The sequence below is a fragment of the Nicotiana tabacum genome, chromosome 20 (genome assembly GCF_000715075.1).
Source record: "Nicotiana tabacum cultivar K326 chromosome 20, ASM71507v2, whole genome shotgun sequence".
Lineage (NCBI taxonomy): Eukaryota > Viridiplantae > Streptophyta > Magnoliopsida > Solanales > Solanaceae > Nicotiana > Nicotiana tabacum.
Window position 1 is genome coordinate 162,341,736 of NC_134099.1, and position 72,089 is coordinate 162,413,824.

At 36.0% G+C, this 72,089-nt stretch overlaps 4 protein-coding genes across 6 annotated transcripts; 2 read left to right on the forward strand and 2 right to left on the reverse strand.

Moving 5' to 3' along the window:
• The first annotated feature begins 16,396 nt into the window (after positions 1–16,396).
• Positions 16,397–21,845, forward strand: LOC107763514 (putative receptor-like protein kinase At5g18500). Of its 2 annotated transcripts, none has more exons than XM_016582008.2 (8): positions 16,397–16,495; positions 18,377–19,028; positions 19,125–19,229; positions 19,733–19,855; positions 19,937–20,107; positions 20,190–20,319; positions 21,252–21,464; positions 21,535–21,845. In XM_016582008.2, the coding sequence occupies exons 2-8, from the start codon at positions 18,388–18,390 to the stop codon at positions 21,652–21,654; spliced, it is 1,503 nt and encodes a 500-aa protein (XP_016437494.1). In that variant the 5' UTR covers positions 16,397–16,495; positions 18,377–18,387; the 3' UTR covers positions 21,655–21,845. The 2 variants fall into 2 exon arrangements, with proteins under 2 accessions (XP_016437494.1, XP_016437490.1); XM_016582004.2 differs by having other exon boundaries at positions 16,457–17,000.
• An 869-nt stretch (positions 21,846–22,714) lies between these two features.
• LOC107763528 (pto-interacting protein 1) lies at positions 22,715–27,894 on the reverse strand. Of its 2 annotated transcripts, XM_016582017.2 has the most exons (8): positions 27,757–27,894; positions 27,447–27,547; positions 25,833–26,083; positions 25,617–25,743; positions 23,811–24,084; positions 23,513–23,645; positions 23,326–23,412; positions 22,715–23,137 (listed from the first exon to the last, which is right to left on the reverse strand). In XM_016582017.2, the coding sequence occupies exons 2-8, from the start codon at positions 27,526–27,528 to the stop codon at positions 23,027–23,029; spliced, it is 1,065 nt and encodes a 354-aa protein (XP_016437503.1). In that variant the 5' UTR covers positions 27,529–27,547; positions 27,757–27,894; the 3' UTR covers positions 22,715–23,026. The 2 variants fall into 2 exon arrangements, with proteins under 2 accessions (XP_016437503.1, XP_075097198.1); XM_075241097.1 differs by lacking the exon at positions 27,757–27,894 and having other exon boundaries at positions 25,833–26,109.
• Positions 27,895–32,518: 4,624 nt separating this feature from the next.
• Positions 32,519–35,832, forward strand: LOC107763533 (pentatricopeptide repeat-containing protein At3g06430, chloroplastic-like). Its single transcript, XM_016582021.2, has 2 exons — positions 32,519–32,904; positions 34,298–35,832. The coding sequence occupies exons 1-2, from the start codon at positions 32,536–32,538 to the stop codon at positions 35,441–35,443; spliced, it is 1,515 nt and encodes a 504-aa protein (XP_016437507.1). The 5' UTR covers positions 32,519–32,535; the 3' UTR covers positions 35,444–35,832.
• A 1,509-nt stretch (positions 35,833–37,341) lies between these two features.
• Positions 37,342–40,061, reverse strand: LOC107763541 (S-adenosylmethionine synthase 2). The gene is made up of 2 exons (XM_016582029.2): positions 39,921–40,061; positions 37,342–38,723 (listed from the first exon to the last, which is right to left on the reverse strand). Exon 2 carries the CDS (start codon positions 38,711–38,713, stop codon positions 37,532–37,534), a length of 1,182 nt encoding a protein of 393 aa, XP_016437515.2. The 5' UTR covers positions 38,714–38,723; positions 39,921–40,061; the 3' UTR covers positions 37,342–37,531.
• Between the last annotated feature and the right edge of the window lie 32,028 nt (positions 40,062–72,089).

Below are 72,089 nucleotides of genomic sequence, written 5' to 3' on the forward strand. Positions count from 1 at the left end.
TAACTTCTCTTCCTACACATGATAGAGGTAGCTAAGTACACCATACTCCCAGACCCTACGTGTGGGAATAATTTGCTCAACCAGTACCCCTAAAGGCTTTTAATGTTGAGGATGTCAAGTGCTTATTAAATTAACCATTTTCAAAGTATATACATATGCATATATAAAATTTATGCTGAAACTTACGAAATTCGGTAACCCCTCGCTATAACACATAGGTCCACCTTTGTGTGGGCATATATTAGATATGTTGTTGTTTATATGATGGAGTTTTATGTGACATTTATTAGACTCCTATGTGCAGGGGCGGAGCTAGATAGGCGAAAGGGGTTCAGTCGAATCTCATTCGCCGAAAATTTATTGTATATATAATATTAATTTTTTTCATGTGTATATATTAGATGTTAAATTTTTTTAACTTTTTTGTGTGTTTACTTTTTAAATTTTTTGAATTTCCTTAATAAAAATCCTGCTTCCTCTACTGTCTATGTGCAATTGCTGGTCGAAAGATTTCAAATTAATTTGTTGGGAGGTTGAGAATATGAAGATTCTTCCTGTTTTAGCTTAAACAGCAGCATATGATTTGTTTATTTAATTATGTTAATGTGATTAAATTGGTCTGCTCCAGATGAAGCATGACAAAATTCAATTAATAATGCTAATTGTGTGTGTCAAATGTTGTTATTGATAACTCAGTTATTGGGTCCCTTGTCTTTAATCAGTCAACAAAATGCACCTCCTTTTTTGGTTCCCTTATCGGTATTGAAGCCTGATTAAATTCGAATCGTGTCGAGAAGTCCCAAATTGGGGGTAAATTATTCCATAATAAAGACGATTCCATAGGGATTCGAATCAGAGATCTTTAATTAAGGATAAAAGAGTACTTACCATTTCACCACAACCCTTGTTGGTAGCAAAATCCACCTCCTTTTTTGGTTTCCCACCCAATATTCGGTACTCGCATTGAGGCCTGAATAAATTCAAATTCGTGTCGGGAAGTCCCAAATTGAGGGTAAACTGCTCCATGATAAAGACGACTTCATATCCAAAATTCGAATCTGAAATCTTTGATTAAGGATAAAAGAATACTTACCGCTCCACCACAACCTTCGTTGGTAATAAAATCCACCTTCCTTCTCCTTATTAGAGACTTTAGAGTAAAGAATAGACAATGGCAGAGGAATTCAATAGACAATGGCAGAGGAATTCAACATATAACACAGTAGGTGTAGGTGTACGTACATTCACAATCAAGAACTATATATATTTATATGAAATAAATGGACTATTTATATTATATTAAGAATAATGTATATCCATTGAGGTCATACACGATTAAATTAAATTAAAAATTATCAAAATGCACATAAAAAATAAAATTATAAAAGACCTCTTGTGATGGTTTTATCATGTCCTCAATAGTTGGTTGCTCCGGTCTCAAAAGCGAAGCTAGGATCTGAAATTTATGTATTCAGTTTTTCAATTAGTATAAGCAATTGAATTCTAAATTAATAATTTGTATATATTCAATAAATTTCTTAAGACAAATATAGAGATTGAACTAAAGCTACTAGGTTCGGCCGAACCCGCGACCACAATCACAAAACTAGCTCCACCCTTAATCGGTCTGTAAGTGTGACGTGGTGACTATGATAAAAGAGAACGAGTTAGACCTAAAATCATATGTAAAAAACAAAAATATTTTCAAAGATTACAATCTCTTGATATTCATGTGAATCCTAGTGATAAGAACGAAAGAGTTTAAAATCTATATAGGTCATACTAATTAGAATATTTAGTTTTACTCATGTTAGTGCATTCATTAATTTTAAACACAATATTAACCAAGAATTTTTTAATTTTGTAAAAATACTTATATTGTATATATAATATTAAATTTCTTATGTTTGTATATATATCTATATTAGATGATAAATTTCACTGACTTCTTTACGTTTATTTTTTATTTTTATTTTTTGAATTCTCTGGATAAAAATTAAGCCAGGTACTTAGCTAGTTGGTACTATTACTAAGTTATTAAATGAAAATGTTTCATATTTCAAATGATTGTACCATTGCAACCCCCAACAGGAATGTACAAGGGCAAAGCTACAGCCTATCACGGGTGGTCAATTGTGTTAGGACCGAAAAAAGTCACGTGTCATGTGGAAGCTAGCAAATGCGAACCTTGAACGACGATAAATTATACAACAAAAAAGAAATACCAAAAGAGACACAAACATATAATGTGGTTCGGTCAACTGACATACGTCCACAACGGAGATGAGCAATCCACTATAATAAAAAGAGAGTACAAAATACCGAGAGAACAACCTCACGAAGAAGCAAACACAAGTGATACACTAACACTTGTCCCGTAAAGTTCTCCCCCTAAACAAGACTCTCAAGCCCCCTATGGTTACATTGTGGATGCTACTGAATCAGAAAGAAAGATCCTCAATTTATAGAACTCCAAACATTTTCCTACAAGAAAAAGGACTAGCCAAATCTAGAAGAATTATAATTTCCTTCTACAAAAAGGAAAACCAAATTAAGGTAATTATATTTCCCTTTTCCTTCAACAAATAGAAAAACCAAATATAGTAAGAAAATTATGGCAAACACCTAACAAATTGACCACCCTTCGTCGAAAAATTACACTATGTCTATAAGTAAAATATTAGGTTTTAGAGGTATATAACATATATTGAACACCCTTTATCGGAGAACTTTTTTTCACTTCTTTCAAGTTTGAACACCTTTAGAGAAATTTCTGGCTGCCACTAACAACCGTTATCTACCAAAGGCATATATTCAGGTCCTAATTAAGTTATTGTGATCAAGGTATATGTATTGGGGAAAAACTGAGTTTATATTAAAAGATGATGTGGCATGACACGTGGATTAGTTAAATGGTCAAAGCGCAACAATTGACTAAGAGGCACGGATGGAAACAGCCACGGGAAGAAGAATTTAAATAGGCACGAGACGACGTATAGATACGAGTCTCGTACCAATTTAAATTATTTACAGCCAACGGATAGAAGGCATTGAAAGCAAAGATCTGATGACAGAAAGGAGTCCAAATTCATTATTAAATACTTGATACGTTACGAAATTGGTATTTAATAGGAATGATTGTATAACGGCTTATTTAATGTCATTTATTACTCATGATTATATCATTAAAGCTGAGGCTTCATTCCTTTACCTAGAATTATCTATAAAAGGAAGAAGTATCATCATTTGTAAGGACACGGAATACTATTGAGAATTTATTGAAATACACATTTATTTGCTTTTTTAACATCGTTCTCAAAAGTATTTTATTTTTGTCTCCTGATTATCAGTAACCCGAATTTCTTTTTAGCTTTGACCAAAGACTCAGATTTTTGGTTAAACAAATTGGTTCCGTTACCGGGAATCTGATAATCTTTCCTTTTAAGCTATATCTTATCAATTGTCGTCACCATGTCAAACAACAACGCCGACAACAATAGTAATAACACATTGGGAAACCATGAGAATCAAATACATCAAAATCAAGATAACGTGGTTCCCTCTCCTCTAAATTCACCACGTCAATCTCGTGAAGGCACTCCTGTTACTGAATCCCGTGCTGATCAACAAGAGCAATCTGAACATTTTGAAGGAGTTACAACTGAAGCTTTGCAAAAGCTAATTGATGCACAGGTCGGCAAAGCTCTTCAGGCACTTGTTAGTCGATTGCCTGCTGCGCCACCTACACCAACTCCTAATAATAATACATTGGAGAACCCCCGTTCTGGTCTTGATAATTCTGGAAACGGAGCAACCCCCAGTGAACCACAAGAAGGGGGACCAGGTAATTTAAATAATTCGTATTTGCAAAATTTAGTACTAACCTTGCAGAAACAGCTTAAGGAACAAAATGAGCGTATTGAACAAATCCCTGGAGTTCCACCTGTAATAAAAGGAGTAGACATGGACAAATACTCACAACAACCATGGAAGCCTAGTGCTGCTCCCCTTCCAATTCCGAAAAAGTTCAAAATGCCTGACATCCCGAAATATGATGGTACTACAGACCCATGTGACCACGTGACTGCATTTACAACCGGCGTAAAAGGCAACGACTTGACCAAACAAGAAATTGAATCAGTATTGGTCAAGAAATTTGGAGAAACACTCACCAAGGGTTCATTAACCTGGTATTCTCTTTTATCTGAAAATTCTATTAATTCTTTTGCTGAGCTTGCAGATTCTTTTATTAAATAACATTCGGGAGCACAAAAGGTTGAGAAAAGGATGGAAGACATTTTCAAAATCAAACAAGGGGATTCGGAGTTGCTTAGAAACTTCGTTGATAGATTCTAGCGTGAAAGAATGACTCTACCTCGTGTGCCTGACAATTGGGCTGCTATAGCTTTTGCAAGTAATTTAAATGACAAAAGTTCTGAAGCCACGAGACGACTCAAAGAAAGTCTTCGAGAATTTCCTGCAACCACATGGAATGATGTTTACAACAGGTATAGCACGAAGCTGCGAATCGAAGAAGATACCGTACCTAAGCTCAATCATGAAGAAAGGGGTGGTACCCGAAGGTCAGAAACCGAAAAAAGATCAGGTAAAAACAGGTACGATCCATATATGGGACCCGCAGGAAAGGACCCACGTTTGAAACAAGATAGCCAGCAATATGATCAAAAATCGAGGAACCGGGATTCTGGCTCTTCTTCAAAGTTCAGGAATGATCGGAACAGACAAGAATCACGAGATGATGACAGGAGTTTAAAGGCACGATTCGGTGGATATAATTTTAATGTCTCTACCTCCGAGCTCGTAGCTGTTTTAAAAAGCATGGGAGATAAGGTACGGTGGCCAAAAGAGATGCGGTCAAATCCAAGTAGACGCAATCCGGATCATTGGTGCGAATTTCACAACGATCACGGGCACAAAACTTCAGAATGCAGATTCCTGCAGAGTGAAGTGGATCATTTATTGAAGCAAGGGCACCTCACTGAGTTATTTAGTGAGAAAGGGAAACAAGCTTATATGAAAAACAGACAAGAGCCACCACAACCTCCTTCACCCAAGAGGACAGTGAATGTCATAAGCGGGGGAGAGGACATTCACGATGTAACCTACACAGCCTCCAATAAGGTTTCTAAGGTAACAATTACACACGGGAAACGGGTGCGGCAGGTCCTTGAAAATGAAAGTATTTCGTTCAATGACGCAGATACCGAAGGAGTGACAACTCCACATAATGACGCACTGGTAATATCTTTACTTGTACATGATACTAATGTAAAACGAGTTTTGATTTATCCAGGGAGTTCTGTAAATATTATATTACTAAGGGTACTACGAGAAATGCAAGCTGAAGACAAAATGATACCCAAGGCGCATACCTTGTCAGGCTTTGACAATTCAAGTGTAGTAACAAAAGGTGAGGTATTTCTAACAACTTTTGATATGGGTGTTGTGAAGGAAACTAAATTTCAGGTAGTTGATATGGAAATGGCCTACAATATGATCATGGGGAGACCATGGATACACGATATGGACGTTGTCCCATCAACTCTACATCAGGTTATTAAATTCCCATCACCATGGGGAATTTGCCAAATTCGTGGGGATCAGCAGATGGCTAAAAGTGTCAACGCTGTAACAAGTACGAGCGCCGAAAATAAAGAAAAGTAGCAATTACAGGAAACAGTTGAAGGTAAAAAAGATCAAACTTCAACTGAACAGGAAAAGACGGATTTGGACTCAAGACCTGACACAATTCAAGAACCTGAAGAAAATGAAAGCATCAAAACGACAATTGAAGAGCTTGAGGCAGTGATGTTATTTGATCAATGGCCTGAACGGAAGGTTTATGTCGGGGCCAATTTAAGCACGAACATGCGAGGTATGATAATCGAATTTTTAAAAGCTAACTTAGACTACTTTGCTTGGTCCCACGCTGACATGACAAGGATTCCACCAAATGTGATGACTCACAAACTCAATGAGGACCCTTCTTTCACACCAATAAAGCAAAAGAAACGGAAACAAGGTGCTTTCAAGAACCAGGTGATTCAGGATGAAGTCCAAAAATTATTAAAAATCGGATCAATCTGTGAGGTAAAATATCCTACTTGGTTAGCTAATACGGTGGTCGTACCCAAGAAAAATGGTAAGTGGCGTGTTTGTGTAGATTATACCGATTTAAATAAAGCCTGTCCAAAAGATTCCTTTCTCTTACCGCATATAGACCAACTGATTGATGCAACCGCAGGTCATGAACTTTTAAGTTTTTTAGATGCATACTCAGGATATAATCAAATTAAAATGGATCCTGGTGATGAAGAAAAAACTTCTTTCATCACAGACAGTGGGACTTACTGTTATAAAGTAATGCCCTTTGGCCTCAAAAATGTTGGGGCAACCTATCAAAGGTTGGTCACCAAAATGTTCCAAGAACATTTAGGGAAAACAATGGAGGTATATATAGACGATATGCTCGTCAAAACCCAGCATCTCACGATCATATTTCTCATCTATCTGTTACTTTTGAAATTTTGCGAAAATTTAATATGAAACTCAACCCAGAAAAATGTGCATTTGGAGTTGCATCAGGTAAGTTTTTGGGTTTTCTTATTTCTAATTGTGGTATTGAAGTGAATCCTTCTCAGATCAAAGCAATAGAAGAAATCCCGGATATACTTACTAATAAAAAGGAAGTACAAAGATTAACGGGAAGAATTGCAGCTTTGGGGAGATTTATTTCCAAATCCTCGGAAAGGTGTTTTAAGTTTTTCTCTGCACTTAAAAAGCAAGATCATTTTGAATGGAATGAAGATTGTCAACAAGCCCTTAGAAATTTGAAAGCTTATTTGTCAAACCACCGTTGTTGGCAAAACCGAAGGTGGGGGAAAACTTCTCATTTATCTGGCCGTATCTGAAGTCGCAGTAAGTGCTGTTTTAGTCCGCGAGGACCAAGGTAAACAATCTCCTATTTATTATGTAAGTAAGTCCTTATTGGAAGCTGAGACACGATACCCACAGCTAGAAAAATTAGCATTAGCTTTGATCATGGCATCTAGAAAGTTAAGACTTTATTTTCAATGTCATCCCATTGTAGTAGTTACTGCTTTTCCACTTCGAAATATTTTGCATAAACACGAACTTTCAGGAAGATTAGAAAAATGGACTATAGAACTAAGTGAGTATGAAGTTATTTATCAACCCAGGACCGCTATAAAGTCTCAAGTACTAGCTGATTTCGTGGCTGATTTTAGCCAGGGGATGCATTTAGAAGCAGAAAAAGAATTACTAGTTTTTAATGGTGCGAACCCGGGACTTGGGTTTTATACACTGACGGTTCATCTAATGTAAAAGGGGCAGGCCTAGGAATAGTCCTCGTACCACTTGCAGGTGAGACCATTAGACAGGCTATAAAATGTCATTCTATAACTAACAATGAAGCAGAGTATGAGGCTGTAATTGCAGGTTTAGAATTGGCACGAGAACTCGGCATAACACAGATTATAATCAAGAGTGATTCTCAACTCGTGGTTAATCAGATGCTGGGGACTTATACAGCCAGAGAGTCACGAATGCAAGAATACCTCGCAAAGGTACGGGAGTTAATAAAGCAATTCCAAACTTGGAAAGTAGTGCAGATCCCAAGAGATGAGAATGTAGAGGCAGATGTTTTAGCAAACCTTGCATCCGCAGCAGACGTGGCAAACAATACAGATGCTTCAGTCATACATCTATTTCATTCCGTTCTTGAACCTGATAAAAACGAGGTAAATTTTAATCATCTAACATGGGATTGGAGAAATGAAATTGTTGCCTTTTTACAGCACGGAACCGTGCCTAATGACAAAGGAAAGGCTTACGCGCTTCGCAAAAAAGCTGCACGATATTGTTTATATCAAGGAAATCTTTATCGAAAGATGTTCGGTGGACCACTAGCAAGGTGTCTCGGACCCTCTCAAACCGAATATGTCATGAGAGAAGTACATGAAGGACATTGTGGGAATCACGCAGGAGGACAGTTACTGGTAAGAACGTTAATTCTCACAGGATATTATTGGCCTAAGATGGAAGAAGAGGCAACCAGTTTCGTGTCCAAATGTGATAAATGTCAAAGGTACGACAATAATATGCACAGACCAGCTGAGTTACTACATCCTGTTTTAGCCCCATGGCCCTTTATGAAATGGGGAATGGATATCGTAGGTCCACTTCCACAAGCAAAAGGTCAGGTAAAATTTCTACTTGTACTTACAGATTATTTCACTAAATGGGTAGAAGCAGGGGCATTTAAACAGGTACGAGAAAAAGAAGTTAAAGACTTCATATGGCGAAATATAATATGTCGCTTTGGAGTACCAAAGGAGATCGTGTGTGACAATAGACCACAATTCATTGGAGCACAAGTTACAGAATTTCTTCGAAGTTGGCAGATCAAAAGAATAACGTCTACGCCATATCATCCAGTGGGGAATGGATAAGCAGAATCAACTAACAAAGTTATTATCAATAACTTGAAAAAGAGGTTACAAGATTCAAAAGGTAATTGGCCTGAGGTGTTACCTGAAGTACTATGGGCTTATCGTACAACGACCAAAACAGGCACTGGAGAAACACCATTTTCGATGGTTTATGGTACGAAAGCCTTAATTCCAGTTGAAATAGGTGAGCCAAACACATGATAAGATCAGGCAACGGAGGAATCTAATAATGAAGAGATGTGGGTTAGCCTAGATTTACTTGAAGGAAGAAGAGAAGCTGCTTTGATAAGGATGACAACACAAAAGCAAGTAATAGAACGATATTACAATAGGAAAGCACGCCTCGGATTTTTCAAAATTGGGGACTTCGTGCTTAAAAGGTGTTCCAATCTGCAAAAGCTGCTAACTCAGGAAAGCTAAGTCCAACATGGGAAGGACCATACAAAGTCCGTGGCATTGCGGGAAAAGGAGCATACCAGTTGGAAACAATGGATGGTAAAGTTTTACCCTCACATTGGAATGTTGCCCACTTAAAAAGATATTACTTTTAAGAAAGTACCTACGGTCAGGTATCATCATGTTAAAATTTCTCTCTTGGTTTATTAATATTTTACTAACGATTTTAGATGCTAGGCAAAATATCTTAACTCGTGCCAAATGATGAGTCACAACCTGCAAGGAAAAATGGAGTATTCTTAAATTCCTAGCCCAGGGTTACAATTAATCTGATGGAAATACACACGAGTTAGGCAGTCTTCATCTATAATCGCACCGTCGAGTCCCGTATATCTTTCTGTTTCAGGAAAAGGGCCAAAGTAAAAGAAATAAACAAGTGCTCGAGGCTTCATACTTCACCGCTCAAACACTTGGGGGACTACATATTATACACAGATATGTGTAGAGAAACAGATACGAGTATCGAACAAAAATCGGCCACAAAGAAGCAAGTGTTGAGAAAAAGTTACGAAGTCTTCAGCATTCATGAGAACAACAGAGTCATCTCTCAAACTCATAAACAAAGTCACCTCTCAAACCCTTCTTAATATGTAAAGATATGGTCATGACTATGTACTGAAACAGGTTATGAAGAAAAACCTTGTTTATTTTATGTTATTTACAAATCTGTTACAAGAAAAACAGTTACGAGAAAGTTGTAGATGTATTGTAATACATGTAACAGTCAAACACTTGTTAAAAGTTTATGAATAAAAACTTGCCAAAGTTGTTTCATACAAAACGTGTGTTTTCCTATTTCTTTCATCGTATTATAACACCATTATGAAGTTGAGACGTCTTCTTCATTAAGTGTCGATAAAATAAAAGGGCCCTCTTTTATAAGCCTCATGTTAATAAGTCATGGGAAGAATCAATAAGCATTTTCAAAGGATAAAAATGCTAAACTATTCTATAAGTCCTAAATAAGTAAGGAAAAGGCAAGAATAGAACACATTAAAGTACTAACAAAACTTCTTAATATAATTAAAAAGACTAAGTAGAAATTTAGTCAATAAAAGTTTATACAAGTGCGCCATTATGATAACTGGGGACTTTCACCAAAAAATCCCTTAAAAACTAAGGGATAAAACCATCATCCAATTGAAGGGGTTAGCACATCAGAAGTTGCAATATTAATTTCACTTTCAGCCACAGGCACGATGGCAACTTCTGAAGAAGCAGCAACAGGAACGGTTTCAGCTGAGCTTGAAATGTTAGGATCAATGAGGGAAGCAAGAGTCACGGAAGCTTCAACTTCCACAGACTGAGTCATAGAAGTTTCACCCTCTGAAGCTGGAATTGCAACATTTTCAGCTGAAGCAGGAATTGTAATCCCAATTGTTGCAGTATTCACTTCTTCATTTAAAAGTTCTTCTGTTCCAGGAACTTCAAGTGCAGGAGAAGGAGTATCAGTAGACTGTTGGCTTTTCTCGATGGTATCTACGACTTTGGCCAGTTCAGACTGCAAGTCAAAACCTTCTTGAGCAGCTTCCGTCAAAACATCACGACGAGATTTCAGGAAAGCCCAACTCACTTCTATGTTAAAATTTTCCTCTAGAAGTCCATATTCCTTTTCCCACATAGCAAGATCGTTTTTTAAGATTTGATATTCAGCTAAATGGGAATCAAGGGAAGCTTCAAGAGAAGCATAAGAACTCTTCAAGGCATGAATCTCGTCAGAAGAAGTCTGTAAGTCAGCCTGAGCTTGAGTCAAGCTTTGCACTAACTCTCCTGCATATTCTTCCTTCCTAGCCAAAAGTGCCTTCAGCTCCCTAACTTCTTCACTAGCCCTGGATAATTGTTCTGACAAAGAGCATTCCAAAAGCTCTTTGTCTCTTTTCAATTGGCTTGAAGAGGCTTTGACAGTTGCCAGTTCAGAAGTTAAACCACGGTTTTGCTGCTCCAGGAGATTTTTATCTTCTTGCAACTCCTCTATGGTCCCTTGAGCATTCTCGAACTGCTCCTTCCAATTGGTTGCTTCAAGCTGGGCTCCCCTAGCTATTTCTTCGGCCTCGTGGACAGTCTTTTCAGACTCACGAGCTTTTCTTTCCAGTAGGGAAATTCTTCCCATTAATTTCGTGCCAATAAGTTTAGCCTACAGAGGTAAGTCATTGAAATGAGAGATTGAAGATAATTAAAAAAAAACTTGTTGGTAAAAATACCTTAAAAGTAGAATGAACTACGTCATTCATCAGAGTTAAGCAACTATGTCTCTCCATCTTCTTCTTCTCGATATCTCCAATTAGAGGTTCGAGCCAAACATCGGCTCTGCCGGTCTTCCTCAAGAGGCTATGATTGGCAGGAACCTCCAAAGTAACACTTCTCATAGTCATACTTCCATTGCTAGAACCTGTCTCTGTATGATGAACAGAGGGACGAGGAGCAGTGGAAGGAATGGAAGGAAAAGATGTAGAAACCAACACAGGAGCGGAAGCAGGTGCGATAGAAACAACCAAGGGAACGGATATAGGAGCGGTAGAAACTGGCAAAAGAACGGAAGTCGTCAAAACTGGTAAAGAAATACTTACGGCTGGCAGAGGAATGGAGGAAATAGGAATAAATGAGGAAAGAGGAGCTTCATCAAAAACAGGGCCGAGCTCGCCACTCCCGAAGCCACTGTCAAAAAGATGCTGAATTGACTCATTATTATCTCTTGGTTCGGCGTCCTCGTCAGATTGAATCAAAACAGGCTCGGTGGCGGAGGTACGAGCAGGAGTGTTTTCAATTTCATCATCAATGATTATTCGTCTCCTGACCCTTGGCCTGGTAATTAGGGAGGTACTCTCCTCTTCTTCTTCAGAACTTTCCTTTGTAGCTTTCCTTTTAGGCAGCAAGGCTCGAGCCTTATCCAAATCAAGAGCAGCATTCGCAGACATGCGAATGGCCATAACTACTTCAGCCGTCATTCCTCTAATGCCAAATCCTGATTAAAGGATGGATATACATGATTAAAGTTGAGGAAAAAGTGCTTAACATGTAAAAAAAATTCATATAAAGGGGGATACCATGTGTTTTGACCTTCCAGCCATGTAAGGAAGAAATTGATTTCCAAGTTCTCTGCTCCCTAGAAGCAATCTTCAAAAGTGAGTCTACCCAACCACGAAAGCTGGGAATAGGTTCCACATCTCCCATGGTTGCTACAAAAAACCAAGAAGGGACGAGGTTAAAAACAACTTTCTTTTGAAATTCTCAAAAGTAGGTACGGTAAATAAAAGGAAACCTACGTTCAAAATTCCACTTCTCAGGGAAGGGAATATTTGTTTCGCCAATCAAGTCCACTGTACGGACAGCAACATAACGGATATACCATCCACGATCTTTGTCATCCTCAGGATTTACCAAAACTTTTTTGCTCCTTGCAGTTAAGGTAAAAATCCCATGGCGTATTAAGTTAGGATGGTATAGATGAATGAGGTGAGAAAAGGTGAAATTGACATTGGCCTTGGAGGATAAATATCTCAAACAAGCCACTGTTCTCCACACCAATGGACCGATTTGGGCCAAACAAATTGTAAAGAAACGACAAAAATCGAGAATAACTGGGTCAATCGGAGGATTAAAACCTAAAGTGAAGGGGTAAGTGTAAACAGAAGAATACCCACTTCTAAAAGAAGAAATTCTTTGATTTGGGGAAGGAATTGACATTCGGAGACTATCCTTCCAGTTGCAATCTCTTCTTATGGTGGGGATTGTAAGCTCGGTTACTATTGTTGGGTAAGTATCGGCTCTTTCTAAATTTTTAATTTGTTTTTGAAGAGACGTTTTGTCACTTTCAAAAGACAAATCGCCGGGAACGATATCATCAACTGAGGGTTCTTGAGAAGAATCAAGAATTTCCCTACTTTTAGAAGAAGGGACTTTTGGGATAGAACTCCTTGAAGAAGAACCAGAGGAGCCGCCTCGCGTAGATTCTAACCCTGTTCGAAGCCTACCTCCTCTGCCTCTTCTGTGTCTAACAGGGGTGTTGGGGAATTGATCTAGAATTGGACCTTTTTTACGGTTAGGGTTTGAAGAAGACATTGTTAAGAAGGAAGTATGTGTTGAAGATTTGTGAAGAAGACAAAGGAAGACAAAGTTATGTGTAAAATGGGAACCGTCAACTTTAGAAGTGTAATGATGAAAAGCCTATAATAAAGGCAGCTATCACTTCGTAAATAGTGAGAATGAAGAAGTCTCGAAAAAGGGTATGAATAGCGGAATCAATTAGAAAATGACACATGGGCAGAACATTAAATGGAAAAGACTGCTGAGATGTTAATACTGTCATGAGCATTAATTGTGGCAAAAATTCCTTTTACATGAAGATCCACTTCCCAATTATTTAATTGATAAAAAAATGGAAAGTGGGGGGACTATCTGTATTGGGAAAAAACTGAGTTTATATTAAAAGATGATGTGGCATGACACGTGGATTAGTTAAATGGTCAAAGCGCAGCAATTGACTAAGAGGCACGGATGGAAACAGCCACGGGAAGAAGAATTTAAATAGGCACGAGACGACGTATAGATACGAGTCTCGTACCAATTTAAATTATTTACAGCCAACAGATAGAAGGCATTGAAAGTAAAGATCTGATGACAGAAAGGAGTCCAAATTCATTATTAAATACTTGATACGTTACGAAATTGGTATTTAATAGGAATGATTGTATAACGGCTTATTTAATGTCATTTATTACTCATGATTATATCATTAAAGCTGAGGCTTCATTCATTTACCTAGAATTATCTATAAAAGGAAGAAGTATCATCATTTGTAAGGACACAGAATACTATTGAGAATTTATTGAAATACACATCTATTTGCTTTTTTACCATCGTTCTCAAAAGTATTTTATTTTTGTCTCCTGATTATCAGTAACCCGAATTTCTTTTTAGCTTTGACCAAAGACTCAGATTTTTGGTTAAACAAATTGGTTCCGTTACCGGGAATCTGATAATCTTTCCTTTTAAACTACATCTTATCTATTAGGCGTCACCATGTCAAACAACAATGCCGACAATCGGAAAAAAAAAAATTTCACTTCTTTCAAGTTTGAACACATTTAAGAAAATTCCTAGTTTCGCCGCTAACGATTATCTACCAAAGGCATGCATATATTCAGGTCCTAAGTTACTGTGATCAAGGTGTACTATAACAACCACCACAATACTCATAACTCATTTGTCACATTAAGATTTTCTTGTGCTAGTTATTTCTACATCATTAATTACTGATTTAAAGAAAATATTTAATTTATATCACTTAGAATTTAAATGTTTAAAATGATTTTAATAATGAACGTGCAACACTTTAAAAAAAAGAATTGAGGGAATAAAAAAGAACTTCATACAGTAGATTGCCACTGCCACCGGCAAGCTTAGTTTAGTCAACATATAATTTTGAAAACATAAAAAGACATGCAGGAATTGGTGTGGTATGAACCGTCCAAATCTTGTTTTCTTTTTGACTTGCTAACTCCAATCTTTTAAATTCAATTTTTTTTAAGAATAATTTTCTGGGAAAATCGTGGCCACTATTCTTTGGATACGCACTGGTTAACCTGTTTACTGTACAATAGCTCGCATATCACACATAAAATGTAAAACTGCACTATACAAGTTTGGTGTGACGAGCGTTAACTGAGGAGATTGCGCGTAAAAATCAGAAATAGCCATATTTAGAACTGGTAATTAAAAAAATAGCCATAATTTCAAATGCAATCAAAATTTAGTCATTTTTCATGTAAGATAAAATCTGAACAAAAATACTCTTAAAAATCCGAAAATATTCTAGAACAATATGCTGGAGTTCGGATTTTTTTACATATGAGCTTTCAGCATAATATGCTTGAATTTTATAATGTGTTGGAGTTCCATCATAATATGCTGAAAGTTTATATGCATGAGCTCTATAATCCTGCATATTATGCTGGAAAATTTCGTGTACTGGAGTTCCAGCATAATATGCTGAAAGTTTATACACATGAGCTCCATAATCACGCATATTATGCTGGAATTTTTCGTGTTTTAGTAAAATAGCGACTATTTTTTAATAAATTCACAAATACTGCCTATTTTTCATTACAAATCCGAAGAATGACTAGCCCGTGCTATTTCTAGGGAGATTGCTTCTGAGAAAAATCGATCTCAAGTTTTTCATGTAGAAAATTACTTACCCAACCAAGTCAGTCAACTTATGCAGATCTTATATTAATAAATGCAAATCTGGAAATTCCCAAACTTCACTAAAAGGTAATAAATCATTCCCATGATGCCGCCATCCATCTTCATGAATTTCAAGAAATCAGAGTGACTGAGAGTTAAGGGGGCCTAGATCTGTCCATTGTCTACACAATCTATAATGCTACTACTATTATACTAAATACTAAATTATTGAGTTTAAATTTTGTACATTAATGTTGTAAAGATATTTGTACAATTACATTACTTGATATTTGCACAATCGCATACAAGTCAAACTTTTCTCCAACAGCTTTACATGTTTCGGACTTTTTTGGTTGTCATAACGAAATGTTATTATAAAGAATATATTCCGTCCGTTCGCTTTTACTTGACATGTATATTAAAAATAGATTTTCATTTTTACTTGTTACTTTACGCATATCAAGAGAAGAGAAAAAAAATTCTGTTATACATATAATATTTATTACTTATTTCAAATCATTTTCTCAAATCTAATAAAATATGCATCAATTAATATGAGTATCATGGTAAATTATACGCTTCATTTATTATTTCTTAAGAGGCATGAAAAGTTAAAACGTAACAGTTAAAAGTGAACGAATGGAGTATATTATAACATAGCATGAAAATTAATTTCATAAAAAATAGTGAATGAGTGTATTTATAAAATAGTTATAGGTAAATTCTTTAACGAAGTACTACTTGGCAATAGAGTGTTCTGGTAACCTGTTTATTGTGTAAATAGCTCGTAAATCACACAGGAGATGTAAATCACATTAGGCAAGTTCGATGCGACGAACTCAGAAGGCTGTTAGTGAGGGAAATCGATCTCAGGTCTCCCATATGGGAAACTGGGGCAGGCTAAACTATATTGTTCAAATCATTCTTAAAGAGTTTTATTTTGCTCATCGGATCTCAATAAAGACCAAATATTTTGAACGACTGATTTATCGTTCAACTAAAATATTTTGAACAACTAAAAAAAATAAAGAAGTATAAACAATCTTTACATTGTTATAGCTTATATTTCTAATAATAATGCAAGTCGACAGTCTACAATTAAGTATTAATAATAATGTATTTTCATACAAAATTGCATCATTGCCTGTCCCCTCCCACTATTCATAACCTCTAATTATAATTACTACCCACTAACCCTCTTCTTTTTTCTTATTTATAACCAAATATTTTATGTTTGACCTCACTAACCAATTATTCATTAAAAAAGATATAAAACCCCACATAAGATATTAATTAATTAAAAAGAAATATCCCCAACAGACAGGAGGAAGCTACATTTGCAGAGAAGCACTGCAACTCTGGTACTATTTGTAGTAGTATTAATTTTCAGATTCTTGATAATCAATCTCATTCATTAGTAGACTCAATTTCAAAATCATTAAACCTCCAACTTTTTTATTTTTTTTAATTTTTTTTCATGCTTCTCTTTTACTGTATTATAGGCACTACCAAACACTGATAACAACTGAGATTTCTCTTTCCCTTTTACTTCAAAGGAAGGTTTCCTTTTTGGTATTTGCTTCAATTAAGGAAGGTCTATTTTCCATTTTCTAAAAGACCCTCTATCTTTTTTTTCTTGGTATATTTTCATATCTCAATTTTTTCATAAAAATGGGATTTTTTTTTTTTTTTTTGATTTTTTTGGGCTATGATTTGATTTGAATGGCTTTATTTCCAAATGGGGTTTGGGCATTTTAGAAGTATAAGAGATCTGGGGTTTAGATTTTGCTTCATTGTTTGGGAAGAAGTTGTGTTATAGTGTTCTTGGGTGGCTTATTTCTGCTTCTGGGATCTCATTGCAAATAGGTAAAGACTGAAACTTTGTGCATTTTTTTGTGTTTTTGTGAGTAAAATTGAATCTTTGTGTATCTTTTTGTGTTTCTGTGAGTAAAGATTGAATCTTTACACATTATTTGTGTTTCTGTGAGCTTGTGCATTTGCTTTAGCATTGAAAGTTTGAAGCTTTAATGTTTGATTTCTTGTATATTTAAAGAACTGCATAATTTGATTATATTTGATCTATTCCCTTTTCAGTTATAACAATTCTTTGTGTTTCATATATGGAATTAAATAGGTAAAGAATGAATCTTTGTGCAATTTTTTGTTGTTCTGTGAACAACCGGGAGGTCACGGGTTCGAGCCGTGGAAACAACCTCTTGTAGAAATGCAGGGTACGAGTGCATACAATAGACCCTCGTAGTCCGGCGCTTCCCCGGACCCGCGCGTAGCGGGAGCTTAGTTCATCGGGCTGCCCTGTGAACTTGTGCACTTGTTTTAACATTGAAAGTTTGAAGCTTTGGTTATTTCTTGTATATTTAACGAAGTGCATAATTTGATTGTATTTAGTCTATTCCCTTTTCAGTTATAATAACAATCCTTTCTGTTTCATTTATGGAATTAATATCATCTCTTTTTCCCTCATAACTCTGCCTATCTGAGCTTGCAAAATGTCAGTTCCAAACCTTTTGTCTAAAAAATAGTCTAACTACGATAATCCTCTAATACTGGAATGTATACGAAGGATTCGTATAGCCGATTTCAACTTATATGGAATTGAGACATAATTGAATGGTTGATCTGTTTTTTGCCTCCTCTCGTCTGCATCATATGATTTGCTAGTTCCCCACTTGTGGGAAATTATTGGGCTTGCTGTTGTTGTTCTCGTCTACATCATACGAGTTGCTAGTTATCAGATAATTAGAGGGGTTTCTTTCCATTGAAATAACCATTTTGCATCTATGAATACATTAAGATAGTAAAAGTTTCCATTTTTAAATGAACAAATTCTTTAATATATATAAGTTACATGATAGGCAGTGCCAACTAGTTGTGATCAAAGACTGATTATTGTTGTTACACTTAAATAGGTTTCGCTATTAGTCTGGTTGTTAGTGTAGGAATAAGCGTGATATTTAGAGAACCTCCAATTTCAGAAAATTGCCAATTTACCTTAGAAGACTAATTATTTATTAGTATTTGACTAAAATAGGCCGAATAGAGCAAACTTGATATAGAGGATTCATATGGCCAACCCCAACTTTTTTTTTTGGTATTAAGGCATTGTTGATTGATCGATTGATACATAAGAATAAGATAGATGATCGCTAGTTCATTTTGGAGCTGCTTGTCTGTATTTTTTTTTCCTTTTTATTTTTTTGATTTTCTTATTTTCTATTTTGCAGGTTCACCAAGAATGGCATCTGATCTTAATTTCCAACTGTCTAAGAAAACCCATATATTCCATCTAAAGGTGTGGGTTTTATTAGCCATCTTTGTAGGACTTTTTATTGTAATCATTCTTTTGCTGCTGCCGTTTTGTTTTTCTCGTAAGAAATCCAGAAAGTTTCATGATACACTACCCATAAGCCAAATTCCTGATGTGTCTAAAGAAATAAGGGTTGATCAAAATTCAGCAAGCAAATACGGCGGCCTTTATAGGAATCCCCTTGCATATCAGGACACATACAGTGAGAAAGATTCAGATAAGCTTTTGGCTCATTCAAATATTGACAAGATGAAAGATTTTGACATTACCAGTCAATCAGACTCATTTACTTATTTAGACAAAGACGGAACATTTGAGTCAGGGGAAAATGGAGCTGCTGGAACAGTATATCATCCTTCACATCCTACGAATGTCCCGTCCCCTTTATCCGGTCTACCTGAATTCTCTCACTTGGGTTGGGGCCATTGGTTTACTCTGCGCGACCTTGAAACGGCGACTAACAAGTTTTCTAAGGAAAATATAATTGGAGAGGGTGGTTATGGCATTGTTTATCGGGGACAGCTGATCAACGGAACTGAAGTTGCTGTTAAAAAGCTACTGAATAATTTGTAAGTTTGGATATGCTTATACTGTTCCTTCAAAAAGTTAGTTTCCTCACTTACACCTATACAGATTATTTGACATGTGGGATATTTTATCTCTAGAGGACAAGCAGAGAAAGAATTTCATGTGGAAGTTGAGGCTATTGGTCATGTGCGACATAAAAATTTGGTTAGACTTTTGGGCTACTGTATTGAAGGAACTCACAGGTACTCGTTTCCTGAGTCTCGTATGTCTTTCTTCATTACATCGTATAGGCAGTGCAAAAACTTACCACAATGTTTAGCAGTGTAACTGCACCTTTTCTGTTGAAAACTTGGGATTCAATCCTCATCTCCTGATTTAGGAAATAAAAACGAGAAAACAAGATTTTTAGGTGATACAATGGAAAAGTAAAAACTGATATTCCACCATCCTCTCTTGCTGCTGATGTTGGATATGATATTCATTTGTCAACCTCTTTTCGCAAATGTGCAAATTTTCGCATTTAATAGTTTAGTTTACCTTCTTTAGTACCAATTGAAAGGATAATGGCTTCTGGTAAACTTCTTTTTGTGATGCTAAGAGACATGTTTTTATCTTGTGTTAATAAGTGGAGATAAATTTCAGCATTGTTAGTCCGACCACAAATAACGAAACTGCTTTCTGCAACTTCAGAAAAGTGAACTTACTTCAGATGTCACTTTGTATCGTGATCCTTGTTGTATTTTAGGTTATTGGTTTATGAGTACGTAAACAATGGGAATTTAGAGCAATGGCTACATGGAGCTATGCGACAGCATGGGTACCTTACATGGGAAGCCCGGATGAAGATTCTCCTTGGCACCGCTAAAGCGTGAGTTTTCTCCTATTTAACTTTGCATTTACTTGTCTCACATTTTTTTGTTCCTGTTATTAATGCTTTTCATACTTGTAGTCTTGCATATTTACACGAGGCAATTGAGCCCAAGGTGGTGCATCGCGACATAAAGTCAAGCAACATATTGATAGATGATGACTTCAACGCAAAAATTTCTGATTTTGGCCTGGCCAAGTTGCTGGGTGCGGGGAAGAGTCACATTACAACCAGAGTTATGGGCACTTTTGGGTAAGTACTTTTATAGAGCTATTTTGGATACGCGTAATTCTCTTTTCTCACACCTTGTGTTTGGATCTTTTTCTCACAACAGATATGTAGCTCCTGAGTATGCAAATAGCGGTCTCCTGAATGAGAAGAGTGATGTGTATAGCTATGGCGTTGTGCTTCTAGAAGCCATCACCGGAAGAGATCCAGTGGATTATGGTCGCCCTGCCCCCGAGGTATGCTCTCCCAGTGTTATTATTAGTAAAGAAGTGTCTACAGCGAGCTTATTGCTTTGAGCCACAATTATAGAATCCTCTCCGAATTTTCTCTTTCACCAGGCACATAGTTCAAAGCCCATTATCTGACGATTATGAGGTTTATTGGAATTTAAGGTTCAATCTTGGAAATATAGTATCCCACTTAACCAACCAGCAAAACCACTTGTTACTAATAGTATCTAGTTTTTGCATCACAAAGAGAATGGTTGACTAATATGGCTAACATTGAACTTGTTAAAATGAAATGGTAGAATAACTGAAAATTGAAAAATGAGATTATTCAGAAACACGTTGACTGCCGAGATTGCGCATCGAATGAACTTATCGGTCGATCTTGCACATTTTACAGTAAGTTATGCTCTCTTAATTCTGCTTCTTATGATCTTTTCAGAACTTTATTCTCTTATTGAAAACCTACTTGAATTAAAAATCTCACCTCTATCAAAAGCTTTAATTTCATAAATGGAACTACATATTATAGGCCCTTTTGAAACCACAGTTAGTAATTTGAACTTTAACTTATCCAAAAAAGGTAATACGAACTTTGGAGCTAGTTGAGCGACTCCACGTCTTTGGCCCTTCTAGCAAGTATTTTGCTTGCATGTTTGGATGTACAATAATGACCTAACTAAGGAAATAACTATTCTTTCAGACCGCTTAAGCATTTAGCTAGGTTGACCTAGATAATTTAACAGTAAGATAAAAGTCTAATGGCGACTTAGGAATAAATTTCAGTTTAAGTAGATTCACCAAAGGGAGAAAAGCATGTCACGTGCGCAAGGGGATGAGAAACAAATTGAGAAATGGTCCAAAAAATGCTTTCATGTGAACACATCTTGATTTTCCACATTATGATTGTTGTGCTGGTATGCTGTTTGTTTGATGTACAGGTAAATCTTGTCGATTGGCTCAAGATGATGGTTGGCAGCAAACGCTCAGAAGAAGTGGTTGATCCAACAATCGAGACAAGGCCTTCCACAACTGCCCTTAAACGAGCTCTGTTAACAACTTTAAGATGTCTCGATCCAGATTCTGATAAAAGGCCTACAATGAGTCAAGTTGTTCGAATGCTTGAATCTGAGGAATATCCAATACCACGAGAGGTTACATACTAACTGAAGATTTTCTGAGTTATTTAAGTTTTTCAATGCTCTAAATTTGTTGGTATTTTAGGGTCGAAGACGGAGAAAGAGCCAGACAGGTGCTGAAGAAACAGAATCTCATAATCGGAAGTCTAACACAGATAGCAGTGAAAAACCAATTTTGACGATGAAGAGTAGAAGCGATAAATAAACACATAAACACACAGGGGCAATCGCCAGATTGATGACTTAAAGTTACTGTCTCTGAAATGAGAGGAGTGGCACATAAAGGATCCATAATTTTTTCAATTTGGTATATCTTATCATACTTGTAATTGTTTGAAAGAATCATTTTTATGTGCATGAAAATCAGTCAGTATATATAAGTTCCTCATTTTTTTACTCTGCCTTCTTTACATACATGGTTATGTATAGCTAGTTAACATGCATCATGCTTTTGTCCTATCCAAAATTTTTGTTACATTATTCTTGCCAATGGCAAAAGTTCAATGGTTTCTGCAATACAATTGAAGTGCTGTGTCAAACTTGTTTGTAAGTTGTAGCATTTTTTGTGTGGAAAAAAGACAACTGCAACTAGCCAACCCCAATATACACCAATAACCTGAGAGTGGATACACTAATTTTCTTTTTTCTTTCTTTTATCCGGCTTGGATATTTTGAAGGTTAACCTCGCAAAGGGGAGCCTTGAAACAACGGTAAAGTTGTCTCCGTGTGACTTATAGGGAGCAACCACTAATGCTTGCATTAGGGTAGGCTGTCTACATCATGCCCCTTGGGGTGCGGTCCTTATCCGGACCCTACGTGAACGCGGAATGTCTTGTGCACCGGGCTGTCCTTTTATAATGGTGGACATCTAGTCAAATTGCGCGTACCTCAACTGTCACTGAATACCTATTACCTTTCACCAACATAATTGCCGGATAATTTCGCCATCCAAAGCTTTTATATAGGCGGGAAGAAATCACCCGTCTTGTTTTTTTTGTCTCTGATGGGATTTAAACTCTCGTCTCCCATAGTTTTTATCACATCTCAATTTACCACTAGGCAACACTACCTCTTGTATGATTAATTTTGTCAAGGTAAAATATGATTCATTTCAAATGCATCAACTCAAGATGTTCCTGCAACTTTGGGGGGTATCTGTGTGTTGTGGGGGTGGGTGGGGGGGACACTATTGCAAGTTGCATGATAAGTATCCTCTAAACACAAATAGACAGTAATTATCTTCTCAAGAAATTGAAATGATAAGATGGCACCATAAGGACAAACTGTAATACATATGAAATCAGTGCTAAAATACAATCTGCAGTTTATAGCTTTCCTTTTCCAGTGATTGTCTCCTATAACTGGTGGTTTGATACACCTCAACAGAACCCATGAAAATCAATATGCAAAGCCATTTTTCATTACTGCAAATATACAATAGTTCTTTGGCATACAATCAACAGAACAAGGAGGGGGGGGGGGGGGGACACTAATGTGCAGTAGTTTCCTAGGCGACCACTAATATTGTGATCATGATGTAAAGGCTGGAGAATGGAGAAAATTCACAAGCTTGATGTTCAACTTGGTACAGGTCGAGGCAACAGAGGCTGAAGAGCCTTTACTACAATGCTCATATTTGGGCGGAAATCAGCTTCATATTGCACGCACAAGGCAGCAACTGCAGCCATCTGTTTCAGCATTGGAGATGTAAGAAAATGGAGATGATGAAAATCAAACAGAAATCATAGAATATAACGAAATGTTTCATCTAAAGCTGATTCAGATGCTCCTTTGGTTACTAATTGACATACTTTGGTCGCAAAGATAGGAATACATACTTTCATTAAGCAAGAATTTTTTGTTTCAGCGCACATACCTTTGCGACTGCCTTGGGTGGGTATTCTGTATTTAGCCTAGCATCAACACACTGCTTCACTTTATCTTCACTAAGTCTTGGCGTTGCCTGTTTGCGGTGGTGTTTAAATCAATAAAAAATCAAAATGAACTACTCCACTGAAAAATACTGTATCAGATAAATCATGTGAAAATCTAGAAGGCTATACCCAAGTTACAAGACTCTGTTGCCCACGTGGCAATGTATGATCTACAGGTTTACGGCCAGTAAGTAGTTCCAGTAGCACAACACCAAAGCTGTAAACATCACTCTTTGAACTCAACTGACCAGTCATTGCATATCTGCAACACAGGGATGAGGGTGAACGCGGGCGTTGGAAATTCCATCAGCATAAAAATGAATAATACTTTCAGTTCAATATTAGATTAGTCACGGGGAAGATCAACTTATAATAAATTAACCAAGCCTGTTGATTATTTGTATTATGCAACCAGAAATGGACTCACTCCGGTGCATGATAACCAAAGGTTCCTAGAACACGTGTGGAATGAAGACGAGCTGCCATATCAGGGGCTTGATTTGATAAATCAAAATCCGCTATCTTAGCGACATCATCATCAAAGAGCAAAATGTTGCTAGATTTAATATCACGATGAATGATATGAGGCTGCGCTTTTTCATGCAAGTACTCCAGTCCTCTTGCAGCCCCAACTGCAATTTTAACTCGTTGAGCCCATGACAATACTGGACCTGGCTGCGCACCCTTCACACCTTTTCTTCCTGCAATCACAAACTGAAAAATTATGCATTTTGCAGCAAATTAACAAAATATGTTACAAAAGGTTGTAAAAGAAGCATGATTGGCCACACACAGAAAAATAAACATCAACGGAAAGTTCCAATTCTCTCTGTCAGATTGGCCATACATACAGAAGAAATGTTCAACACAAACCTACAAGTCATAGTATTCTATACAACTATTTCTTTTCCTTTTTTGAGATGGAAAACAAATATTCTATACAACTGTTGGACTTTGATCAATCCAATTTACCAATTAAATTTTAAAGGGCTACCCATACTTCTCTTAAACCAATTTTCAACAACTTCAAAACTAATTTCTTATATTTTAGTGTTTATCCAAACCATGGTTAATGGGAATTGAGATGGAGTATATTTTTAAAAGAGAATTATATACAACAAAAAGCAAAAAGAATAAAGAAAAATTGATGGATTCTTAATAAGCAAGGTCCTTTGAAGATATCGTAGGTCCAAACACTCTTAAATATGGAACTTCACAAAAAACTTTCATTATACATGTCAGAGAATGCTTTAAAAAAGAACTTTAGAATTTGGGATGAAGCATGTATTGGCCACTAATAAGGGGGTCTTTTACTGCACGGCGCATTAATGAAGTACTTAAAGTGGAGTCTGAAATGTACTTAGACATAGTTGGATTGAATAGCAATAAATTCCAAACACAAGCTACGGAGACGAGTTCTTGGGATTTGCCAAAAAATTTGACTCATCTCGGCTTGAGGAACCAAATGCACAAAGAATTATGGATAAATCTACAGGTTTTAGTACTAATGAGAAGTAGGGGTGGGCGTTCGGGCAGTTCGGATTGCGTATGAAATTTCGGTTTGGATTTTCAGTTTTCGGATTGACGAAATGACAATCCAAATCCAATCCAAATAAGTTCGGATTGGATCGGATTTTTTAAGTTCGGTTTCGGATTAATCGGTTTGGATATTTTGGATTTTCGGTTTTGAGCTTATAAGTTGAGATGTTTCTTCTTTTTACAAAAATGAATATCCAAATGAAGTACTCATGTTAAATTGCCTGAAAAGTTCTTCATTCTCACCGCAGTCATCCAAATGAAATATTAAAGTAATAAAATTATTATATAAAAAATACAATAGAGACGTTAATACGTCAGATAAGAAGTAGAAATAGTAAAACCATGTCCAAATAGAAAGTATTCTCATAATAACTTAGTAATTAATATTGAACATATATGATGTAGGGTATTGAACTTATAACTATTGACATATGGATAATGGACTAAATATAAAGTATAAGAATTTTGGATTTTCGGATATCCAAAAATTCAAAGTACCAAATCCAATATCCAATCCGAAATCCAAAAATTTTAAAAATTAAATCCAAAATCCAATCCATAATCCGAAAATCCAAACCAAAAATCCAAGAACTTCGGATTTCGGTTTGGATTTCGGGTTTGCCCAAAGTTGCCCACCCCTAATGAGAAGGTAAGGATTAAAACTTGGTCCCGATAGAGTTTATAGCAAACTTACCGTGAAGAATGTCATGAAGAGATCCATTTGGGGCATACTCATAGGCTAGCACACGAAGACCGCCATCCACACAATAACCGAGCAATTCAACCACATTTTCATCTTTTAGTCTTGAGACCATTGAGACCTGTAATTACATGCGTCATCTCTAGGCAAGGTTACCAAGGTATGTGCAATTTGACATAGTCAAATAAAAGATAATACGGAGGAGCTAACCTGAGCTAAAAATTCTCGATCAGGCTGCTTACTCGAGTCTAACTTTTTAATGGCTGCAGCCCTGCCGCTTTTCAAGACACCATGGTATACCCTTCCATATGATCCCTCACCTATCAAAGATTTCGTACCAAAGTTATCGGTGATGTCCTTCAACTCATCAACAGCAATGGAAGGAACAGCAATGGGCTGGATGTTCACAGTCTGCATCTCTTTTTGTGCACTTTCTGTGGCACGCTGACCTCCATTGTTGCCTATGAAATATTCTCCAGTTAGGATTCTATGGAAATAAAAAGTTCATAGAATTAAAGCAGGATATTAGATGAAGAAAAGGGCCAAAAATAATAGCTAAAATCCCAAGCAATCAACCAAAGGCTAGAACATTTTACATGATCATTTATCAATTCTCAACGATTCAATTGGAACGCGATCACGAAGCATCAAATACAAACATACTAAATCTTTGAGCTTCCAATTTATTGATACCCAAGTAAAGAGTTTCAACAGTTTCTTCCAATTTCAACAATAAAATAAATTCCCAATGTTCAAGTATTCACCCCAACCCTAGCGTCTAGCCCTCGGGGATTTCTCACTAAGCAAAATAAGCATACACCATATCCCTAGAAGTCCCGACACCAAACCCCACTTCCCCAACCTTTCCCTTATCTGAAACCTCTAATGTGAGAGGGTAATTCCTCCAAGAACTCCTAGGCTTAGAAGGGATATTACTAGAACAACTACTACTACTATGCCTCAATACTAAACGAATTTAGTCAGCTCGCTCGATATTGCTATAATAGCAACTATTACTATGCATCAACTTTAAGCTAAGGTCAGGTAAGGCTTAGAGGGGATATTGCTACAACAAAATTACTACTATGCCTCAATCGTGAACTAACTTAGACAGCTAAGGTTATATCGCTACAACTACTACTACTACTATGCAACAGTCTCTAAGCTAATTTGGTCAGCTAAGGCTTAGAGGGAATATTGCTATGACAATTACTACTACTAGCCTCAATCCTAAACTAATTTAGTCAGCTAAGGCGATATCGCTACAACAACTACTACTACTATGCAACAATCTCTAAGCTAAGGACAGCTATGGCTTAGAGGGGCTACTGCTACAACAACAACAACTACAACTACTACTACCACAATCCTAAGCTAATTTGGTCAGCTAAGGCTTAGAGGGGATATTGCTATGACAATTACTACTACTAGCCTCAGTCCTAAACTAATTTAGTTAAGGCGATATATTGCTACAACTACTACTACTACTGTGCAACAATCTCTAAGCTAAGATCAGCTAAGGCTTAGAGGGGATATTGCTATGACAATTACTACTACTAGCCTCAGTCCTAAACTAATTTAGTTAAGGCGATATATTGCTACAACTACTACTACTACTACTACTACTATGCAACAATCTCTAAGCCAAGGTCAGCTAAGTCTTAGAGGGGCTATTGCTACAACAATAACTACTACTACTATGCACAATCCTAACTAATTTGGTCAGCTATATAAATCATCTTATATTCATTCAGCTCTATTTGAGCAAATTTCCACAGAAAAAATATAATGGAAATGGAAACAAAGTACATGGAGGAAACTAACCAGCTGAATTGTGTGACATGAATGGCCCATTATCAGCAGCTCTGTGCATTTCATCCTCCTCACAACAACTAAAGCAGCTCATACTTCTTTTCAACAAAATTCTGCAAAAATACAACCAACTTAAAAAACCCTCATTTTTTAACAAATTCAAAGAGTCTTGAACAAAAATTGAAGAAAAAAACAATCTTTTAAAATAGGTCGCCCCCTTTTTTTTTCAAAAAATAAACAAAAATTGAAAGAAACCCAAGATTTATATACCTACAGAATTTTAGAAAATCCGCAAAAAAGAGCAGAAATTAGAAGTTCTTACAATATTCTGCAACAGATGTAACGTTCTTGGAAATTAATGTTGTGAAAATGTGTGAACTGAGAGAGCAATAAAGGAAGAAGAGAGTAATCAAAACACAATGTAACACGCTATAAGAGAAAAGTACTACAAGTAATACACAAATATTATAAATTATTTTTTTTTAAAATTATTATTATTAGTAGTATAGTAAAAGAATAAACAGTGTGGAAAAGAATAATGTTGGCTAGTTGGTGCGTCTCTGTCATCCACCCTTGACTTGGGCTCTTCTTTTTTATTTACACATGCACTGACACATAAGATAAAAAGTGTTTGTACTTTGCGCACACACACACACTGTTTTTGCTGTAAATGGAATGGAATTAACACATTCTTTTTTTGGTAACTCCATTTACAGCTTCTTTGGATGGTTGTAACAACGGCTGTTTGAATCGAATCGGAAAATCGCACCAAACCGGAAAACCAAATCAAATCGATTAAAAAATCCGATTTGGTTTGGTTTGACTTGATTTGGTATTGAGTAAAAAACTCGAACCAAACCGACATATAAATATATATCGAATCGGAAAATCGCACCAAACCGGAAAACCAAACCAAATCGATTAAAAAATCCGATTAGGTTTGGTTTGACTTGATTTGGTATTGAGTAAAAAACTCGAACCAAACCGACATATAAATATATAGATTTTATTTATATTTTAAAGACTTTATAGTAATTTTTCTTTAGAAAATATAGAAATATTTGGAATCCTCTCATGTATTAACCTTGAAAGCGTAAATTAACGAAAAATTATTGTTAGACGACTAAGAAAATAACTATCATGTGTTATTAAAAAAATTCTCTCATTAGAATATTTTAATAGATCATATGTTTGTCAATTTTTTCTATATTTACTAAACATATATTCACTTATCAAAACTTTATCTATAATTTTAAAAAAGTAAGATTGAAATAATATACATGTAACAAAAAAAACCGAAAACCCGACAAAACTGAACCAATCCAAACCGATATAATTGGTTTGGTTTGGTTTTGATAAAAATCGAATCAACCCGGTCCATGTACACCCCTAGTTGTTACACATCGTTTCATAATATTATTATAACATACTGTATCGTGTGATGAATATAATGTTTGGATGGATTGTATCATTTGTTGTTGTTTCATGATATCACACAGTAGCAATATGAAGAATAAACTTACAATATTATAAAGAAAAATTATAATATGGGGTAAATTGATAATATAAAAAGGTAGGGTAAATGATAAAATAAAATTATTTAATAATAAGGAAGGGTGAGATGAGAGAAAAAGACAAGATAACGATGCAACCTCACCAAATCAATCGTTACATAAAGTGACATATTTCGTCATTACGTAACGACGGATTTAACGATACGATATAATAAAATTTAAGTAACAACCAAAACAAACATCGTATTTAAAGTAACAATTTGATACAATACAATAAGTAACAACCGTCCAAACAAGCTGTTAGGCTTAGGCCTTTCCGTTTTCTTTAATATAATTATATTTGACAAACCATGTATTAATAGAAATTAAATAACTTTATTTTTGGTTACATTTTTTGTCGAATTTTACCCTTGTTAGGAAAATATCTTCTTCTTTTTTCTTGACCTCAAACGGAGCTCAAACTTGTAAGTAACTTTAGACCAAAGTTAAAGATTGACGGATAAAATAAGGACCTTTTTTCGTGTAATTTGAACATATTAAGTTCACTCATTTTAAATTGAAGCTCAAGGACAAATACAACATAATTTTCTCACATCAAGGATATAAATAAATTATTGAAATTTGGTCTTTACACGTTAATTATAGTGCACGAAATACATGTGTTATGTGTATTTTGTCACAAAAATAATTTTGGAAAAATAACATTGTATAGCTCATGTAAAATAATAGTCGAAAAAATATATAAAATTTTATATTTTATATATATATATATATATATTCTGTAAGTTATATACAAAAAATATACAAATTTTATATACTTTTTGGCTATCGTACTTTTTGCGTTATTTCAGTAATACATAGGCGTTTGTTTGTGGAAAACTTAAGAATAATTGTATTATTTCAGTTTTTGCCTCGCAAAAAACAAATTCTCATTTTAGACTCTTTAATTTCCGTGACAAAAATAATTGTTTTGCGTTATTTCAGTTCCGGACTCTACAAAGGGGGCATTTCTACAAAATTTCCAACAATTAAACACCTCTTTTGGAAACTCGCGAGTTACGTAATTATTCCTTATGCGCAAATATAGAAAGTTGTAATTATGTAAATATCTAAATTGGAAAATTTAAACTCTCTCAAAGGCTTAAAAATAGTAAAAACATAAAAATAGTACTAAAAGATTCGAATATGCACAAAAGAATTCTTGTCCCTATTGTCAAATCTATAAATAGCTTCAATAATCGAAATGTTTAATCATCCAAAAAAAAACAAGAAATTAAGTTTCTCACTTAAAAAACCCTTAAGAAAATTCAGCTTTGAAGGAATTAAATCAGAATAGAATTTTCCTTCCATTACAGCAAAGAAATAAAGGTAAATATTTTCTTATTATACATGCAATGAATTAGCCTTCAAATGCAATTTGATTAAATCTTGATAAATCTTCCTTACATTTCTACAAGGGACTGATTATCAGTGACGGAATTAGAAATTTTAATAAAAGAATTTCGACAAATGAAACAATTATTAAACCTGGAATTCAAATTCAGTAACCGAGTAAGATGTTTGAATAAATTTTACCGATATTCTAAAAACTTTTTCATAGTATAATTTTTTCGATAAAGTAAATTCACTTAAATCCCTTTTGAATCATATATGAAATGATATTTTTGCATCATTCTTCAATGAACTTCTGCAATTATAATTCCTATCCTCCTTTTGACATAAAAATTTTTAGATTTTTTTCTTGACTTTCTTATATCACAAATAATCAAAAAATACTAATAAATTGACTATGCATTTTTTTCTTTTTCTAAATTTCTTTTTATATTATTATATTTCAGGAAGGAAATTCAAGAAAAGAGACAAGAACCCAGAAAAAGAACGATAAAAATTTATCTGCACCGAACATTTACATCATGAAAACCGTCACCGTTACAATATTCATATTTTTTTGCATCAATATTTTCTCAAATATTGAAGCCACAAGTAGACTTCCAAATGAAAAATTGGTGGTGGTAAAAAACAACCACACAAATTACCTTACCATTCGATGTTTTTCTTTTGATGACAGTTTTCCATTAAATCATTTGATGTCAAATCAAGAATTCAGTTTCAAAGTAAATATTAGAAGAGTTTTTCCTACTGCTACAATGTTCAATTGCTCCACAAATATGGGAACTTTTGTGGCATTTCGATCAGATTATCAATGTGTTACAGATCCAGAACCTTGTCAATGGATGTTTGATGAGAATTTTACATATCTATACAGTTCAAAGGATAAAGAATAGGTACTTAACGAGTATAATCCGAATTACGAGTCTCTTAAACGAGGAGGAGTCATGAAAGGGTATTATGTTAACTAATCGTATACAGAAAATGGCCGATCTGAAGCACCGGCAAATCTAAGACGGATTCTGTCGAAAAACAAAGGAGATACAAGATATTAACACGATTCATCATGTGACGACCTACATCAACGGGTGAAGACAAACAATCCAGTATTAGAATGCCACGTGGTAAAATATCTTAACTGAAAGTTGGTTAAGAGTTCAAGTACCAGGTGTATTAGTTATGTATTTTAAGGTAGGTATAATTATTTAAATTTAGTGTCAGAATTACTTAAGAGTTTAGACAAATAGGTGAAATTAGGGAGGAAATGATATTTTATATCCGCTTACAATTTGAATAGAATAAAATGACTTTACAAGAATTTTCTATGTTTTATTTACAAATGCAATTCTATATTAATACAAATGAGCACCAAATTCCCTTCCCCCCTCCCCCCCAAAAAAAAAGAAAAAAAAAGGCCCTTGGTCCCGAAATTTTTTTTCTCAATATCCTATACTTTTTCTGTTTTAATTTACGTTATATTATTTACTTATTAATCCGCTCTAAAAAGATTGACATATTTTTATAATTTTAACTTCTTTACCATTAACAAAAAGCTACTATGATGCCCAAAATCATAAAATCCTAAGTTCTTATTATTTTAAATTTTGTATTAATTTAAATTATGTCACATAAATTAAGATGGAGGGACTATTATTTACGTTAAAATATCATGGTATAGCCAGTTTTTACACTGGTCAATGAAAAATAGCCACTATTTTGCTGCAATAGGGACCGGTCCAGTATAATATACGGGAGTTCTGGTGCATTTGTGTACGAACTCCAGCATATTATGCTGGACCGGTACACTTTGCTAACTCCTGTAAAATTTGCGGGAGACTGGAGCACCAGTGCTCCAAACTCCAGTATATTATACTGGACAATTATACTTGCTGGAATTCCAGTAAAATTTGCGGGAGTTCCAGCATAATTATGCTTGAACTCCCGTAAAATTTGCGGGAATTCCAGCATAGTTATCCTGGAACTCCCGTAAGCATACTTATGTTGGAACTCCCGTAAAATTTACGGGTGTATTTTTCCGGATTTTGAACAGTATTTTCGCTCAGATTTAAAGTGGCTAAATTTCGATAACTTTTGAAACTTGGCTATTTTTCAACGACCAGTGATAAATCTCGCTATTTTTAAATTTATCGCACTATTTACTTGTCACTATTAAAAGGGCAGTTTAGGCCCAGGCACAAATGACAATAGACAAAAAAATGACAACCAATTCCTTTTCTTTATCTTCCTCATCTTCTCTCTTTTCCTCAGCTCTACTTCCTCCCGCCGGCGGTAACCTTCGCCGTCTCTTCCACTTCCGGCAGCCACTCACTATCACCGCCGCCGGCGCCACTTCTTTTTCAGTGGCATTTCCAAAGAAAAAGCACTGGAAACAAGGTGAATATCCTGGTTTTACTGAACAAACTGGGTCCCATAACAAGAAAAGAACACCTATTAAGAATATTAAGAAAAAATTGGACAGAAAAAATAATGCTACAGCTTGGGTTAATACTGTTACTGAAGCTCTCTCTGATCATATTGATAAAAAACAATGGCTTCAAGCGCTTCAGGTTAGTTCTTGCTACTATCCCTTTCATTTCTTGATTTTACTTTTTTCTATATCCTTGTTAAATTTTGTGTATATCTTCCCCCCCCCCCCCCCCCCGCAAAAAAAAAAAAACCTTTTTTCTCTTAAACCCCTGCATATCCTCTACCCCCTCATTTTTTTAAGCAATTGATTGTGTATATTTGATTTTTGAAGACATGTTACTAGTCAATTTATCGTAAAGATACTTTTTTTTATTCTTTTAATTGAGAAATAAAGTAAGCTAAAACCAGTTTATAGGTGCAATATTACATGATTATTGATGCTAAAATGGAACAATGGCTATGAAAGTTCCGGCCCTGGTTTATAGATTTGTGAGATTGGGCATCTCTGAGCGGAGTGGAGTTCTTGCTTGTGTGGTTGCGGGGTTGTCTTTGTTTGAGCGCATCAGAGCCCGTTAGTGGAGTTGGTCCAAAAGCTGAAGTGGCCCAATTTCAGTAACGACCAGCATTTTCCGCACACTCAATTAATGACCAACTACAGCCATCGGACAAACTAGTCAAACCACCACTACTCACGGCGGGTGGCACCCAATTGTGGGCTGATGGCCAGTCTCATCGTGTAGACCTGAATTAAGAAGGTCGGAAGTTTTCTTAAAAGACCTATAATATCTTCAAAACATAATGCATTTGATCTTGTTATCCTCTCCATTGCTTAATGCAGTTACCTAGCTTCATTCTTTCTAAATACCTACCTCTCACTCCTATATTATTATTATTATTATTATTATTATTATTATTATTATTATTATTATTATTATTATTATTATTATTATTTTTATTATTATTATTATTATTATTATTATTATTATTATTATTATTATTATTATTATTATTATTATTCTCCTAATTTTAGCAAATATCCAGTTTTCTCATTACCTTCTGCATCCACCTTGGCGAAATTCAGAACCATTTTCTGTGTGGAACATTAATGGATATCTTATTTTTCTTTTATCTAATAACTTATCCGTGAATAATGAGATGCTTTCCAGCCTATATACTTTCCAAAACTGGAGTAATCGCTTCATTTAGGACCACCCTGAGTACCTTAAGCTCTTTGTTTGGAGAATTTTCACTATCAAATAAATTAAACCAGGAAAGTATCACTTTTCTGAGTTTTCAAAGTATTTACCTTGCATTTTTTGCACACATGAGTTCTCCTCGCACCCCGTATCCGCGAAAAGCGCAGAGGTAAATGGAAGGGTACCTGTTTTCTTTTTCTTTTCGAGGTAAATTTATTGCACCTCATTGATTTTTAGGCTTGAATTCCAACATCTCTTGCATTGTAACTCTTTGGTACTTCTATTGCTGGTGTTTTGCCAATTGGATGTTTCAATATAGTTGCTTTTTTGCGTCTAGGTATTTAAAATGTTAAAGGAACAACCCTTTTATCAATTGAAAGAAAGTACGTACATGAAGCTTCTTGTTCTTCTTGGGAAATGCGGGCAGCCAGGGCAAGCACAGCAACTTTTTGACACAATGATTGAAGAGGGATTGGAACCCACTACAGAATTCTATACAGCCTTGGTTGGTGCTTACTGTAGAAGCAACATAATTGACAAGGCATTTACTATTCTTCACCGGATGATCGAGCTCCCTCATTGTCAGCCAGATGTTTATACATACAGTATATTAATTAAGGCATGTGTGGATGCATCCCGATTTGATCTGGTTGAGTCTCTTTATGAACAAATGGCTGAACGTTCCGTAGTTCCTAACACTGTCACTCAAAATATAGTCTTGAGTGGTTACGGGAGGGCAGGGAAATATGAAGAAATGGAGAAAGTGCTTTCAGGAATGCTTGAGAGCATGAGCAGCAGACCTGATATATGGACAATGAACACTATTCTGAGCTTATTTGGCAACAAGGGGCAGATTGAAATGATGGAAAAATGGTATGAAAAATTTCGTAGTTTTGGTATTGATCCAGAGACGCGAACATTTAATATCCTTATTGGTGCTTATGGGAAGAAAAGGATGTATGATAAGATGTCATCGGTGATGGAGTACATGCGTAAACTCTCATTTCCATGGACAACATCAACTTACAACAATGTCATCGAGGCGTTTTCAGATATAGGTGATGCAAAGCATATGGAGTACACATTTGATCAAATGCGTACTGAAGGCGTGAGAGCTGACACCAAGACATTTTGCTGTCTCATTAGAGGATATGCAAATGCAGACCTTTTTCCTAAGGTGATCAACACTGTCCAATTAGCAGGGAAGTTGGAGATCCCTGAAAACACTTCTTTTTTCAATTCTGTTATTTATGCTTGTGCAAAGGCAGAGGACTTAGTGGAGATGGAGAGAGTTTTCAAGCGAATGAAAGATAAGCAGTGCCGACCAGATGACACAACTTACTCTGTTATGGTTGATGCATATAGGAAGGAAGGTATGACAGACAAAATCTATGATTTGGAGCAAGAAAAGCAGATGATGTCTGCCTCAAAGTTCAATGACAGTGTTAGTGGTGACGAGAAGCAAGAGTTAATGCCTACTTGAAAACTGAATATGCAATTTAATTTGACAATGCATTAGAGCGCCAAAGCTACATCATTAGTGGTTTTCTACTGAGCTGTAGAGTGATAAAATTACTCAGCTGTCGCCTTGTCAGTTAGTTTACGAAGAGTTGGAACCTAAGCCATGAATGGAAAACTGTTACCGTATCAGCGTAACCTCAATATAGTGTCATGTGGTATTTGCCATGTTTGTTCTCTGACTTAGTATCAGTAGTCTTGTTTTCCAAGCTAGCTCTTTATTATGTCAAGAATGCTGCATTTGAAGCTCCAAGCTGGTTGTGCTGTTCTGTACTTTTTGGTTGTTGCTTTTTATCGTTCAAATACCAATTCAGCATTTTCCTATTTTTGTTATATGAAGGATTATCGGAAACAGCCTTTCTGCCCTTCTACAGTAGATGTAAAGGTTGCGTATATCCTACCCTCTCCATACCACACTTGTGGGAATGCACTGGGTGGTGGTGGTGGTGGTTGTTGTTATATGATGGATTCATAGTGCTAGTTACCCTCTTCACTTTTCTTTTATTTGGGAAACATCTAGTTATTTTGGTAATGCACGTATTTGGTGGATTTGCATGTCTAAGCCTCCACACAAAATCCTCAACATAGAGAAAGCTACAAGCAAATAAAAACAAAAGTACAACAACACAAAGTAGGGTCTAGGGTGGGTAATGAGTACGCAGACCTTACCCCTACCTCGATGGGCATAGAAGCTATTTCCGATAGACCCTCGGCTCAGGAAGACAGAAATAAAATAAGAAAAGACAATTCATTAGTAACTTTAACAGAAACCGTAGAAATAGTAAGAGAAGCATAAAAATCAAAAGATAAATGACATGCAATAACAGTAACCAGTATCTAAGGCCCGAGGCTAAGATAAACAGAAAGGATAGTGTGGACTCAACATAAACCGCAAGCCATCTAAGATCAACCCTATCCAACCCCGCCGCACCCCGGATATGAAGTAGGGAAAGCTTTACTACCACCTAGCCTACAACCTTAATGCTTGACCTCCAGACCTTCCTATAAAAACAAAAGTACAGTTCGGGGAATACAGTGGCAGTTTCTGTAGCATAAAATTTGCCATCCACTGGTTCTTCTGGTACTTAGATTCTCATTTCTCCGCAAGGATCGTACAAAATGACATGTCATTTCTCTGTTAGAAGAATTAACAGAGGTCAAGAAACCTTCTGGTGTCTCACTACCAGATATTTGCAGATGGACTATGGCAAAGCAAAAAATAGAGGGAGATAATGTATAAAGAGAGCTTGTGGAGTTCCAATTGAAATCTGATTTTGTCATCTGTTAAAGAAAATACCAAAATAAGTCATTGGCTTTCTACATGCCCATGAACAAACTCGGTGCAAGGATAGTAAAAAGAAATGTCATATGTTGAAATCTGAGTCTTAATATCGATGTACACCTTAATTATTTCATCTAGTCGAGTACATACATTCCCCACCAACATAGATATTTAGTAACTTTATTGGCAGAGTTACTCGGTATGTACTACTGAAATTTGGCTCACTTGATTGTGTGTGACCATTTGGAGGCCTTTGTTTCTAACTTGCAAAGCACAACCATTATTCTCTCATGACAGACACTTGAACTTTAGCCATGCGTGGACGTTTCTAGTACTACAACAATAAATCTAGTAAAATCTCACAAGTGAAGTCTAAAGAAGTGCAAGGAGACCTTATCCCGGTAGAGGTTGTTTCTAGAAGAAACTCTGCAAATTCAATAGCAGAGTTGGCTCATGGAATGCAAGTGATTATAGAACTCAGTGCTTAGAACTTAGTGGCAAAACCAAGACCTCTACAGATAAAAATCTTTTTTTATCAAAAAGGTCAACCCTGTCTATAAAAACATAACAAAAGCAAAGACTTTAACATCTCAATCCATGATTTTCCATTATCCTCAAACTTTACCCAAGAAACTTGGAACAATATTTCTAAAACCACATAAAAAAATAATAAGATATAAAAATAAAAAAGAACAAGAAAAAAGTGAAACAAAAGCCAACAAGCTAGAGTAAGCACAACCACTCAAGGCGTGAAACACGATTATATTCCAATTAAGCTTGTGGCTTTTCCCACTTGAGAGGCTTGACTACTTCCCATGTGAAGTCAGGATCATCTCTGCCAAAATGTCCATAAGCAGCAGTCTTCAAGAATCGGCCGTTGCCACCCCTCAATAGATCGAGGTTAATGGAGATCATCCCGGGCCTGAAATCAAAGTTCTCCTTGACAATGTTGAGAATTTCCTTATCAGGGATTTTCCCAGTTCCATAAGTGTCGACAAAGACAGACAAAGGTTCAGGCACACCAATGGCGTATGAAACCTGAACAATGCATCTCCTAGCAAGACCATTGGCAACAATGCTCTTTGCTGCTTGCCTCACAATATAGGCTCCACTTCTGTCAACCTTGGTAGGGTCCTTCCCTGAGAAAGCACCACCTCCATGAGCACCCCACCCACCGTAAGTGTCGATGATGATCTTACGGCCAGTGAGACCAGCATCACCATGAGGTCCACCGATGACAAAACGGCCCGAAGGGTTGAGGTGGAAAATGGTCTTCTCATCAAGATACTTCTCAGGGATCACAGGCTTGATGACATGCTCTTTGAGATCACGAGCAATTTCATCATTTGTGACAGTCTCGTCATGTTGAGTGGAGATTAAAACAGTGTGAACGCGTAATGGAACCATCGCACCATTGTCATTGTGGTACTCAACAGTCACTTGGGTTTTGCCATCAGGTCTAAGCCAAGCACAGGTACCGTTCTTGCGAACCTCAGTAAGGCGAGCTCCGAGTTTAGTAGCAAGAACATGGCTAAGGGGCATCAACTCCGGCGTCTCATCAGTGGCATAGCCAAACATGTGACCCTGGTCACCTGCACCAATCTCCTCGGGTCGCTTAGTCAAATGACCATGAACACCTTGAGCAATATCAGGGCTCTGCTGCTCAATGTTGACAAGGACCTTGCAATTGTCAGCATCCAAACCCACATCAGCAGACACAAATCCAATTTCCCGGCAAGTGTCACGTACAATCTTCTCGTAATCAATAGTGGCCTTGGTGGTGATCTCACCAAAGACCATAACCAAGTTGGTCTTGGTGCAAGTCTCGCAAGCAACTTTGCTCTCAGGGTCCTGAGCTAAACAGGCATCAAGCACTGCATCTGAGACTTGGTCACAGAGCTTGTCGGGATGTCCCTCATTGACTGATTCAGATGTGAACAAGAAAGTCTCCATTGCTCTAAATCTGCATTGACAAATTGAATGACATCAGCAACTATGGCAAAAGACCATGGAAGTACTCTATATGTGAATGAAGAGACAGACATTAAAGTAAGATTAGCAAAGAACAATATGAGGGTGCTTCAACAATGTAACCTTTATGGTTTGAGACAAATTACTCAATTTTACATCTTATGAGTACTTTAGCATGCACAGATAAAGGTGTATCAATAAAAAGCAAAAGAAAAGAGTAGTCTTTCTAAAAAACCCAACATATAACCCGTTAATACTCATGCAGCTACTCTTGAACTCAAGTTATATAGCATCTCAAGCAATATATGTATATAGAAGATCAAAAATTACGTCGAAATCAGTATACATATATCTAAAAAGCTACAAAAAAATGCTGTCTTCTGACACACAACACATACGTCTTCGTTCTTAATTGGCCTAAAATATTAACAATACAGATTTCACATTAGCACCACTAAATTGGCAGAAAATGGAGGAAAATTGCAGATATAGAAAACAAACCAAAACCCACTAAGAATGATATAATTCAGATCTACTTTTTTTAAATGAACTGGGTCGAGTTAAAAAATGTAAACTTGAAGCCATAACTAGTAGACATCCTATAAAACTAGAGCAACACAGTGAAATTAGCATGGCTTTTACATAAGAAATGACACAAAGAGATGAAAAGATTGAGCTAAAGCAGCATATTGAGACATCAAAATCGCATCTTTAACTCAAACTGTCACAAAACGGTAGCTATAATTGAGATCTACTTTCACAAAAAAGAACTTGGGCGAATTTTAAAAAATGCAATCTTGAATCCATAATTAGCAGACATTCTCATAAAATTAGAGCACACACATAAAAATTAGCATGGCCTTTGCATAAAAATGAAACACACGTGTGGAAAATTTGAGCTAAAACAGCACTGTTTTGTCATCAAAATTACATCTTTGACTTAAATTCAACACATACAAAGTCAGATCTACTGAAAACAACTACAATACTTGAACAATACCAAGACAGATCCAGTATTTACAATTTACGGTTTGAAATTTCAGCTCCTTTAAATTATTATATTTTAATTTAATAATTTATACATATTAAAGAATTTCTTAAGAAAAATACAAAATCACTAAGTTTGCCGAACGGAACCAACAAATTCACAATAAATGATACATATATACAGAGAAAGAGAGAGATTGACCTTAGGTGGGGCAGTAGAAAGTAGTGTAAGGGCGAGGAGGAAGTGAAATGGAGGAGGAGATTATATAGGAAGAATTGAGTGTGTCCCTTTTCTCATAATTAGGGCTAGATTCATTTTGGGATTTTTTTTGGTAGGTGAGGGAATTTAATCAACGGCTTAGGATTAATCTAAGTTATCGAGAGAACCGTTGGATGAGCCAGTTGAGTATTAAGGAATTTAGCATATAAGGCCGTCGGTGGATCTGATAGAACCGACGCGGCTTTGTCCCACCGCACCACTAACTCCGGTTCGGTCCACTCGTTTTCTTCTTTATATAATATATTTATTTATATAATATATTCCTATTCCTATTCCTATTTTTGGAAGATAGCATGTAAATAATGTTCGCTCTATTCATTTTTTGTTGTCCACTATATTAAAAATATAGCTTCACTTTGCTCGTTCATTTTAACAAATCAAGAGAAAGATAATTTTTTTTATTGTTTTACCCTCATCATTAATTATTTATTTATAAAATTATTTATCAAGACTTTTTACAATACTATCATTATTAGGGGTTATATCTTAAAATATATACTATAATTACTTATTTATTAAGGGACGTGAAAAATTTAAAGTGGATAAGTAGGGAGTAATTTAAGAAGAAAATGAGGAATTAGAGAGGGGAAAAAAAGCATTCGTCAAAATAAAAAAAATCATTTAAATGAAACTCTTTTCTTTTTTCTTTGTGTGATGAAGTAGGGGAATAGATGAATTATTATGATTACAAAATATTAATTTATATCAATCTCATCAACAAAAATAAGAGCAAGTTGCTTTTGGTCAGTCCGGTAAGAATCTTAGTAGATATAAACACATAATTTTAAAAATATAATGAGTTTAATGTTAAAAATCTAATAATTAAGTTGAGCTCATAAAATTTAAATCATGCATCCGCGCTTATGATTGGGAAATATGATGTGAATATTCTTTATGTTTACGTCTGCAGTCTCTTTCTCGTAGACGTTCATTATTCAACTTAACGTTAAATTAAACCAAATATTAAGAAGATTATACTTTAATCCCACAGAAAAGAAAAGGACAATTACCAAGTTACATTTTAAATTGCTCATGTAATAAACTTATAATATTTCTGCTGAAGAATACCGCCGTGCACACGAGGACACAACCATATGTTCCTTTTTAATTTCGAAATAATATTAACCATTCATTAATTAGCCATTGTGATTTAATAATTAATGATGATATTAACTTTGTCGATTTCCTCCCTTTTTCACGTGCATGTAAAGGGAGAAATAAATCAAATAACCATTACATAAGCCAATTATGCAAGTGCTTATATTAGTACATAATAATCTGAAGATATTTACATGTTTATTTTATTTCAAAATGTACTATTTTTTGGGACCCCCATTTGTTTTAAAATACATGGTTTGAAATAAAATACTACCATAATTATCGGACATCACTATTGAAAACAAATTTGGGTCGAGATATTTACAAGATAATAACAGGCAAATTTGATACAAATGACAACTAATTTATTATAATAGATTAAACTACATTAGTAGTGCAATAAATCTTTAAATTATAAGTGCATATAACTTAAATTTGTTGTAGTATACATTTGATTTTGTTGATCTAATTTGATGAGTTTGTCTCATATAAATAAATCTTTACTCGCTGTTTTTTTCTTGTTTTGCTTCTAACGAAATGATTGAATTAAAACTATAACAATTTTGTATATATTTAGCTATCATTCTAGGAAATATTACGATTCTTTTTGCTCATCATTTTGTATATATATATATATATATATATTCCAAAAAATATCTTGTATATTCAGATTTGGTAGGTAGAAATAGGTTTATTATATAGCAAATGTAGCGGACACAAAGTCATCAAGTTAAAACATCATTTTCACTTTGATATTGCCAAGTACTAACCCTACTCCAACCCCCACCAAATTCAAAGCCAACAACCACCAACTAACTTAAAACCCGTTTGGCCATAGATTTTAACAAAATAAATTTAGATTTTATTTGGCAAACATATGTTTGGTCATAAATTTTCCCTATATTTTAGCAAAATCCCAAATTCGTTAGTTTTTGGACCAAAATCTTTACAAACACTAAGGCCCGTTTGACCATGAGTTTTGCCAAAATAAATTTGGGATTTATTTTCAAAACTCATGTTTGGCCATAAATTTTGTCCACATTTTGGCAAAATCCCAAATCCCAAACTTCAAAACTTGGGAATTATATACATGTTTTTCCAAAATAAAGTTGGGAAATATGTTTTGAAAACGTATGTCCAAACACATTTTCATCTTCAAACCAAACTTCACTCAAATCAGATTTTTCAAAATAAATTTGGAATCTATGGCCAAACGCTTGCTAATAATATACATGTTTTTCAAAATAAATTTGAAAAATATGTTTTGAAAACGTGTGTCCAAACACAATTTCATCTTCAACCCAAACTTCATCCAAATTAGATTTTTCTAAACAAATTTGGGAATCTATATTCTGCATGTGGCTTAATACCATTTTGTTAGTGCTTCACTTCTAGTAGATTTTGACTCTTAATTTTTTATTTTTTATTTTTTGTACCATCAATATATAAAACTTAAATTCGATGCAATAATTTCTATATTCTACTAGAGAAGCATCTATATTGGTAACTTAATAAAAATAATTACTAACTTGCTATCACATGTAAATCTACACTATTAGTATAAAATCTTTGCATTTCAGTGTATAGAATTTTTTCCTTCCTCATATCTGTACTAGTTTCAATTCGGTTCATTCCTGACAAAAGGCTCATATCCTCTTTGATTTTGTTAACGTTGGATGCCATTAAATTGAGGTTGGAAATAAAAAAGGCTGCATTTAACTTGAACGACTACCAAGTGAATGTCATTTTCACATAAATCATAATACTAGTAAGGTTACTACTGGTTTTTTGTCTCTTCTCAAAAGTAAAAAAATACTATCTTACATAAACACATTTTATACCAAGGAATATGAATTGCATATCAAGTGAAGTTGCCCACATATAATTTTCTACTTGTGAAAAGGACTGAACTATTATTTCTCCTTTTTATGTTAGCATGAGGAGCAGAATAGTTTGTTGATCTTCCTGGGCGTCGCTGACATTAGGCAGTCCAACTGTCTATTGTGCGTAAATGAACCCTACAATTATTACCAGATATTAGGAAAACAAGGATTAGTCAAGTAACTTCTATTGTTCCAACTATAGAATGATAAGAACAGAAGAATAATATGGCTATCTGATGTAAATATCAGAGACAACTGTTTTGCAGGCTAAAACACAGTCACTTAACATTAAGTGCAAGTGAATCCAACACATAGGAAAGGTTGTTAATGAACAAGATGTCATAATATGCGGAAATCATATAACAACAGGATTTCAGTAAATAATAAAATAAACTATAATTTAGGAATCGAGTTGTGATGAAAACACTTGTAGATCATGAAGCACATTAGTTGCAAGTCTCATAATTAGCTCAACAGTATTTTGCACTATAGACATAGCTGAACACTAAAATAATCATATTGACAAAAGGTTATATAAAAGAGTTCTGCAGGGTTAGTATAATACCTCCAAATAGTTTTAGCAAATAACCTGTGTCAAGCGTCAAATAATTCCATGAATACCAAAGAGACTATACTGTAGTCCAATTGCACTGCAAGGATAAAAATTTGTCAGAAAGCTCTTTTGCATGATCTTAGATATAATGAAAATACCATAGATCCAAAAAGAGAAATATTTTTTTCAAGCAATACACATGCCAATTAGTCTATGCCGAATCGAAAATATAGTCCGTTGGAAAGATCTACCAGACCAACATGGAAAAGTTGATGACACCACTATGCCTTGCTGACAAAGACACATACCTTATCCCTTATTATATCCTCTTTGGTAAGAGTTGTAACAACTGCATTTAGGTGAAAGATAAGAGATGTTATATATTAGTTATGAAAAAAACTAAGAAAGATAAAATAAAAATCAACAGTCAAATGAACCACTCTAAGTAGCCTTTATCCTCTCATCTGATTCACATAGCCCAAGTACATAAGACTTTTACATATGATCAACAGAATCTAAAGCACAAAACTCCTTAAAGTAGCTCTCTGGAACACTAAATGTGCATATCTTAAGATCTAGAAGAGTATCACTTTAATGTGTAGTTAAAACATTATGCCTAAGAAGAAATTGACTAACCAGGTGTACACTCTATTTTGAAAACAACGTAAGTAGCGCAGATGTAAAAATAGAAAAACTAAGGATGAAGAAAGTAGTAAGGTAGATACTGAGTAAAACTGAATTGATCACGTTGGTAAATGAGTTTAAACTGAATATGAGCATAAAAAAATGTAATTGCTTATGACTAGAAAGAATATTACACAACTACTTCTGGCAACAAAAAATCACATTTAGTACTTAGTACTACTATCACATTCTCATTTAAGACTATATTAAATATAACTGAATGTTAAATTAGCAAAAAAAATATTTTATAGAACATATGAAAGCCTTAACCTGTCTCAAGCTACAAGCTCAACTTGAACTTTGCATTCTTCAAATAATCTAAATCAACATTCCTTATCTACCTTAATAGCTTCAACTCTTGAATTTCACAATTGCCAAAATAACACTGCCACAATAGGAGAAAGTACAAAGTGTTTGCTACAAATTCTTCTAATATTGACTAAGCATTTGAATCTGTAAACATTAAAGTTATGCCAACAGAAAGGATAGCAATAGATGTTAAACTAAGTAGAAAAAGAGCAAACAAAAATAATCAGTAGCACAAGTTGCTCAATGTCCCTTAGCTCATTTGCAAAAGTGGAAGTGTCATATTTAGGAGACTCTTCTCCACATGATTTCAGAAAAGAAATGGCATAGGAACGCACGGTGAAGAGTGGAAATGACTGCAACAGAAAACATGTGCTTAGTCCAATTCCTTTGCCTGATTTGCTAGTAAAAGCACCTTTTTGGAGTGTCATATATGCTACCACTGCTATACTTTTCGAGGCAACAGAGAAGGACTTATTTAACTGTAAGACACAACAGAAAACAATACAAGTAGCCGTGGAAATTTGTGGTAAAAGTATAACTATAAAACAAGAAAGGAGTGGTCGATAAAAAGGAGTTTTATTTTAACAGGAAAAAATGAATTCAGAAAGGTAGAATCGAATCAACAAACAAAAACAACAGTGAAAGATCTATTTTTTATAAACAGGATCACTTAGTTTCTATCAAATATATATGATGTCAATTATTAGTACATTCATAATAGTTGCAAGAAAATGATGAAGAGGTTAAAGAAGATCTGGAAATTGTCCAGCCAATTGTAAAATTTTGAGGAGTAAAACTCATCAGATTTTATAGCATCTCTTTGACATACCTTCAATACAAATCAAGCAATCAACTACTCAATTCCGAACTGATTGGATCAGTAATTATTTCAATCTAATAGTGAGTTCATATAAATAGCTCTTTGAATCTAATTATCCCAAGCGCAGAGGAAATGTAATCTTTTAACACGCTTCTAGGTTAACATCCTACCGATTGTACTATAGACAATCCCAGCAAAGTGCATCTCTAAGGTCATCTTAAGTTGATTTTTTACTGTCAATAAATCGAAAAGCTAGTTTTATTTAACCACCAAGTTGATAGTTTATAGAGGCAAAAATTAATTATAAAAAAATATGCCAAAACAGTCTATGCATTATGGAAATAGCAAAAGAATCCGTCTCAAATACATACAGGTCGTCAGCATCTGAGAAATATGTCAAAGCCCCAAATACCCCAGTTATCGCCAAATAAACCGACAGAAAGCAATTGAAACAACCTCAGCGCACAACTGAGAAAACAAGAAGCGCATAAGCTAATAATTGGAAAATTAATTGACAGAGAACAAAGATAACAAATGAAGAGGTCAGAGATCGAACAAAGAAACAAAGGTATTTGATGATATATACGACCAACAAAAAACATAGTAGAAGTGAGAAGAAAAACATAGCAAATAGTTAGTAATTGAAGCGGTCACCTCGTCCTTGCTAACTCAACTGATAAGTTTGGTTGTTCAAGTATTTTTTCAAACACATAAATAATAGAGAAAACAGAAATATGCATAAGAAATTAGGGTAATTCATTGAAGAATTTTCTCAAACACCTAGAGAACTTCAATAGAAATGGTATTCGTTCAAGAATTTTCTCAAATATTTCTCAAGACAAATATAGATAAACATGAATCAAGAGATACAGATAAAGACGAATCAAGAGATGGTAGAAGGGATACCCACCAGAAAATACGATTGACGGAAGAAAACACATTGCAGTACAAACTTGAGAGCAAAGAGAGAGAGAGAGAACAGATGTTCTGGAGCGTTACTTTTCTGGAGATGTCGTTAGTTCTCTACGTTCGGTTGAGATTTTTAGCTGAGAAACCAGAGGTGCTGCCACATGTTAAAACTGGAACTACACGTGTTAAGCTGAGCGATCGACTGAATAGCTTTGAAATGACAGAAATATCCTCAGATCAATTTTTATTTCTATAAAAGCACTCATGTTGACCGAGACGTGCCTGCTATTCCCTCTTATTGTAAGTAGTAAAACACCATTGAGGCTAACATGTTTTAAATATTCGTCGCTTATAATTTTAATGATCATAACAACTTATTACTCTATTTTCGAAGTTACTATACTATGTTATTGCTTGCTATGAAGAGGTTTCTATTATTTTGAATCAAATTGACATGACGGTATAAAAATCTTATACATTAGTAGAACACATAACTTAAACTCCTGCCTAAGTAATTTGTTTCAACGCATACTCTACTTTGCCCCAAATTAATTTCAGAGTCAAAAGTATCGTACCAGCAAATATGGAACATGACTTTTTATTCGTCCATGACAGAGTACCTGAAGTGAAAGTTTAGCGGTGTAACTCGCGAAGCAAATGTAGAAGTGCAGCTTGATATAAAAGCCATTTTGAAGAGAGACAGAGTTCAAGTATCTTGAGTCTATAATGTCACACCTCTTTTTTACCTGCGCCCGCAAGGGCGTAAAGGAATTTTTCCATTTAAAGGACAATCGAAACAGGATTTGTTCATTTAATTCAGAGTCGCCACTTGGGAGATTTATGGTGTCCCAAGTCACCGGTTGAATCCCGAATCGAGGAAAAGAAATGACTCTGTATTACGGTCCGCGAACCAGAAATCCGGATAAGGAATTCTGTTAACTCGGGAGAAGGTGTTAGGCATTCTCGAGTTCCGTGGTTCTAGCACGGTCGCTCAAATGTCATATTCGGCTTATTTATCTGATTTTAATACATGTTGAACCTATGTGCAAATTTTAACTTTTTACCGCTTTTATTATTATTATTTTTAACGAGAATTGCAACGTCGTGAAAACACATCTCGAACCACGTCACATCAATGCACCCGTGGTTATTGACACATTTCGACTCCGTTGAGATTTGGATTTGGGTCACATAAATGTGCACCCGAGTTTAAGAAACTAAAATATTAGAAGCGCGTTTAAAATGACTAGCGCGTTATTATTTTGGGGAAAACCGTGAAATTCGCTAAACGACCCGTCCCGAAATCTAAGTATTTTAATATATACATTTAACGAGGGCCCCGCGATCTTTGTATTTTTTATTTGGCGAGGCTCGTCTCGTTTTATTATTAAAGGAAAACCTAAAGTAAACTACGATTTTCTATTTAGTTTTATTGTCTCTAAATAATAAAAAAACTTAGTTAATTTATGAACTACTATATTTAAAAACCTGCGTGTTAAAAAACATGCCCAATTTTGGGGCCTTTGATCAAAGCATCGGGCTAGCAAGCATATTAGTGGCCTAAAAGGAGGTGGGCTTGTTACCAAATTTGAATGATCCATACAATTGGGTAACGGTATAGCCCAGACTGCTCATATTAACTTAAACGATCCTGAATGAAGTTTCTAAGCCACTAGTTTAATACCAATTCACTAATTCATTACCTATTGTAATTAAAACGAATTAATAATGCACTGAAAGCAGGCAAGCAACTCGCAAAATGATTTTGTATTTCCAAAACATGCAATTGACACTCCAACTTTGTTTTTAACTAACAGATCAGCCAACGTCTTATGCCACTGCCATACTAACATCTAGTTCGACATTTACATGACTGCTATTACCAATTTGAACAACGGCCATTAATGCAAGCACAATATCACAGGTTCCAAAATAGAATGCTAACTCCAGTTATTTTCTAGCTTTAAGTGTTTAAACTGAACAAACACACTAAACTAACTATAGCTAATGCCTACAGTCAATGCTTTAACCAAATTCCAATACTATTTACATTTTACACTTTCCTTTCCTTTCAATTGATGTAGTACTTTCCTGAATTAGCAATTGGCATAAAAACTGATATTCAGAACTAGTCGAACATAATCCGACGATCCAGTAATCTAATAGTCACAGTCCAGATTAATTTAACAGTCTAACAAGCTCCTTTTTAACTACAGGAATCAGTTACCGGATGCTAACATGTTTTAGTATGAACTATATTTAAAAAAAATCTCTCATACAACTCCATTTCAGTCCACTTGCTACATACTAACAGGGATCTACCTATCATCAGTGACTGAAGAATTTAAATACACAAGCCATATAGAAACCAAAGCAGAATTTCAACTCTTCACGTATATTCAAATTTCATGTTTTCAGCTTACAAATGCCAAAGTTACAGCTGTGTACCTGGAAGTTGAAATACGAATAAGAAGGAAAGGAATAGTCAGCAGCAATAGATAACACAGCAACAACAAACAGTCATCCACGAACAGCCCAGTAACATGTACAGTAGACCCAGGTAAATTTGAAACCAGTCAAAACCAGGACACTCAAACTCAAACAGCTCAAACCACCTCGGAATGAAATCAGAAAAATACACTACTGCCACACTACACCCAAACTCATCTCGAGCTGTCTCAAACCTTTGAAATCTTGACAGCAACAAAACTCAATCGAAAATCTACCCAAACTTTGACCAAAATCACTCAACATGAAACTCTAGACCAATGTAACATCATTTTTTTTATGGAACAGTAGCTCCTTTCAGGGTTAAATGCTATAACTTTTAAGAATATTATCTAAGACCTGGCCTGAATGGAACAGTAGAACCCAAGTGTGTATGCCTAAATTCTCAGCCTGTTTTCAGCCTTAAAGACTCTGTTAACAATGCTCTTACAATACTCTCCAAAAAAAATCCCCCCTATTCTAAGGTCTGCCCTGTATTTTATACCCTAAGACAGACCCCCTTTTCCAGCCTGTTTTAACACTTAAATCATTAAGAAATGTGTTTCTTCCATCATATTCCCTGACAATCACTACTAAGTGTCTAATTTCATTGTTTAATTCAAAGGTGTATGGATAATGCTATATTTTAATCAATTCCTTTTAAGTCTCCACATACCATTATTTTTTGTTTCCCACTAACTATTAAACAAATGTCTATTTAATGGTATATTAGTACTTAGTGGACAGAACACTCAAACTACCCATTTCTTCAAGTTTTCAATTCCCAAATTACCCCTGAAATTACTGTGATTTACTGTCCTAGTCCAATCCCCTGTACCTCATCAGCTATAACCAATTTCCTTAATCAAAATCACACAGCAACTCAAACTACACAGATTAGATCAAATAGCAAACTAATATTAAACTGCTAAGATGCACATGTATATGGGAATAACTGACTGCATTCACAATTCTAAACCAAACCTAGACAAAATGAATGAAACATTGTAATATCACGAATTCATATGCAACAAACTGATTGGCAACTGAGAGGAAAGAATCAAACATAACATAATAAGACAATTTGAACCAACAGTAATATCAAACGATCACAGTTTTATACAATCACTCACTGAACTTGCCTAACCCGAAATACTCAACAATGTAAAGAAGAAACTAATCCAGAGTGAAACTAAACTGTGAGCACGTGATTTTTGTTCCATGAAAATTACTCCAAAAGAAATCGAAAATAAAACAAGTTACCTTCGGGCACAATTTTGAGAATTTGCGTGACATTTTTGGTAATCATTTTTTGTCCGTAAATGTTTACTTTTTGTAGTTAATCACGGAATATAAAATAAATATATTACATGCTTATTTAGGATTTAATTGTACATTTAGGAATTAATTAAATCATAGTTTGGTTTTTAAAGAAAAATCGCAAAAGTATGCTTTTCGTCTTATGTTTTGTTGCCATGGTGTGATTTTACCTATTTAAATATTTTAATATGTGTGTGATAATTGTGTTAAGTATTAATTAATATGTGTTTAGTTTTACTTTAATTAGGTATTGTGTTTAAATTAGAAAATAAAAAGAAAAGAGTGCAAATTGGTCTAAAAATCGGATTGGGCCAGTTTATTTAGGAAAATTCGAGGCCCAAAAGCACCAAAATCAGGCCCAAAAAACACTGCATTGCCCGGTCCAGATCAGTTGGCCTCAGGGATATCCAAACGATGTCGTTTTGGTCATACCTGATCTGGGCCGTTGATCTCAGAATGATCAACGACCAAGATCACATCTCCATACCCACATTTAAACCCGACCCGTCTCACCCAGAGACCCACCGGCCTCACTTAAACCCATACGACATCGTTTCCACTTAAGCTGGTTAATCCATGCCATCGATTATTGATGATCGAACGGTCTAGGTTAATTTTCCCCCTAACTATATAAGCCCAAAATCTTCACCCCGCGCCCTAAGCCAAACCCCCCTTGCCTTTAGGTCGTCTCCCTCACCGAACCCCAAATACCTTAGAACCCTACCGCTGCCCCCCTTTCCCCTCACCGTAAACCCGGCGGCAACGACGCCGGTGACCACCATCTTAACACCCCTAGTACACCTCAACCCCCTGAACAAGGATCTGCTACCCCCTTGCCTTGAATCATTCCCCATCGCCTCGAATCTTTGTTTGAAGGTTCGAGCAAAATCCCGATCTACACCAACCCACCCCAGATTCACACCAGGCACTCCCCTGACCTCCCTCGTGACCAAACCAGGCTTGGTTTGGTCCGAATCTAACCAGGAAAACCTGAACCCCTAATCTGAGCCCCAAGAACCCTAGAAATCCAGAAATCAGGATTTTGTCCTAATTAGCAGATGTTTGAGGGTCTAATAGACCTTAGTCAAAGTGTTCTCTATTGAGTACACTTGATTAAGGTCTGTTCGACCTCAAAAAGGTCGAGTCTGAGTTCGGGCCCGTTTCACCTAGTTTGCTCGAGGTATTCTTTTCCCTTTCTGTTTGATCTATTGTTGTTTGTTTGTTTTTGTTGTTCGTCTGTTGTTTAGAATAATTTTATTTCCAATTCCTTCACTTTGTTCTTTTCTTCTCTAAATCAGACCTTTTATTTGGTCGAAATTTTCGTCTGTTCATTGATAAGTGTATGTGTTTAAACTGTATAATTGATTGGAATGAGTTTTGGTCGATTAATTAGCCCCAAGGTAATCCCCTGTTTTGTCAGTACAATTTGAACCCCCTGTTAATACTGCTCGATTCCGATTCATTTGCTATTGATTGTGCGTATTGTAATTCACATAGTCGATTCGATATATGTCGTCGATTAGTTTCAGCTTTGAATGACAATAATTTGACACACGTTGTTTGATTTCTGCTGAAGCATCGTTCGAATCCAATTACGAATTGATTATAGCTGCTTATAGTTTGTGTATTTGAATCAGAAATCGTTTAAGGATTGCTTATAGCTGCAGTTTAAGATAGATTTCAAAGTTCAAATTGACATAGAATTTTGTCCCTACGTGGACAGCATGTGCATTATCAATTGTGAATGAGTTAGGGTTAATTGGACAGCATGTGCTGTCAGGGCATATTCAGGCTGCCCATACTCTTGTTTAGTTTAATAAAAGGGAAACCACTTTTAATATTTAAAATAGGGCTGTCAGGGGAATCTCATGGGAGGACTTTTATTTTAATCTGTGAGTGGAAGAACAGAAGGAGAACATGGGAGGGGTTGCAGTTTGTTTAACAGGCTGTTTTGAATGGGCTGATGCTAGGCTTAAATAGAGGGGAGTTGGGAGCCATCAAAAAGGGGGCCCTAAAAAACCATCTTTTGGGGGAATTGCTGAGCAACATAAAATCACAGAGAGAACAGAGGGGAGGGAGCATTTTTTTGAGAGTTAAAAGAGGTTCTGAAAATAGCTGACTAAAAAGGGGCAGATAAAACATCATTCCATTGAGCTTTGGTTCAGTTCAAAGCCCTAGTAGCTGATATTGATCTTCTGGTCTGACTTCAACTTGTTGGAACTTCCTATGCAATCTACTGGTCCAACTTTGGTTTGAGTTCAAGTCCATTTGAGTCTTTTGCATGCTGTTTGTTGCTGTTTGGGTTTCACAAGTCATTTCGGGCTTCGTTTGAGTATGTTCCCGGTGTATCTGGTTGCTGAAACTGCTGTGTTGCTAGTGCTATTTGTTGTTTATTACTGTTGCTGCACTAATCACTCCTCTTTTCCTTCTTGTTGTCCAATTTCCAGGTACACATTTTGAATTTCACACTAATGTAACAGTAAAAACATGAAATGAAAGATGCGAAGGAGTTTTAATCAGCTGTTGCTGTACTTACGGCTTTATAAAATTTTGTTAGAATTGTGTAATTCTTTAGTAGCTCAACAGAAAAATACATCGGTTAGCTTGTACTTAGTTGAAACTTAGTTTTGTTTAAATATTGTGATCTTGGTTATTTAGCCATTTGTATGATATGGAATGCATAGGTGTTTAGTATATCAATAGTTAAATCTCATCTCTATTCTTGTTTCAAACATGTCAATCAGGTTGCTTCTAATTTTGGGCGAAAAAATGCAATAAGTAGCTGATTTCATTAATCAAGCCCAAATAAGTTAGTTTAAATTCGAACTTGAAGAACATTTAGCGTAAGTTTAGCATTTTCATTAATCTTGTATGTAATCTCCTTTAGCAAAATAACAACATGTTCACCCATGAAATAAGGCACGAAACAATTCCTGCCTCATAAACAACTAATCAGATAATTAAACAAGAATCCGGAGTTGGCCAAGCATGCAATTCAATTAGAATGTATTTGCTTTCTTCCATTTCTTAGAGACGAACATAATAAATATGTAGTCATTGTAGGTTTACCCGTTTCATAAAATGAGATGAGCCTCGCCAAATGAGATGCACAAACTGCGGGGCCCTCATAAATGTATATATTAAATACTTAGAATTCGGGATGGGTCATTTAGCGAATTTCATGACCCTTCCCAAAATAATAACGCATTAGACTATTTAGGCGTGACTTAATTAAATTACATTCTTAAATTCGGGTGCGCATTTATGTGACCCAAATTCAAATCTCAACGGAGTCGAAATGTGTTAACAACTACGGGTGCATTGATTGTGACGTGGTTCGAGATGCATTTTCGCAACGTTGCAATTCTATAAAAAAAAATAAAAAAATAAAAGCGGTTTAAACTAATAGAAGCACATCAGTTATAACATGTATTAAAATCATATATTTAGCCATTATAACAATTTAAGCGACCGTGCTAGAACCACGGGATTCGAGAGTGCCTAGCACCTTCCCTCGGGTCAACAGGATTCCTTACTTAGAATTTCTGGTTTGCAGACTTCATTTGGAAAGTCGAATATTTTCCTCGATTTGGGATTCAAGATAAACCGGTGACTTGGGACACCAAAAGCCAAACCTTTCCCAAGTGGCGACTCTGAATTAAATAAATAATTTCATTTCTAATATTGTCACTTAAATTGGAAAAACTCCCTCGCGCATTTTACCCTTTGGGGCGGGCGCGCAAAAAGGAGGTGTGACACAAACTGATTGGGGTTCGAGCGATTTCAACTAAATCCAATTAACTATAAAATCCAGTTAATACAGTGATGAAAATTTGGACCAGAAACAGGTCCGAAAGAGGGGGGAAGAAGTGATTGACAAACATAGCAATGAAACCTAATTAGGCAAACAACAAACAACAATCAAAAAAGAAAAAGGAAAAGAGGAGAAATACCTCAAAAATCAGAAACCAAATGAACTCCGTTCTCATTGACCTTCGTAATTCCGACTTGAACTTCTGAGGCCAAAAATGGACCTTAATAGAGTGTTCTCGACTGAGAACACTCGACTAAGGTCTATTAACAACCTCAAAACTCTCCTAATTTGGGACAGGTTCCAGTCTTGGTCTTTTTAGGGTTTGTTAGTCGATTTAAGATTCGACTAGTTCTAATGGGATTCGAACAAAAGTAGGGGTGATTTGGGAACAAGGGAGGTCAGGTGGCTCAACAGTGTAACTTTGGGACTGGTTGGGTAGATTTAGGGTTTTGCTCGAATCTTCGATTGAAGATTCGAAACAAACCGGGATGATTCGAGGTTAAAGGGGTAAGGATTTGTGTTGAGGGTGGTTAGAAGGTTCAGGGGTGTGAATTTGGTAGTTATCGGAGAAGGTGAGGTTTTTGGCTGATTCTTTGATTGAAGATTCGACAAGATCGGGGATGATTCGAAGGTAGTGATTTGAGGGGTTGGGGTGGGGAGGTTGAGGGGAAGCTATGGTGTGAAATTGGGGGTCATTGGAACACCGGAACCGCCGTGAGGCGATTTCCGGTGGGCGGAGCACGGTGGTAAGGGGCGGAGGGTTCGTTTGGTCTCTACGGCTTAGAGACGAAGAGGTGAGGGGGGCTTTGGCTTGGGGGGGGGCGGGGTATGGTTTGGGATTATATATGTGGGGAAGTGATTTGATCCTAGCCGTTAGATCAATTGAGATCGACGGCTTGGATCAACTCACTTAAAGAGACGGTGTCGTTTCGTTCACCTCGAGACCGGATCGGTTCTTGGATGGGAATGGGTCGGGGCATGGGGGGGCGATTTGCGGCCGTTGGATCAAATGAAATGGACGGCCTGGATCGACAGGCTTGAAACGGCGTCGTTTCTTTGATGATGGGGGTGGACTGGACCGTTCGATCTTAGGAGATCGACGGTTCATATTGAACGTGGCCATACGACGTCGTTTGGTTGACTTGGTCGATTGGGCCAGATAGGGGTGATTTGGGCTGGTTTTTGGTGGGTTGGGTGTTTGGGCTTGGGAAATTAATTGAATTGGCCTATATTTATTTCCTTCCTCTTTTCTTTTCCTTTTCTTTTTATTTTCTTCCTAAATTATTTCTAAAATTATAAACCAAGTTAACTTATTAAAAATACTAATTATCTTCTAATAATATTTATCACATATAGTTAAATGATAAAATCACACAATTCAACATTAAATGCTAAAAAAAATGCAAAGTATATTTTTTTTTGATTTTTCCATTTTCGTAAAACAAGTTACTTAATTAATCCTATTTGTAAAAAAATTAAATCCTAAATGCACATGCAACATGTAATTTTTGTATTTTTCATTAATCAAAACAAAATAAACATGCTCAGCCAAATACAAACAATTAACCAAAAACGCCACGAAAATTCTCAAAATTGCACACAAAGGAAAAATTGTTTTATTTTGAATTTCTGGGAGTAGTTCTAGTAGGGCAAAAATCACGTGCTCACATATAATCCAAGGTATTTGGGAAATTAACGAGAATGTCACTCATCGTATTGGGGCAGGGTGGATGAAATAGATGCTCGTTTCGGTATTCTATGTGATAAGAACATGACATCTACTCTTAAAGTAATATCTATAGAGTGGTTGTTAAGCCGACTGTGATGTATGGAATGCCAATCAAGAGCTCATATGTCCAGAAGTTGCAAGTAGCGGAAATGAGGATGTTGAGATGGATGTGCTGGCATACTAAGAGAGATAAGATTAGGAATAAAAATATTCAGGATAAGGTTGGAGTGACCCCCGTAGTAGACAAATTGCGAAAACCGAGGTTGAGATGGTTCGGACATGTAAAAAGAAGATGCCCAAATACATTGTGTTTGTTATTGTTATTATTGTAATAATTTTTTTAACCTGCTCCAATTCTCAAATGCTATTTTGTTTTCATAATACATTGTATAGTTGTCTTTAACGTGTCTTGTCTTTTCTCTAGTAATTCCTAAGCTTTTTCTCGTTAAAGAGGGGGATTGTAGAAAACTCTTGGGATTATAGGTCCGCTCCTCTATCCCCCTCCAAATTTAAATATAAGGCTTTGTCTGAGACAAGGTTTGAACAAGTAAAAGTGCGGTAAATCCAAACAACACGTGTTGTGACTTGTGTCCTTGCCTTTGAAAAAAAGTCACGGGTGCACCATATTTTGCAGCTAGTATACTCTTCATACGAAATGAATTAGGAAAAATTATGCAACACATCAAATATTTATATTGTATTTATCATTCGTAGCTATACTTTCAGCAAGTTTATCATTCGTAATTATATTTAAATTTTATCGCAAATCCATGAAACAAGAGATTAATTGTTTTGCTCTGAAACAAGAGAGCAACAAGTTTTTGTAGCTTAGCTGATTAAAGCACTCATTGAGTTAGTTGAGGTCTTGAGTTTGATTTTTAAGAGTATTTTATTTTTCTGTATTTCTGTATTTCGCCTTGGTTGTATTTATTGTGCGAACGAATATGTCACGACCCAAAATCCACTAAGGGTCATGATAGCGCCGGACACCGCTGTCAGGCAAGCCAACCAAAATACTTAATTAAATTCTCGTTTTAAATTTTTTCAAATTCCCTTCTTTTACGTTTAAACAATACACACTAAATTCCACTGAATAATTAATGAAATGTTTAACAACTTTTAAAATTCTTGAATAAACCCATAGACACCCCATAACCCGGTGTCACAAGTGCATGAGCAATTTTTAAGAAATAATGTAATACACCAACCGTCCGGAATACAATATTGGATAGAAAATAAGTACAGTGATCTGAAAGAGACTCTGCTGGCTGCGGGTCGTCTCGAGAAGTGCAGCTCACCTAAGTCTCCGCATCAACCATGCTGCTACACCCACTAGGCCACTAGAGATGCATGCGCCTGTGCAACAAAAATGCACAGAAGTGTAGTATAAGTACGAAAACAACGTGTACCTAATGAGTATCCTTCCTAATCTCGAAAAAGTAGAGACGAGAGGTCGACTTCGACACTTACTAGTGGTCCAATAATGACATATCAATAATATATTATTTCGTGGATTTTTATAAACATGATTTTAATTCAATAGAATGAAGCAAGTAAACAATTCTTTCTTTTATAGGAAATTTCCAAGTTCCTTGTCATCATTTACAAATATATTCTCAAGCCGGGAATAGGCATTAACAACTTCAATAAGTTTCAAGGCAAACAATACAAGCATGCGCAAATCATGTCGAGGACGTACGGTCCGATCCAACAATATTTAAATTGTGCACTGTCAGAGGGTCAAATGACACGAACCATAGATGCATATATTTAATCTACTGAGGCGTTCGGCCCGTTCCAGAATTTAAACACACACAGACAGTCAATCAAGGAGTCATCAGGGAACAATTATCCAAATGAAAAGCTAATTCTCTTTTAACAATTTAAGAAAATGAATTCTTAATCTTTTCAGAAATTCATTTACTAATTCGATGTGATTTAAGCAATTCAAACTGTCAATAAGATTACAAATATTCCAAGTATAGCATGCTTTTGGGTCCTAGACTACCCGGACTTAAACATAATAGTAGCTACGCACGGACTCTCGTCACCTCATGCGTACGTAGCCCCCACAAATAGGAGCACATAACCAATTATTTTACCTATGGGGATAATTCCCTCTAACAAGGTTAGAAAGGAGACTCACCTCACTCCGAAGCCTATATTCTGATTCAAGAACGTGCTCAAACCTCCAATTTGGAGCCGAACGATCCAAAACTATTCAAATAGGGTAAGAACTAGTCAATACATGCTCAAAAGTTCATATTCTAATTATTAAACCAATTTCCCAATCCTAAATGCAAGGTTCCTAAAATTTATCCCCGGGCCCACGTGCCCGGATTCCGAAATTTTCCGAAGGAAGTTTTTCTCTATAACCTAAGGATCAATAATATATGATTTCTAAACCATTTCATAATCAATTTCGTGGTAAAATCTAAGTTTTACTAAAACCCTAGGTCTAGCTCTAACCCCTTGATTTCTCCAAATCTTTAGGTGTTAATCTACCCAAAACTCGAGTGTTAAACTTAGAAATAAGGGGGATGAACTTACCTCACGATGCTATGTGGAAATCCCTTCTCAAGAGCTCCAAAATCGCTCAATACCCGAGTGCCAAAATGGTTAAAAATGGCTGGAGCTCGACTTAAATGAAGCTGACTGCTTCAGCAGTTTTCGCATCTGCGGTCAGGGGACCGCATTTGCGGTCCCGCATCTGCGAAGGGAAGCCGCATCTGCGGAATTGGCTAAAAAGGCTGGGACCGCTTCTGTGGTCTTGAAACCACTTCTGCGGTTTGGCCTGGCCAGCTCTGGGCCGCATCTGCAAGGCTATGACTGCTTCTGCGGTCTCGCACCTGCGGTCGACCAACCTCATATGCCGTTATGACAGAAGTAGATGCTTCAGCACTTCTCCAAATTCCATTTTCGTTCTGTTAACTACCTGGAATCCACCCGAGGTCCCCGGGACCCCAACCAATCATACTAACCTGTCCCAAATTACATTACGGACTTGCTCGAGGCCTCAAATCATATCAAACTACGCTAAAACCACGAATCGACCTTCAGTCTAATCTTTATGAACTTTAGAATTTCAACTTCTACTTTCGATGTTTAAACCTATCAAATCACGTCTGATTGACTTCAAATTTTGCACACAAGTCATGTTCGACATTACGGACCTACTCCAACTTTCGAAATCAGATTCCGACCCCGATATCAAAAAGTCCACTTTCGGTCAAACTTCTCAAAAACCTTCAAATTTCTATCTTTAGCCAGATGACTCCAAAATGACCCACGGACCTCTCCGAATTCACTTCCGATCGCGTTCCTAATACCAAAGCCACCATACAGAGCTATTCTTAGACTTAGAATCCCAAACGGACATCGATAACACTGAAAATGCACTTCAACCCAAACTTCTGGAATTCCTTCAAAAATGCTAACTCCCACAATAGGTGCCGAAACATTTCCGGGTCTTCCAAAACCCGATCCGGACATACGCCTAAGTCCGAAATCATCATACGAACCTGCTGGAACCTTTGAATCTTGATTCCGAGGTCGTTTACTCAAAAATCCAACCTTAGTCAATTCTTTCAACTTAAAGCTTCTGAAATGAGAATTCTCTTTCCAATCAACTCCGAACTTCCCGGAATTCAATTCCGATGATGTGTAAAAGTCATAATACCTTAAGTGAAGCTGTTCATGGCCTCGAACCGCCAAAGAACGTGTCAAAGCTCAAAACGACCGGTCGGGTCATTACAGAATACATTCGATACATCGTGTATTATTTGTATACACCCCGTTTACAATAGATACAATTCGTTGCGCGTTTGAATACAAGTGATACAAGTTTGTAATGATTAAATAGTAGCTACGAATGGTAATTAGGCAAATTATAGGTACTAGGTTATAAACTATAGTGCTTTCTGAAAAATTCCCAGCCTTAATTTGCACAAAAATTAATGATTGGAGAAGGGTATTCTCTACTTCTTTATGACAAAATGCATTACATATTTACTTGCATACGCAGGAAAACCTAAACCAATTAGGGTGTGTTTGGTATAACGGAAAATATTTTCTTGGAAGACAAGTAGTAATTTTATTTATTTTTTGGTGTTTGGTACGCAAATTAAGGAAAATAACTTTTCAAGAGTATTCATAAACAATTTAGATACAATAAACATGAAGCCATAAACTTTCGAACCAACAACCTTTCGAACTCACAAATTTCATAAACTTCCGAACCGCTAAACTTTCGAAACCGCAAACTTTCGAACTCGTAAACTTTATAATTTCTAAACCCGTAAACTTCCAAACACATAAACCTCTGAACTCATAACTTTGGAACTTGTAAAATTTCGAACCTGTAAACCGAAAGATGAAAAAACTAAAACTGAAAATATATATAAAAAATATTTTTTTCCCAGGGGAGGGGGAGGAGGAGGAGGAGGAGGAGGAGGGTGTGTAAAAAATTTAGAGAGGGGTTGGGGTTGGGTGGGTGGGTGTGGGGTGGGTTGGTGAGGATGGGGAATAGAGTGGAGAAGGTTGAGAAGAAGTTTTGGAAAGTATTTTCCCTTCTCTTGATAAGGAAAACATTTTCCTCCAATTGGAAGAAAATGAGTTTATATGGAAAATGTTTTCCAAAACATTTAAGCCAACCAAACATGGAAAAATTGGAAAATATTTTCTTTCATACCAAACACACCCTTAATTCTTTGAATTTATCATCTCTAGGGAGCTTAAGAGGAGGCTAGTAAAGACTTGACTTTAGGCCAAAACTTTTTAATAGTGAATTTGATGATTTTATTTTTTGCTTAGAAATTATTGAAGTTTACTGGGAAAAAAATGTACAAAATCTTCACAAAGAAAGAAGACTGCCTACTTTTTAATCGTAAAAATATTTTAGAATTTTGAATTAAGCTACTCAAATCTTCATATTAGCAAATAAATTTTTTTATAACAATATCCAAGGTATTGTATTGCAAACACATGCTTAATATTTTATTAACTTGAATTTGTGCTTACTAATATAAATAATAATAATACTATTCGTTTTTTATTGTGAACTTAAAACTTTAAATCTGATTGAAATATAATAGTATAAACAAGTATGAAGGAAAAACTCTCATATTAAAATTTGGCTTTAAGCAGATAGAAGTACATTTTTGGTACTCATTCATGGGCACGATTATGAAAACAGCTCTTTACAACAATTTATGCTAAAGTATGAACATTCTATATTTTCTCGATTTCTGACACAGAGACCTAACCATACAAGTAAAATTAAGGCGGAAGTAGCACATTCTATATTTTGCTTATTTTTGCCATAGAGACCTTGACAACCCTTCAAGTAAAATTAAGTCGAAAGTAGCGATAAGCCTGAACGTACCTCACCCTTAATCAGATTCCTCGAAAGTGATGTTAAGGTTTTTATTTTAATTTGGGTTACCTATTGCTGTTAAAGTTCGAGTTTTTATAAACTAAAAACAATTCTGCTATAAAAATTGTTTTTATTAATCCTTTGTTTTATTTTTATTTTCATTTTTCATATTACTAATATTGGTATGACCTATACCTCAATTTAATAGGGCAACGAATCGCAATAGTTAGATGAGTATTTGTGATCTTCATATAATAATATTTTTATTATAAGTCTGATTAGTTTGTGAATCAAATAACCTCAAAAAGAGCATACAATAAAATGAAATAGAGGGAGTAAAAAATTAACAGTAACTGACCATTCCACTCGTTTGAGTAAAAATACAGAGTAAAAGGGAGGGGGAGGAGGAAGATTAGACACATAAATATATTATCAACTAATGTTTATTGAAATATTTACTTGTAATTACTTAGAGCCTGTTTGGACATAAGAATTTTTTCCTTTTTTATTTGAAACTTTTTACTTTTTTCGAAATTTTTTCACTTTTTTCGAAATTAGGCCATAAAATTTTTAATTTTCACTTGAAGATGAATTTTAGAATTTTTCAAAAATTTGAAAAACTCCAAAAAGCTATTTCAAAATTTTCACTCAGATCACTCACAAAACATAAAAAATAACCCAAAACTATATTAAAACCCAAATTCATTGGGCTAGTCCGTTGAATGAGCCCACTTTATTAGGCTCAATATGTCATCTTCCTGGAGGCCCAGTTTGGTGCCACATGTCAAATGACGTGGCACGACAAGTCAACCGAAAAAGCCAATAGGACCATGCCACATGTCAAAATGACAAGGCATGCCAAGTCAAATTAAAAGTCCAATAAAATCGCGCCACATGTGCAAGTGACATGTTCTGGCCAATTAAATGCGGCATTTTCACTCTTCAATCTGATTGGTCGGAAAGAGTTTGTTCTTATCATAATTCTCCCTTCCTACAACTATAAATAGGGGTTTTCATAACTCAGAAAAAACACCAGAAGTTATAACAAGAAGCAAGAAAGAGCTCGTGGATCAAACGCTACAAATTCCTCCGCAAGTTTCAAGCTTCAAGCAATCAGTTCAAGCTTAAGAACAAAGAACAAATCAAGTTCAAGCTCAAGTGCGAAGAATAAATCAAGGTCAAGTTCAAGCAATCAAGCTCAAGCTCAAGAATAAGATCATCGTTCGTGGCAACAACTACGTATTCAAGATCAAGCTCAAAGGCCCTTGAATTTATTTACTATTGGAAAGAAGAATCAGAGGATTCATAGAGATTATAACACTCAAATATTTAAAATAAAATACTACTATTGTTATAATATTTTCCGGTTTTGATTTTATTTTCTTGACGTAAATTTTATTGTCTACAAATTCTGGCACGCCCAGTGGGACAATCTCTACCTCTCATCTCAACTTTTCATTCTCCAAAATTCAAGAACATCGAAATGGCTTCAAAGAAAATCAACTCCAGATCAACTTCCACTAAAGCTGCTAATTCCAAGTTCTATGCTGATGTGGAAAACATCCTCAATATTACCTTTGGAAGCTTTGGGCCAGTCACAAGGAGCAAAGTAAGCTCTTTAGGACAACAAACACTTCAAGTGTCGTCCGCATCAAGCCTTATTGTTAGATATTCATCCTCAAAAAGAACAAAACCCTCTACAAGCATGACCCAAAAAGGAAACAATGTCGCTAAAAGAATCGAAGAGGTTTTTGATCAACTTAGTTTATCTAAGTCCAAGAAACCTTTCATGCAAGCCGATGATGATAACTTGAGCATTGGATATCATCCAGTCTCCATTAATGCGACCTCTAAGCTCAACAATGATCCATATTATTCTTTATACTCTATGGCGATCATACAAAGAATGGTTATTGAAGCTTCTACTATAGAAGAACAACTTTCAAATTTGACGAAAGCAATTGAAAGCTTATCAAAGCACATGCAAGATCAAGATGCTAAACTTTTGAAGTTAACAAATACATTGGATAGCATAGTAGAGGGAGAATCGACACAAACACCTTTAACTCTTCAAAGATCACAAGATAAAGAAGACTCTTCCGAAAAGCAAGCAACGACAACCAAGGAGATTCAAGTCTCCGTTGAAGGTCTGATTTCCGTTGAGAAATTAAAGGACTTCATCATGTGAGTCTATCAAAGATAAACTTGAATCGTCCAAATTATCACTCACATATGCAAAGCCATATACACAAAGAATTGATAAGTTGAAGATGCATGTTAGTTATCAACCTCCTAAGTTGCAACAATTCGACAGCAAGGGAAATCTGAGACAACATGTAGCATACTTTGTTGAAACTTGCAACAATGCTAGAATGTATGGCGATTATCTTGTCAAATAGTTTGTTCGATCTCTCAAAAATAATGCATTCGATTGGTACACAGATCTCTAATCTGGTTCCATCGATAGTTGGGAGTAGTTAGAGCAAGAGTTTCTCAATCGTTCTATAACACAAGACATATCATAAGCATGCCTGAACTTGCAATCCCTCATCAACGAAAGGATGAGCCAGTTATTGACTTCATCAACCGCTGGAGGAGCTTAAGCCTCAACTGCAAAGATCGCCTTAGTGAAACCTCTAGCATCGAAATGTGCATTCAAGGCATGCGTTGGGGTCTTCGCTATATCTTACAAGGCATAAAGCCTAAAACATTTGAAGAACTAGCAACTCATGCTCATGATATGGAACTAAGTATGGATACATGGAGACCAAGAGCTACCTGTCTTTGAGACTTACGATGAAGAAGAAGAAGAAAAATAAGAATACAAGGATGGGGGCAAGTTTTCATCCGAAAATGGAAATGAAGAATCTATTCATGTTGCAATGCTCCTCAACGCACGAGCCTAAACTGCAAGTTCTGATGCTCCTCAATGCACAAGCCTAAACTGCAAGTTATGACGCTCCTCAACGCACGAGCCTAAATTGCAAGTTATGATGCTCCGTAATGCACGAGCCTAAACTGCAAGTTATATGTTCCTCGACACACGAGCCTAAACTGTATGTCATGAAGCTCTTCAAACTCTAGCCAAATCTTCAATTCACAAAGCTCTTCAAATTCGAGCCCAATCTTCAACTTGCAAAGCTCTTCAAATTCAAGCAAAATCTTCAAAATGTAAAGCTCTTCAAATTCGAGCACATTTTCAAGATGTAATTCTCTTCAAATTTGAGCAAAGTCTTCGAAGTTGCAAAGCTCTTCAAATTCGAGAAAGTCTTCAAAGTTGTAAAGCTCTTCAAATTCGAGCAGAGTCTTCAAATTCTAGCTTTTCAAGTTAGAGAAAAGTCTTCAAGTTGCAAAAACTCCTTGTAATGATTTGATCCTCTTTGCGGAGATACATAGACAACTTATAGTTTTATTCTAAGTTCAATCACATAAGTTTAAAAAAAAGGTGTAGCATGGTATGATCATTAAAATCAAAGTTGGGGCATCACATTATTTATTTATTTTAATATAAAGGTGTAAATTGCAAAAGGAAAGAAGGCAATTTTGGTCAAACTGAAAAAGATATTTTATTGCTTATATTACAAGATTTTGATGTATCAATGCAAAAAAAAAGAAAGAGATAAGCAAAAGCTAGAAATCTTCCCATTCAAAGAGCCGACTCATGAAAAAATAAAAGGATTGTACTCGTTCTGAATTCCTTATAAAGTTTGCCTTACTCCTTCAAAGGATAACACTATTGAGTGGCAGAACTCCCACATCGGTGAAGTACCAATTTTGGTTGGTACTTCACCCTATAAAAGAAGGCCAAATGTTTAGGATTTAGACACACTTCTCATTTGCCTTCTTATCTTCTTAAGGCATTTGTATCTTCTCTATTTAGTATTATTTCACTTGTATTTTTAGAGTGGAATAAAATATTGGTTGTGTCCGAGGAAGTAGGCAAAATTTGCTGAACCTCGTAAATTTTGGTGTTCCTTTTATTGTTGCTTTATTTGGTGGCTGTCATAATTTTTGGTATAGTAGTTGTGACTTATTCACACTATATACATTTGGCTTCCGCAACAATTGGTATCAGAGCCAAGGTACTGTCTAAGTATGCTTTGTGGTTGCAGCATAGTCTGATCTTCCACATCAGAAAAGATTTATCTTGGTAACTGAGTCAAGGTTCTGTCTGAGTATGCTCTGTGGTTGCAGCTTAGTCTGATCTTCCACACCAGAAAAGAAATAATCTTGATTTGTATCGTCAGCTATTAAATAATATTTGTGTCAAAGATGGGAGACAATAAACAAGAACAATCTACATCAAGTGTCAACAATACGTCATCATTGTCACTTTGCTTATGACAAGAATTGTGTCAAATGCGAAATTTGCGGTAGAAATTTTTGATGGGTCAGGACATTTTGGGATGTGGCAAGGCGAGGTTCTAGATGTCCTTTTTCAACAAGGTCTAGATCTTTCCATTGAAGAAAAAAGACCAGATGTTATTGGAGAAAAAGATTGGAGAATTATCAACCGTGTTGCTTGCGGTACCATTCGATCCTACCTTGCTAGAGAGCAAAAATATCCATGCACAAAGGAAAGTTCTGCAAGTAAATTATGGAAAGCACTGGAGGATAAATTTTTGAAGAAAAACAGTCAAAATAAATTGTACATAAAGAAGAGATTGTTTCGCTTCACCTGTGTTCCTGGTACCACGATGAATGAACATATCACCAGTTTCAATAAGTTGGTCACAGATTTGCAAAATATGGATGCAACCTTTGATGATGGTGACTTGGCCTTGATTTTGTTGGGGTCACTTCCTGATGAGTACGAGCACCTTGAAACTACTCTACTCCATGGAAATGACGAAATTTCTCTCAGATAAGTTTGTTTGGCTTTGTACACCTATGAACAAAGAAAGGGAGAAAAATAGAAGGGCGGAGAAGGAGAAGCACTGGTTGTGAGGGGTCGTCCTCAAAATCAAACGAGGACAAGTAAGGGAAGATCCAAGTCAAGATCTAGACCCAACAAAGATGAATATGTTTTTTGTCGAGAAACGGGGCACTGGAAGAAAGATTGTCCGAAATTGAAGAATAAGGCCAAATATAACAATGGAAAGGCCATTATGGATTCAAATGTAGCTGATTGTGTTAATTCAGATGTCACATTAGTTACAATAGAGTCATCAACATCATCAGACATATGGTTGATGGACTCGGCTTGTAGTTATCATATGTGTCCCAACAGGGACTGGTTCGTGGATTTTCAAGAAGGAGAATACATATAGAACAACAACCCTCTTACTTCATATAGAATTGGTTCAATACGATTAAGGAACCATGATGGAATGACCAGAATATTAACAGATGTTCGATATGTACCGGATTTGAAGAAGAATCTCATCGCTGTGAGAGCCTAGAATCAAAAGGGTTCAAAATCATTGCAGAAAATGGAGTGATGAGAGTATGTTCCGGTGCACTAGTGGTAATGAAGGACAATCGGAAATATAATAACATGTACCGTTATTGCGGTAGTACAGTTATTGGGACAACGACAGTGATATCCAGTGACAAAAAAGAGGCAAAAGCAACCAGGCTATAGCATATGCATTTGGGACATGCTGGAGGAAAATCCTTGAAAACTCTATCAGATCAAGGATTGTTAAAGGGAGTAAAGGTTTGCAACTTGGTTTTTTGCGAGCATTGTGTCAAAGGGAAAAAGACAAGGGTAAAATTTGGTACAGCGATCCATAATACTAAAGGCATTTTGGATTATGTACACGCTGATATTTGGGGTCCTTCCAAAACACCTTCATTGGGTGGGAAGCACTATTTTGTAACCTTTGTTGATGATTTTTCCCGAAGAGTGTGGGTGTATACAATGAAGAGCAAAGATGAAGTGTTGGGAATTTTTCTCAAATGGAAGACGATGGTAGAGAATCAAATAGGCAGAAGGATCAAGTGTATTCGCACAGACAATGGAGGTGAATACAAAAATGATCATTTCAATAAGGTATGTGAAAATGATGGCATCGTCCGACACTTCACTGTCAGACATACACCACAACATAATGGAGTGGCAAACGTATGAACCGGGCCTTGCTGGAGAAGGTACAGTGTATGTTGTCCAATGCTGGCTTGGGCAAAGAATTTTGGGCTGAGGCAATTACATATGCATGCCACGTCATTAATTGCTTACCATCTATTGTAGATTATGACTCTTTGCACGTATTTGGCTCAACTGCATATTATCATGTGACAGAATCAAAATTGGATCCAAGGGCAAAGAAGACTATTTTTATGGGGATTACTTCTGGAGTCAAAAGATATTGCTTATGGTGTCCTATGACAAAGAAAGTAATATTCAGCAGGGGTGTTACCTTTGATGAATCTGCTATGGTAAATAAGGTAACAGAAGATACCAAACAAAATGAGGGTGCTTCTAAGCAGGTGGAGTTTGAGGGAAAATTTATTTTTCCTACACAAGAAGTAGAGGAGGAAACAAATGAAGATTATCCTCTGGAAGAAGAGCCAGTAGAGAGGGAGATTCCAACTCAGGAACCTCAACAACAACTTGAATCAATAGCAACCAGCAAGCCAAAAAGGACAATAACAAAACATGTTCGTCTTATAGAGACGGTTGCTTGTGTCATCTCAATTGTAGCCGATGATGTTCCTACCACTTATAAAGACACAGTCCAAAGATCAAAAGAAGATAAGTGGAGGATTGCCATGAATGATGAAATACAGTCCCTTCATCAGAATCATACATAGAGATTGGCCAATCTCCCGAAGGGAAAGAAAGCAATTAGGTGCAAATGGGTTTTTGCAAAGAAAGAAGGATTTCCTAACCAAGAAGATGTTCGCTACAAAGCAAGATTGGTGGCCAAAGGATATGCTCAAAAGGAGGGAATTGATTACTATGAAGTGTTTTCTCCAGTTGTAAAACATTCCTCCATTAGAATTATGTTGTCTTTGGTAGCACAGTTTTTGGAACTAGTTCAGATGGATGTAAAAACTGCATTTTTACATGGAAACTTGGAGGAGAAAATCTACATGACTCAGCCAGAAGGATTCAAAGTTTAAGGAAAGGAAAATATGGTGTGAAAACTTGAAAAATCGTTATATGAATTGAAACAATCTTCTAGACAATGGTACAAACGATTTGACAAGTTTATATTGCGGCAAGGGTACACAAGAAGCAAATACGATCATTGTGTGTATTTGCGCAAGCTTAAAGATGGTTCCTTTATATATCTTCTCCTATATGTTGATGATATGTTGATAGCTTTCAAGAAATCAGAAGAAATTGATAAGTTGAAGATTCAACTGAAGAAGGAGTTCGAGATGAAAGATCTGGGTGAGGTAAAGAAATTTCTTGGCATGGAGATAATAAGAGATAGACGTTCAAAGAAACTCTGTTTATCTTAGAAAGAATATTTGAAAAAAGTACTACAACGTTTTGGCATAGATGAAAAGACTAAGCCAATTAGTACTCCACTTGCTCCCCATTTTAAGCTAAGTACTACTATATCGCCAAAAGATGAAGCTGAACGAGAGTATATGTCAAAGGTACCATACGCAAATGTTGTTGGTAGCTTGATGTATGCAATGGTCTGTACGAGACCTGACATTTTACAAGTCGTTGGAGTTATTAGCAGATATATGCATAATCCAGGAAAGGAGCATTGGCAAGCTATAAAGTGGATTCTACGGTATATTCATAATACTGTAGATGTTGGGTTAGTTTTTGAGCAGGAAGACATTCAATTTGTAGTTGGATATTGTGACTCAGATTTTGCGGGCGATCTGAACAAACGAAGATCAACTACTGGTTATGTGTTTACTTTTGCAAGGACACCAGTTAGTTGGAAGTCTACTTTGCAGTCAACAGTTGCTTTGTCTATAACAGAAGCAGAGTACATGGCTATTACAGAGGTTGTGAAGGAGGCAATTTGGCTTCAGGAATTGCTAAAAGAGCTTAGTATTGGACAAAAAAGTATTACAATTTTTTGTGATAGTCAAAGTGTTATTCAATTAGTGAAGAACTAAGTTTATCATGCAAGGACGAAACACATTTTCGGTATCATTTCGTACGAGAAATCATAGAAGAAGGTGGAGTCACGGTGAAGAAAATTCATACTATAGAGAATCTCGCTGATATGCTGACAAAAGTGGTGACTGCGGTCAAGTTTCAACATTATTTGGATTTAATCAGCATTGTTGAACACTGAAGATTGAAGATGGAGACACAACCAAAATTTGTTATTGAGAAAAAATTGAAGATGTGGAATTTTGTCAAGGTGGAGATTTGTTGAGTTGTAGAAGTCCCACATCGGTGAAGTACCAATTTTGGTTGGTACTTCACCCTATAAAAGAAGGCCAAATGTTTATAATTTAGACACATCTCTCATTTGACTTCTTATCTTTTTAAGGCATTTGTATCTTCTCTCTTTAGTATTATTTCACTTGTATTTTTGGAGTGGAATAAAATATTGGTTGTGTCCGAGGAAGTAGGAAAAATTGGCCGAATCTCGTAAATTTTGGTGTTCCTTTTATTGTTACTTTATTGTTTTATTTATTATTTGGTGGCTGTCATAATTTTTGGTATAGTTGTTGAACGAAGGGGGTTCAAAAAAATATTTTTGTAGCTAGTAGAAATTGAACCCATGACCTTATGGGGATTTTGAACCCCCTTGACCACTAAACTACAATTTTGGATTGTGTTAAGGGTGTTCAAAACTTAATATATAGAGATAAAAAACAGATTTTGCCTTATATATACAGTGTAATTTTTCGGCGAAGGGTGTTCGGGTGAACACCCTTGCGCCCCCTAAATCCGCTTATGCTTCATATGAGTAGTTGGGGCATTTGCAGTTTGAGTTTTGGAGGGTCGAGCAATGCATAATTTGTAACTTTGGTTGATCCAGAAGGTGTTCTGCCTTGAAACTTTTATATAAGCAAATCTGAAGGTTTGCTGCAAACAGATCAACTTCTGGACATTTCGGCAACCAATCTGGAAAGAGTTCTATTGCAAAGTTCATATATGTTATAGATCTCTAAGCTTACTTTCCAAAGACGCAGAGGACTAGCGATTCCCACACTCCAGGCCCAAGATATGGTTTTCTCGCCAAAAGTACGCGAATCTGAAAGTTTGTTGCAGTTAGATCAACTTCAAGAATTTGTTGCTGATAGCCTAAAAGAATTTCTGCCATGAAATTCATGTGTATTGTAGGTCTCTGAGTTTATATTCTAACGATGTAGACCGGTTGCCATTCTGATGCTCCTAACTCAAGTTATGAATTCTTCAACAAAATTGCGTAAAGCTGGAAAGTTAGAAAGGCAGGCTCTAGATCAAGTTTGAAAAATCACATTGCTATATCAAGATGGAGTTCTACACCGAAATTTGGATATGTCGAAGTTCTGGATGTCTAATTTTTAGTTACGCAAATTGTAGGTGATTCGGATAATCCTAGATTGAGATATGATATTAGCAAAGCACGCCCGATTGGAAGAATCAACAATTAGCTTCCAGTCTATTACGGTGAAAGAAAAAATCACCCCATCCGGCTTAGCTAGAGTTGGACCACAAGCTTTGTGCCTATCATAGATGTTGAAGTCTGATTTTCATAACATCATCCATGTTTTAATTCTGTAGCTCCTGCATCAAGAAATAAATATTACTCATTTTGAAGCTGCACGGAGTGAAAAGTCAACATGGATTGAAGGTTGAAACTCTCGTTGCACTTCTCCGGCAAATTGCAAGAAGATACGGTTCTACGCCAAAGACTGAAGGATGAGATGCACATGTACTTGTTCTACACATACATGCCGTTAGAAATGCGGATGCTCTAAGTTGTCTCGGTAAAAACTGCTAAAAAGACATTACTTACATCTTATTGGTCTGATATCCGTTGGGAATAAACCCCTACAAAAATAATATTCACGGTAATAAAAGCGGAATAATAACATAGCATCGAGATACATTAATTAACAAGAATAAAAGAGTAACAACAACACCAAAATTTTTACGTGGAAAACCCTTTTGAATAAGGGAAAAAACTACGTTCCTGAGAAGAGCAACTGATATCACTATAGCAAGGAATTTTACACTTTGTAGGTCCGAGTAAAATACTCAAAAGACCATTACAACACTCAAAGGAAATAACCCTCTTTTGATATTCCCATCTCACTACAATATCACACTCTCTATTTTTCTCACAAACTATTTTCTTATACCCTGTATGTGAAACCTCACTCTTTCTTTCTAACTCTCAGATATATTTTTCCTATAAGATTGGTATGTCTTACAATGAAGATAGAGACACTTATTTATAGTTGCAGAATACCTATGTTGATGTATGCAGTGCAGTGACATCAACACTACTGCAAAAAATTAGCTGCCCCAATCTTTTCTAAATTGGCTGGCTCGACAAAAGGGAGAGAGAACAAGTTTTCTTCTTTCACATATGGGCTAGACCCCACAATATCGAGACTGTTTGTGCTTCTTCATAAATCTGCACGAAAAAAGAAAAGTACAATCGACAGTGTCAGTGACATGACGCTTCAATGAGGATGGTGAACATTGTGACATGCACTTCTCTGCCAAATCTGGAAGGATAGAATGTTCCACGGTTTGTTGTATCAAGCGGTGAGAAGAATGCTCCATGAACTTCTTCCCTAAGTTGCAAGAAAAGCTCGTCTACCTAAAGGTTCTATGAATGGGATGTTTTATGCACCTCCTCGCCTACAAAAAGGAGTGGATCATCTATTTCTTCGTCTGATCTGGATGGAGAGCTCGCCTCATACACCTTCGCCAAACTGTAAGAAGAGGACGCCATGACCCTCCTGTCTAAGGCAAATAGAGGACATGGCGTAATCATGAAGGTGGAAGGTGGACACCGAAGTGATTGTTCGCCAAAGCCTCGATCAATAAGATGGATGCACCAAGTTGTTGACCACTAAAACCTCGATCAGAGAAAGGTGAATGCACCAAGTTACTGTCCGCCAAAACCTTGATCAGACCAAGTTGTTGTTCGTCGAAGCCTCATCAACCAAAGATAAATTCCCAAGTGATTGGTTGTAGAAGCCAAATTCAAGCGCGGACAGACTCGCATTGCAACAGCACG

What these genes read in the sequence shown, in the direction of transcription:
- LOC107763514 (XM_016582008.2), top strand. Translation starts at nt 18,388, where the DNA reads ATGGCATCTGATCTTAATTTCCAACTGTCTAAGAAAACCCATATATTC. An exon ending in TGTATTGAAGGAACTCACAG is followed by an intron (nt 19,230 to 19,732) that starts GTACTCGTTTCC and finishes GTTGTATTTTAG; the next exon opens with GTTATTGGTTTATGAGTACG. An exon ending in AGAGTTATGGGCACTTTTGG is followed by an intron (nt 20,108 to 20,189) that starts GTAAGTACTTTT and finishes TTCTCACAACAG; the next exon opens with ATATGTAGCTCCTGAGTATG.
- LOC107763528 (XM_016582017.2), bottom strand. Translation starts at nt 27,528, where the DNA reads ATGAGCTGCTTTAGTTGTTGTGAGGAGGATGAAATGCACAGAGCTGCT. An exon ending in TTTGGTTATCATGCACCGGA is followed by an intron (nt 23,646 to 23,810) that starts GTGAGTCCATTT and finishes CCTGTGTTGCAG; the next exon opens with ATATGCAATGACTGGTCAGT. An exon ending in CACCCAAGGCAGTCGCAAAG is followed by an intron (nt 23,138 to 23,325) that starts GTATGTGCGCTG and finishes ATGCTGAAACAG; the next exon opens with ATGGCTGCAGTTGCTGCCTT.
- LOC107763533 (XM_016582021.2), top strand. Translation starts at nt 32,536, where the DNA reads ATGACAATAGACAAAAAAATGACAACCAATTCCTTTTCTTTATCTTCC. An exon ending in AATGGCTTCAAGCGCTTCAG is followed by an intron (nt 32,905 to 34,297) that starts GTTAGTTCTTGC and finishes TTTTGCGTCTAG; the next exon opens with GTATTTAAAATGTTAAAGGA.
- LOC107763541 (XM_016582029.2), bottom strand. Translation starts at nt 38,713, where the DNA reads ATGGAGACTTTCTTGTTCACATCTGAATCAGTCAATGAGGGACATCCC.